Here is a 72,089-nt window from a genome sequence, read left to right on the forward strand (position 1 = left end):
TCTCCTGCATCAGAGGAGCATGTCTATTCTATTAGGTGCTGTGGAACACAGGCAGGATGGTGCTGCTGCAGTCGTCTTGCTTGTGGGCTTCCTAGAGGCCACTGGTTGGCCACTGGGTGAACAGACTACTGGACTTGATGGACCTTGGTCTGATCCAGCACGGCTTTCTTATGTTCTTAAGCTCCTTCAACCTTTCCTCATAGGACTTGGCTCCTTTGAAATCTCTGGTGGAATGACAAGGGAAGTCAAAATGTTCACTTTCCAGCTGTTTAGAATTTTTCCTCTGGATGCCAGATTGATGCCTGCTTAATCTTTCCCACAGACAATGCTCTGTCTGAGACTGCTAGAGGTCATTCCGTGCAAAAGACTGCATTCACAACACAGATGTTTCTCTGTTTTGGTAAGCCACCTCAAATGAGAGGTAGAAGAAGAAGAAGAAGAAGAAGAAGAAGAAGAAGAGTTGGTTTTTATATTCCAACCTTCTCTACCACTTAAAGGAGACTCAAACCAGCTTACAATCGCCTTCCCTTCCCCTCCCCACAACAGATGCCCTGTGAGGTAGGTGCGGCTGAGAGAGCTGTGACTAGCCCAAGGTCACCCAGCTGGCGTCATGTGGAGGAGTGGGGAAACCAATCCAGTTGACCAGATTAGCCTCCGCTGCTCATGTGGAGGAGTGGGGAATCAAACCCGGTTCTCCAGATCAGACTCCACCACTCCAAACCTCCACTCTTAACTTCTACACCACGCTGGGATCACTCTAAAAATACATTTCAGCTTTTTATTCTACTTATCAATATTTATGTTTGTTTCAGCCATCATGAAGGCTCTTTAATATTGGAAAGATGGGATATAAATGTTGACCAACATCCACAGGGGAATCAGCTCATGCAAAATTGTAAAGCACACTTCCTCCACAATTTTGGTGATAATTCAGTAGGCAGGCAAAAAGGAAGAAGAAGAAGAAGAAGAAGAAGAAGAAGAAGAAGAAGAGTTGGTTTTTATATGCTGACTTTCTCTACCACTTAAGGGAGACTCAAACCGGCTTACAACCGCCTTCCCTCCCCCTCCCCACAACAGACACCCTGTGAGGTAGGTGGGGCTGAGAGCTCTAACAGAGCTGTAACTTGCCCAAGGTCAGCCAGCTGGCTTCGTGTGGAGGAGTGGGGAATCAAACCCAGTTCTCCAGATCAGACTCTACCACTGCTCTTAACCACTACACCATGCTGGCTCTGGTGTGAAAAATCTTCAAGGTGGGGGCAGAAGACATGATTTGCCTCCATGTTGTTATCATATAAGCAAATCACTCACACTAGCTGAGTGATTCCCTGGTTGGCTGGATCACATAGTCAGCAAGAATTCTTTTTTAAAAAAACAGTACCCAGGCAGCTGAAAACATGAGAGAAACTGAACAAAATGGGGTATAAATTGTAAGATTTTGTGGTCTCCTTAAAACTAAGGATGATCTTGAATTTCTTTGTCCCTGCTGATTCAGCCTGAAAACGCCCATTTTAATTTCATGGATCCCTTCTGTAAATTGAACCTTGGGTTCTTTATTTAAATGCGGTTTTCTTACACCAAACCTTTTCATTATTATTTGTGCCTCTATAAGTCATCATGAAAAGTTATATGTATATCATGCTTTGTAAGCAATTGAACATAAAAACCATGTGACGTGCATTCACAAGAAAAACAAATCAGCAAACTCAACAGCAAAAAAGCAGGCTGTTGATTAAAAAAATAAATAAATGAATATTTAAAGGAACAAAATCAGAAATGTTTTCCCATCCCTGCTTGAAACTCCCATTCCACAATGGAAATATTCACCTGCAAAAGTTCTACTGAGCCCTAACAAATTCCTTAACAAAATAAATGGAGATGGAAATTGTGCAGGCTGCAGTGATCGAGGGATTAGAAATGCTCCTTTTGAGAACAGTAAAAATTGTATAGGGCTCTTCCATTGCATTGAAAGGGAAGACACATGCCAGAGGTTGGGGAGGGGCTGTGGCTCAGTGGCAGAGCATCTGCTTGGCATGCAGAAGGTCCCAGGTTCAATCCCCGGGAATGGGAAAGACCCCTGCCTGAGACCCTGGAGAGCCGCTGCCAGTCTGAGTAGACAATACTGACTTTGATGGACTGATTCCATATAGGGCAGCTTCATGTGTTCATGTGTTTATAAAATTGCCAGTGGTGCGGCCATCATATGAGAATTTGTCAAATTTCATCATGATACATGCAGACAAAAAGAAATGCACCATGTCTAGCTAACTTGTACCATTCACAAAATGAGTCGCTGACCATTTTATCGCTCTGTATCTATTTATTGAAGTATTTATAGCCTGCTTTCCTCATGGCTCAAGTCAGCCTCCAAGTCACCACTAAAACATTACAATTTAAAACCAACCACATAAAACCCCAAATAATACCCCCCCACAAAAAAAAGATGCCTGCATACTCCAGTGTGAGAGCCAGCGTGGTGTAGTGGTTAAGAGCAGTGGTTTGGAGGGGTGGACTCTACTCTGGAGAACCGGGTTTGATTCCCCACTCCTCCACATGAGCGACAGAGGCTAATCTGGTGAACTGGATTTGTTTCCCCACTTCTCCACATGAAGCCAGCTGGGTGACCTTGGGCTAGTCACACTCTCTCAGCCCCATCTACCTCACAGGGTGTCATGGGGAGGGGAAGGGAAGGTGATTGTAAGCCGGTTTGATTCTTCCTTAAGTGGTAGAGAAAGTCGGCATATAAAAACCAACTCTTCTTCTTCTTCCATCAAGCCCCCCTGGCAAATAAAATGGTCTTGCAGCACTTCCCAAACATTTCTAAAGACGGCGCCCTCCTCCATCCATTGGTGTATGTCGAATCCAGCCATATTGGATGCTACTGTGAATCTGTCCAATCCTTTTGAAATGGATTCATGGATGGAAGTTTCTTCAAACAGCTATTAGCCACATGAGCTCAAGGGAACTTCATTGTCCGGAGGCAGTCTATCCCTGAACACCAGATGCCAAGAATACGCAGCAATGGAAGGCTGTGGCCTTCATGTTCTTTGTGTGAGCTTCCCTGGGTAATCTGATTGGCCATTGTTTGAAACTGGCATTGGGCTAGACAGACCTTTGGTCTGATCCTGCGGAGCTATGCTTGCATTCTTATGTTTGTTCCCACAACGTATTGCCAAGGAGGCTGTGGTGGTGTAGTGGTTAAGAGCAGTGGTTTGGAGCGGTGGACTCTAATCTAGAGAACCAGGTTTGATTCCCCACTCCTCCACATGAGCAGCGGACACTAATCTGGTGAATCCACTCCTCCACATGATGCCAGCTGGGTGACCTGGGGCTAGTCACAGCTCTCAGAGAGCTCTCAGCCCCACCCACCTCACAACAGGTTGTCTGTTGTGGGGAGGGGAAGGGAAGGCGATTGTAAACCACTTTGAGACCCCTTACAGTAGAGCTACGTTTCTATGATGGTAGGGTTTGGGGGCTGGAGGAACCTCAGCTGGGAATAATGCCATAGAACCCACCCTCCAAAGAAGCCATTTTCTCCAGGGGAACTGATCTCTGTAGCCCGGAAATCAGTTGTAATTCTGGGAGATCTCCTGCCACCACCTGGAGGCTGGCAACCCTACCAATATCTGAATTCTTAAGGTTTTTAGAGTTTGCTGTGGTCTGATTGTAAACCGGTTTGATTCTCCCTTAAGTGGTAGAGAAAGTTGGCATATAAAAACCAACTCTTCTTCTTCTTCTTCTTCTTCCTGAAGTTCTGGAAGGCACAAAGGCTCATAGAATCGATTCTGCAGTGAAAGACAAGAACCCCTGTTCGTCTCCCCACTAGCAACCTTCCTCCAACTCCAACTCCAACCCCCACCCCCCATGGAGAAGAAACCACAAGAGCGAACCAGTCGCAACCTCTATGCAGCCTTCAGAAAGTTGCCGTCTTCTCTTCTGGTGCGTGCCGCAGACGGGAAAGGAAGTTATATATAGTTTCAACCCATATGAAGACCAAAAAAAAAAAAAAAATGAAAGAGGGGGAAATGCATTTTTTTCTTTTATTTATTTTCTTGATGGCCTCTTAAAGGCACGTCTCGGAGGCAGATTGAGTGGAAGGAGTTCGGCCCGCTCGGGTACGGGTCGGACAGAGATGAAGGCTTTGCGCCGGCCTCCCCTTGGCACTCGTGAGATCTATATACATGTCAGCGTTAAAAGGATCCTATCCGTCTCTTTAAACAATATATTACCGCTGTCCATTATTCCATTAATGCATAAAAAATCATTAGCCATTTCTATGGAGACCCAGCGCCATAAACAGAGCCCTCAAAACGCACTTCATCGTGAAAAGCAGGGCGGGGAGGGGGGGGAGGGATAAACCCAGGTCCATTTTCAGCCGGCGTTGCTCCCCCCCCTTTTCCCCGAGTCCTCTTCTTTGGATGTCGGTCACTCTCTCCCCTCCCGCCCCCCTAGCCGACTCTCTGAGCTTCCATTCTTCCCTCAATCAATTTTATGATACTTGCCTGAGGTTCGTTAATGTTTCCGGAATATCTCTCGGTTACTGTCTCTTTCCCTGTTTAAAAATTCTTAATTAACCAAGGGGCTTTTTTTTGTTTACACTTGAACTAATTACACTTTTAAAAGAGACAATAAACCATTGGTGATGACCCATTAGGGCCCTCGGCAGCCACGATGTCGGGGCAATTCAGGAACTCCTGTCCTCCGAAGAGCAGATAGGAGATCCAACTTTGCTTAGCTTCCTTTAAGAGGATTCCTGGTTGGTGGCCTGATTCCGGCGCCGGGAGAAGAGGGGAGACGGAAACCAGATGTCCTCTTAAGCTCTGCTGTGCTGATAACCTCAGCACGACAATCAATTCTCAGCCATGCTGAACGCCCGGTGTTCATCTGCACGCATGGTTTCCTCCTCGATGCTCGGTCGCTATCTTTGCTACGAATGCCGCATGCTGGGGTCGGTTGCCATAGCTTCTGCATCCATCCCCTCGACTCTCCAGGCCAAGGAACATCATGCAAGGAGAGGCTAGCAAGGAGAGCCTGCTCGGAGCTCAGGCCCACAGGATCCTCCTTGCTTAGTGGGATGAAGAACATGGAGAAGACCTTCAGTCCGGGAAGTGGGTAGCTTCTGATAGCTGCAGGAAAAGCAAGATTGAGACATTTGGAAGGGTGGTCCAGGCATCAGGACCACGGACAGAGCAGAGGGGAGCTGAATGCTAGGCTAAGGCCAAGAGGGAGGGAGATTGAGACGTTGCTCTGAAATACCACTGCAGGGGAATCGTTGGGCTCATCTGTCTGGCGAATCTTCGCTCTCCTTTCAGAGTGTTATTGCTCTGATCTGGAGCGAAGCACTCTGAAAACATGGATAAGCCCGGTCTGCATATGGTGTGGCCTGTGAAGGTGTCTCAGATGTCACATGGCCATGGTACATGATACGTAAAACTGCCTTAGTCCATCAAGGTCAGTATTGTCTACTGAGGATGGTGGCAGTTCTCCAGAGTCTCAGGCAGAGGTCTTTCTTATCGCCTACTACCTGGTCCTTTCAACTGGAGATGCTGGGGATTGAACCTGGGGCCTTCTGCATGCCAAGCACATGCTCTACCACTGAGTTGTGGAGATTCTGGAGTCACTGGTATCTAAGGACACCAAGAAGGAAGCAGTCTTGGTGATAGATCTGATAGAGTCTCAGGTGTCGCTTTTGACCCTACCTTGGAGATGAGGTCCTCGTGAATCTGTGGCCTCTTTGGGCTTCCCTTCTATGGGTAAAATTCCTTTGTCCATGTCTGGGTCCTGAGCCTTGAATTCCAGTCGTTCCCAGCATCTCACCTTCTTCTCTCTGTCCTGAACATTCTGTCAATCAGCTGCTGGAGGAATCCCTCTCCTATGGGAGAGGAAGAAAATTTGCTCTGGGTCCATCCTCTCTGCAGTGTTCATACTTTTACGCACCCCTCTCTTAGCACACACACATATGTGCAACTCCTTAAAACCAATCCTTGCAGATCTGTGAGGCTTCTGGTAGCAAATTAAACCACACCTTGAATGTATGAAGCCAGGACATTGGCCTACCTAGCTCAGCATCATCTCCTCTGACTAGGGCTGTGCAAAAACAAAAAAATCGGGTAAATTTCGGGTTTGGGTTTATTGGGCCTGATTTTGGGCAGGGGGGTAAACCCAAAATAAGCCAAATAAGCCAAATACCCATACCAGTAAATATGGGAAGAATTCGGGCCCATTTATGGGGATTTTGTGAAGCTCCTGGGGGGCATTTTTGGAGGTAGAGCCCCCAAATTCACAGCATACCTTGAAGGGACTTGTTGCACAACCCCCAAAGTTTGTGAAGATTGGGTAAGGGGGTCCGATTTTATGGGGTCTGGGTCACCCCTCTCCGTAGAGAAATATTGTGAACTTCACAATAATAATTATTCGGCTTTTTCCGGGAATCGCCTATTCGGCTCGTCTGATTCAAGTGGGTTTTTTCCCCCTGTAAACCCGAGCCGAAAATAAGCCGAAATGGCAATTTTCTGCTTTATTTTTGGCATGGGTTTACTGATATGCACAGCCCTACCACTGACTCTCCCCAGCAGAGAATGTTCTTGGGAAAGAATAGCTTGCTAAGATCATTTCAACTAGAGATGCTAGGAGACAAAGCCGGGGCTGGGATTGCATGCAAGTGCTTGACCACAGAGCTGGAGTCCCTGCCCAAAGTATGAACATTCCCTCGACTGAATTTCTGCCTGGATTTTGGCGTTCCAAATATCTGGGCTGAATCAGCATGGTGTTGTGGTTAACAGCGGTGGGCTCTAATTTGGTCTCTAATTCTTTGGAGGTTTCTCTCTAATTCTTTGGAGGTTTTTAAGCAGAGGTTAGATGGCCATCTGTAAGCAATGGTCATTCTGTGAACTTAGGCAGATTATGAGAGGGAGGGCAGGAAGGGTTGTGTCAGTACTTGGCTCTCGTGGCCCTTTCTTACATGCCCAGGGTCATGTCGATTGTCTTTTTGGGGTCGGGAAGCAATTTTTCTCTGGGCCAGATTGGCCAGGGCTCCTGGAGGGGTTTTATTCCCCATCTTCTGGGCATGGAGTAGGGGTCACTGGGGGTGTGGGGGGAGGCAATTGTGAATTTCCTGCATTGTGCAGGACTAGATGGCCCTGGTGGTCCCTTCCAATTCTCTGATTCTATGATTCTATGAACCGGGTTTGATTCCCCACTCCTCCACGTGAGCAGCAGACTCCAATCTGGAGAACCAGGTTTGATTCCCCACTCCTCCACACGAGCGGCAGACTCTCATCTGGTGAACCGGGTTGGTTTCCCCACTCCTCCACATGAAGCCTGCTGGGTGACCTTGGGCTAGTCATAGCTCTCTTCGAGCTTTCTCAGCCCCACCTACCTTACAAGGTGTCTGTTGTGGGGGGAAAGGGAAGGCGATTGTAAGCTGCTTTGAGACTCCTTACAGTAGAGAAATGTGGGGTATAAAAACAAACTCTTCTTCTATGTTCAAAGTTCTATTTCTGGATTTTGTACAGGATGCCTGCATGCGCACTTTGCACTCAGCCACATCATTTATGTGCACCTTATCCCCACTCTATATTACAGGTACACATGAATATAATGCTGCAAAAAATGCAGTATCGGGGCATATGTGTTAACACTGGCCTCCAGAGCCTGTTTCGTGCAGTGTGTTTAGATGCTGTGTTTTACTGATATGTGAGAGGACATGAGCCCATTAGGAAAACACTGCACACAAAAATGACCCTCCTTTCATGCAACCCTCATTTAAGATCGGATCGAAGATGCTTTTGTGCCGCGTTAATCAATCCACATGTGCGCATCAGTAACAAGACAGTGGGGAGGGTCGTGCAAAAGGACGAAAGGAAGTGAGAACTGTAGGTGACGGTCCGTGATCCATTTCCGGAATTAATTTTAGAAATTCTCTCAGTGGTGGCAAGCGGAAAGCAAGGTGGAAGGGCTCTGAAAACAAGAAAGGAACAGAAGATTTTTGACCATTCTGGTCTCATTCTAAAAGATTCTCAGCACTCCTGATGACATAGTCTTTTCCTCCAACCTAGAGTGTTGGAGACCCTGACTTGGATGGCCAGGTTAGCTAGGGATACCAACCTCAAGGTAGTAGCTAGAGAGCTCCAGCTATTACAACTGATCTCCAGCTGATAGAGATCAGTTCACCAGGAGAAAATGGCAGCTTTGGCCATTAGACTCTATAGCATTGAAGTCCCTCCCCTCCCCAAACCCCACCCTCCTCAGGCTCCGCCCCAAAAACCTCCAGGTATTTACCAACCTAGAGCTGGGAACCCTAAGGCTAGCCCAATCTTGTTGGAGCTTGGAAGCCAAGCAGGGACGGTCCGGGTTAGTATCTGGATGGGAGACCACCAAGGAAGCCCCGGGTTGCTATGAAGAAGCAGGCCATGGCAAACCATTTATTGTACGTCTCTTGCCTTGAAAACACTATGGGGTCTCAGTTGGCTGAGACTTGATGGCATTTTCCACCACCACCAGAGTGTTGGACTAGGCCTAGGGAAACCTAGGTTCAAATCCCCGTGTGTGTTTAAGTGCTGTCAAGTCGCTTCCGACTCATGGCGAACCTGTGAATCAATGTCCTCCAAAACGTCCTATCCTTAACAGCCTTGCTCAGATCTTGCAAACTGAGGGCTGTGGCTTCCTTTATTCAATCTATCTCTTATTGGGTCTTCCTCTTTCCCTGCTGCCTTCAACTTTTCCTAGCATGATTGTCTTTTCCAGTGACTCTTGTCTTCTCATCATGTGACCAAAGTACGACAGCCTCAGTTGAGTCATTTTAGCTTCTAGGGTCAGTTCAGGCTTGATTTGATCTAGAACCCACTGATTTGGTTTTTGGGCAGTCCACAGTATCTGTAACCCTCTCCTCCCACACTACATTTCAAAGGAATCTGTTTTCTTCCTATCAGCTTTCTCCATTGTCCAGCTTTCACACCCATACATAGTAAAAAGGAATACGATGGTATGAATTAACTTGATCTTGGTTTCCAGCGACACATCCTTACACTTCAGAATCTTTTCTAGCTCCTTTATGGCTGCCCTTCCCAGTCTCAATCTCCTTCTGATTTCTTGGCTTCAGTCTCCCTTTGGGTTGATGATGGAGCCAAGGAATAGAAAGTCCTGAACAATTTCAATTTCCTCATTGTCCACCTCAGAGTTGAGTAATTCTCCTGTAGTCATTACTTTTGTCTTCTTGACATTCAGCTGCAGTCCTGCTTTGGGCACATCCTCCTTTAACTTTCAGCAGTGGTCGTTTCAAGTCTTCACTTGAAGCAGTAGTCATTTCTAACCCCTGCTCGCCAGGAAACTCACTGTGTGACCTTGGACTGGTCAAATGTACTCAGCATAACCTCCCTCCCAGGGTTGTTGTGAGAATCACTACGGAGGAAGAGGAAAGCATGGCTGTCACTCAGAGCTCCTTGGAGGGAGAGATGGTTAAGGGGAGGGGCTGGGCTCAATGGTAGAGCATCTGCTTGGCATGCAGAAGGTCCCAGGTTCAATCCCCGGCATCTCCAGTTCAAGGGACTAGGCAAGTAGGTGATGGGAAAGACCCTACCTGAGACCCTGGAGAGCTGCTGCCAGTCTGAGCAGACAATACTGACTTTGAAGGACCAAGAGTCTGATTCAGTATAAGGCAGCTTCATGTGTTCATGTGTACTAAAATAAATGGAAAACTGCTTCCCTCCCACCTCCCCATATCAAAGGGGAAACTGTGAATGGGATTTGATGCGGTAACCTGTCAGCTGGAAGGGGGTTAAGTGGGCCAGGGAGTTTTGGAAGATGGAGCTCGGGAGCCAAAGCGGTACCCGAGCTGAGAAGAAGACGGTTTTTCACACATGGTTGCCTTGAATTAACCAACCAAACGCTTCAGCCAAACACGCTTGTTGAGGTGGACAGGTGGTTCGGCGCAGCAACGAAAAGATACAACCAGGAGAAGGCCATTAAATAGCCAAAAGCGAAGGTCACAGGATTTACACAGAGATGCGAGACGCAAACTCTTTCCCCAGCGTGTGCTCACTCGGTATCTCTGCCGGAGTCCCCAGGTCCCTCGCCTGAGCTAAATCCAGACACTTATAAAATATAGAGCATGCCTTCAGGCATTGGTGCAAGGCCTCGTGGATTTTAGTTCTCTCCTTCAAGGTAGAGGAGTGGGGAAAAGAGGGCAGAGACATGCGGGAGGGGGGGAGCAAACCGCTTCTTCTTTTTAAAAAAGAAAAAGCAACAACATTTAGGCACTCCCCAGAGAAGGGAAGGGGCTCTGAGCAACAGCATGGAACTAGAGAGACAGAAGCCTGCAACAATGCTCAACATTTAGCAAAGAAAGATTTTTTAAAAAAAATTTTTTGCAAATTGTGGATATTTCATGTGCACTTAAAGAGGTTTCTCAGTTCCAGATTTGGCACTTGGGACTGGAAGATCCAGGCCAGACAGGGATTAAAAAAGTATGTTTATGCTTCTACGTGCAGGAGGACCAAAATTAATACTGTGCAAATGAGCTTCTATAATTGTATATGATGAATTTATTACAGAAAAAAAATCAACAGTTTATATACAGCCCTGCTATAGCCTCAATGTTTCTATTATGAATATGGACATAAAACACAAATAGACCCAGAATTTAGAAGAAGAAGAAGAAGAAGAAGAAGAAGAAGAAGAAGAAGAAGAAGAAGAAGAAGAAGAAGAAGAAGAAGAAGAGGAGGAGGAGGAGGAGGAGGAGGAGGAGGAGGAGGAGGAGGAGGAGGAGGAGGAGGAGGAGACTTGGTTTTTATATGCCGACTTTCTCCACCACTTAAGGAAGACTCAAACCAGCTTACAATCACCTTCCTCTCCCCACAACAGACACCCTTTGAGGTAGGTGGGGCTGAGAGAGCTCTAAGAGAACTGTGACTAGCCCAAGGTCACCCAGCTGGCTTCATGTGGAGGAGTGGGGAAACCAACCCAGTTCACCAGATTAGCCTCCGCCGCTCATGTGGAGGAGTGGGGAATCAAACCTGGTTCTCCAGATCAGACTCCACCAATCCAAACCATCGTGTTTAACCACTACACCATGCTAGGGAGACAGAAGCCTGCAACAATGCTCAAAATTCAGCAAAGAAAGAAACGTGTTTTTTTTTTTTTTTTTTTGCAAATTCTGGGCATTTTATGAATGAATACCCATGCACTTATTTCAAAGTGGTTTCTCAATTCCAAATCTGGCACTTGGGACTGGAAATTCCATGCCAGACAGGGATTAGAAATGTATGTTTATGCTTCTGCTGTGTTTTTCCTGCATTTGGGGGCGGGAAGTGAATGCCTCTACTCATGTAGGAAGCCCCAAATGTAGTGATATAGTGCTGTTAAAAAGGTAAAGGTCCCCTGTGCAAGCACCGGGTCATTCCTGACCCATGGGGTGATGTCACATCCCAACGTTTACTAGGCAGACTTGGTTTATGGGGTGGTTTGCAAGTGCCTTCCCCAGTCATCTTCCCTTTACCCCCAGCAAGCTGGGTACTCATTTTACCGACCTTAGAAGGATGAAAGGCTGAGTCAACCTTGAGCCGGCTACCTGAAACCGACTTCCGTAGGGATCGAACTCAGGTCGTGAGCAGAGCTTTCAACTGCAGTACTTCAGCTTACCACTCTGCGTCACAGGGCTCTTATAGTGCTGTTACATTATTATTCCCCCCCCCCCCGAGTCTTCCCTCATTGCAAAGTGTGCTAATCTGATTGGAAAGGCGGTTATTAAACACTGGAGAAGCTGGGCTGGACCGAGCGTATCTGTTTTACAAAGTGACTCGCTTTCACTGCAGCACACATGGAGAATTCTGTGCATGGGCAGCTCCAAAATGGGGCAAATAACTTCCCTTGGGGCCATGTCAACTCTGAAAATGGCCATTGTTTTCTATGAGTCTTGGGGACCTTGCCTTAGTCCACTACCCTGCCCTAAGTCTAAGTACTTCTAAGCTGAAGCTGGAGGGTGAGAGATTCAAAACAGATAAAAGGAAGTTTTTCTTCACACAACCCACAGTTAAATTGTGGAACTCCCTGCCCCAGGATGTGGTGATGGCTGCCAACTTGGAAGGGTTTAAGAGGGGAGTGGACATGTTCATGGAGGAGAGGGCTATTCATGGCTACTGGTAAAAATGGATACTAGCCATGATGCACTCCTATTCTCTCCGGGATCAGAGGAACATGCCTATTATATGAGGTGCTGTGGAATACAGGCAGGATAAATGCTGCTGCAGTCGTCTTGTTTGGGAGCTTCCTAGAGGCACCTGGTTGGTCACTGTGCAAATAGACTGCCAGACTTGATGGGCCTTGGTCTGATCCAACATAGCCTTTCTTATGTTCTTATGTACATATAATCGGCTCAGTCTCTAGATATAGAAGCATAAGTTGGATCCCACAGATAGAAGTAGAACGTTTCGTTGAGTTGCAACCAACTCATGGCAACTTTGTCCATAGGGTGTTCCAGGCAAGAGTCTAGCAGAGGTGGTTTGCCATTGCCTTCCTCTGCCTAGCAACCCTGGGCTTCCTTGGTGGTCTCCCATCCAAGTACTAACCAGAGTCGACCCTGCTTAGCTTCCAAGATCTGATGATCTTGGGCTAGGCTGGGCTATTTGAGCTGCTACTCCACAGATGCTGCGAATGTCATCACAAATATTCCACAGGTGCTGCGAATTTCATCATGAATACTCCACACACACTACGAATTTAATCATGAATACTCCACACATGCTGCGAATTTCATCATGAATATTCCACAGGTGCTGTAGATTTCATCACAAATGCATTCACTAGTCAGACTTAATGTGTTTGAAGGTGTTGATCAGATGCGAGTTAATCGCCCAGTCTGTTATTAATGACTTACTTATATGATTTGGGAGTAATCTAATTGTCTGTTTAAACAATTGGCTGCTGAGCAGAGCTAGGGCACAGCGAGGATAGGGTGGGGTAGTAGGACTCGATTGCGCTGTGTGCGAAATACGCACGCGTGGCAAGCAAATTGTGCAGTCCTTCCACGGTTAGGAGGGAATACTGTGAAGCAACCTGTCAAACACCTATGAACAGACTGATGAACTATCAAACTGCATGTCGAAAATTTAGGTCTCTACTCGTAATTGGAGAACATCATGCAAACCAAACTGGAGAGTGTTCGAGCATTAAGGGGAGACATGATAGAGGTCTATAAAGTTATGCATGGTATGGAGAGAGTGGACAGGGAGAGGCTTTTCTCCCTCTCTCATAATACTAGAATGCGGGGTCATCTGCTGAAGCTGGAGGGTGAGAGATTCAAAACAGATAAAAGGAAGTATTTCTTCACACAATGCATGGTTGAATTGTTGAACTCCCTGCCCCAGGATGTAGCGATGGCTGCCAACTTGGAAGGCTTTAAGAGCAGAATGGACATGTTCATGGAAGAGAGGGGTATTCATGTCTACTAGTAAAAATGGATACTAGTCATGATGCATACCTGTTCTCTCCAGGATCAGAGGAGCAGGCCTATTCTATTAGGTGCTGTGGAACACAGGCAGGATAATGCTGCTGCAGTTGTCTTGTTTGTGGGCTTCCTGGAGGCAGCTGGTTGGCCGCTGTGTGAACAGGCTGATGGACTTGATGGGCCTTGGTCTGATCTAGCATGGCCTTTCTTATGTCCTTATCCCTGTCCACAGATAAGCATCACTGCTGATGGGACAGATGCCAAAAGAAAGCACCACCACTAGGAGAATGGATCCACAGGATCCAGCCCTAGGTCCGCAGCATTCTCATCCATTGTGTCTGGGTGAGAGCCCTTCTCTCTTCAGGGCCTTCGGCCTAGGCCATCAGAGGGAGAAGAGGCAGCAGCTGGGCACAGATCCATCCACCCTGGGTCTTGCTGAAAATCCTTTCCTCGGGCAGCTTCTTTCGTGTTACTGAATTCAGCAGCTGCTTCCACCTAAAAAAAGTTTCCCCTGTGTGACACAAATATGTGAGCTTTCACTTTCATGCCCTTTTTCTGTGCCCTTGTGGTGAATTTTCCCATGAAATGCGACACAATTTCAAATGTCACTATCCACGGCGTGTGCATTGCGTACAAAGGCCACTTGACAAAAGAAATGACTCCAGAAGGGCAGCCACAAAAACGAGTGGAACACAACGGCTGTCAATAAGAACACGCGAAAACGGAGGAGGCGTGTTAGCTGGTGTTTGGAGGGGTTTTTTAAGTGCTGGTGCTCACTTTGGGGAAACAACATTTTGATGGAACACCTGAAAAAGATTCAGCCACTAAACCAACAGTCTGTGACCTGGCTGATTCAGTATAAGGCAGCTTCATGTGTTCATGTGTTCAATTCTCAACAAGGGGCAGGGCTTTTTCGGCCCTGGCCCCGGCCTGGTGGAATAGCCTTCCTGGTAACATCAGGGCCCTGCGGGACCTTAAGGCGTTCCGCAGGGCCTGTAAAACGGAGCTATTCTGCCAGGCCTATAACTGAGGACAGCCTCAAGAAGATCTATCTTTACTGGCCTCCCTATCCTGCCCCCCACTTTGAAATCTGGGGGGCTGATCTGCTGACATTTATTGCTGTGGCCATCTGTTTAGGGTTTTAAATAGTTTTAATGATTCTGGTTTTAAGGATGTACTTGATCTATATTGGAGGTGTTGATGTTTTAATTATTGTCAGCCACCCTGAGCCTGGTTTGCTGGCGATGAGGGTGGGTTACAAATTCGAAAAAAATAAAACAAATAAAAATAAATACCAGTGGCAAAAAAAAAAAAAGTATCAAAACAGCATCCAAGGAACAAAAGAACGGGGAATGGGGCAAAATGTGGAGTCCTATGGCAATAGTCTGAGAAGACCAAACGAAAACGAGAAAAAGCATACCCATGCATTCCTTCTCGTGAAGCAGTGCTGACAGGTGAGGGATTCGGGTGGACTCGAGCCGCAGCGGACACGGCCCCGCCAGGTTAGTCGAATGCAATCCTGCTCCTTGACAGTTTGGATGGGGTTTTGTCTCTTCTGCTTCCCTTCCCCCACAATTCTTCTCATAAATGTCTTTCCACATCAAGGCCTTGAGGAAACAAAGAGCTACTGGAAATAGCGAACGGTGTGTCTTTGGGGAGCCGGGTCTCGGGAAGCACAGAGCGCAGAAAAAAAAGGACCCCGGAGTGTCTGAGACGGGTCTCGCTTCCCGTCAGCGGCCGGGTGAGGTTGGCAGAGAAATCAAGAAGATACATTTACACGGGGCCCATTGCGGCTGAGGCTGACCTGATGGGAGAAGCGCCGAGACAGACAGGAAGGAGGGGGGGAGAGCCTGCAGAACAGGAGAAGGGGGGAGAAGGGATCCAGCTTTAAGGAAAGATTCTCATGCGAGGGACTGGGTTTCAGACCCAGCTGAGGCCCTGCAGCGGTTTGCAGTGGGACTCAACCCCAGGAAACTGTTCCGCTTGCTTTGCCCTATTGTGAGGAGATTCGGGGGATTGAGCATGCAAAACAAGACCCCTAAACAGGTGATAAGGAGAGAAAGGATGTGTGTTTTTTAAATAAAATTACAACAGAATTATAACGGTGGACTAGTTAGATTATTCAGAGACTGGCTGATTAAAATATTTTTCACTAAATAGGCATCCTCAATTGTTCTTACAATAACCTTTGTAAAATGTTCATTATTTTAATTACTCAAAAAAGCTACAGGGAGAACAGCACTATCTTAGAAGAAGCATGCCCCCTTTACTCAGGAACTAAGGCGTCTTTTGAGATGAGGTATTCCCCTTCTTTTCTCACATCAGAGGGAATGCCTCTTCTAAGATACTGCCTGCTGTAACACAGCGATTGATTGATTGATTGATTGATTGATTGATTGATTGATGCAATCCCTCCCCAGCCAAAGCCAGGCTCAGAGCAGGTAACATCCTTTAAAATACATCAATAATAATCAATAATAAAATTAACCCTAAATGTTAAATTTAAAAACAATAAAATCACAATTAAAACTTAAAAACTCCAGACGGTGACTAAATTCCACTCGAGTTTGCTGGAGATAAGCAGCAGGTTACCCCTCAGTTGGTATAAAATATAATAAAAAGGAGGTGGGGGTAGGGAGGCCAGCAAAGATTATACTCGCGGCTGCCCTCAACTATAGGCCTGGTGGAATAGCTCTGTCTGGCGGACCCTGCAGAACTCTTTAGGGTCCCACAGGGCCCTGATGTCACTAGGCTGAGCATTCCACCAGGCCGGGGCCAGTGCCAAAAAGGCCCTGGCTCTTGTCGAGGACAGCTACCCACTCTTAGGGCCAGGGACCATCAGTAGATTATTATCAGAGGATTATTATCAGATGATCTTAAAGATCTTCGGGGGGTATACCAGGAGAGGCGGTCCTGAAGATACGAAGGTCTCAGGCCGTGTAAGGCTTTAAAGGTCAAAACCAGCACCTTGAACATCATCTGCACATCATCTAAAGCCAACTTATGCTTCTCGCTTCAAAATGACGGTTAAATTCACATTCAAACATATGCAGATATGATTAAGTGACTGTGTGTGATTCTCCATTCCGACTCATATCTGTCGAAGGGGGTTCTGACTCTCGAAAGCACATACCCCCCCCCCCAAAAAAATCTTGTTGGTTTCTAAAGTGCTACTGGACTCTCAACTGCAGACCAGCACAGCTACCCTCTGAAACGACATGTGATTGGTTTCAGAGGGTAAGAACATAAGAAAGGCCCTGCTGGATCAGAGCAAGTTTCATCAAGCCCAGCAGTCGGTTCACACAGAGGCCAACCAGGTGCCTCTAGGAAGCCCACAAACAAGGCGACTGCAGCAGCACCATCCTGCCTGCGTTCCACAGCACCTAATATAATAGGCCTGTTCCTCTGATACTGGAGAGAATAGGTATGCATCATGACTAGTATCTCTTTTTGCTAGTAGCCATGGATAGCCCTCTCCTCCATGAACAAGTCCACTCCCCTCTTACCCTTCTAAATTGGCAACCATCATCACATCCTGGGGCAGGGAGTTCCACAATTTAACAATTGCGGTAAGCCTATTGGTCTGCAGTAGAAGAGCTAGATTCAAGTCCAATAGCACCTTAAAGACCAACAAGATTTGGGGGTGGGGGTATGTGCTTTCGAGAGTCAGAACTCCCTACGTCAGATATGAGATCCATCAACTAGGATTTTTCGTGACGTGTCAACCCTAGTAAACATACATCACAGCAAGGGGGGAAAGGCCATGTCCCTTCCAAAATTACCCACAATCCTGTAAGATACCAAGGCAACGTCTACTATATGTGAGGATTCTACATGGACTAGTTGCAATGACTCTGCAGTTCTCTTCATCTGTCATTCTCCCTGGATTTTGGAGACCTGAATTACCTGCTGTGGGGTCTAAAGTGGAACAAATTTCTTAGGCAGGGCTTTGTCAAAGCGGTACTCACCAGTACTGAGTACTGGCATCTTTGGCAGGAGCCATTCAGTTCTGATGGGGAATTGGTGGGAATCAGTGCAACCTTATATATGAGTGTGTGTGTAAAGTGCAGTCAAGTCACAGCCGACTTATGGCGACCCCTTTTGGGGAGGTTTTCATGGCAAGAGACTAACAGAGGTGGTTTGCCAGTGCCTTCCTCTGCACAGCAACCCTGGTATTCCTTTGGTGGTCTCCCATCCAAATACTAACCAGGGCTGACCCTGCTTAGCTTCTGAGATCTGACAAGATCAGACTAGCCTGGGCCATCCAGGTCAGGGTTTATATATGAGTACCTGCACCTTTTTTTAACAAAAAAAATATATTACTGGCCTTAAAAGTCCTCATTAGGGGTGTGGGTAGAATTCAATTTACACATTCACATCAGCAGGACAGGTCCAGCAGTCTCACCAAACGTAACGGAAGCGTGTCAGCTCTTTTTGATGCCAAAAGAGGAGCGCTAAACTTCACCAGTGTTTCTCTCTTGTTATCTAAACATTAGGAAGAACTTTCTAACAGTGAGAGCGGTTCCTCAGTGGAACAGGCTTCCTCTGGAGGTGGTAAGCTCTCCTTCCCTGGAGGTTTTTAAGCAGAGGTTAAATGGCCATCTGTCAGCAATGCTGATTCTGTGACGGTAGGCAGTTGATGAGAGGGAGGGCATCTTGGCATCTTGGACCGTGGCTCAGTGGTAGAGCATCAGGTCCCAGGTTCAATCCCCGGCATCTCCAGTCAAAGGGACCAGGCAAATAGGTGATGGGAAAGACCCCTGCCTGAGACTGTGGAGAGCCGCTGCCGGTCTGAGCAGACAATACTGGCTTTGATGGACCAAGGGTCTGGTTCAGTATACGGCAGCTTCGTGTGTTCATGTGTTCTGGTGTGGAGTAGGGGTCACTGGGTGTGTGAAGAGGAAGTAGTTGTGAATGTCCTGCATTGCACAGGGGGTTGGACTAGATGACCCTGGGGTCCCTTCCAACTCTATGCTTCTATAACTCTATGATTCTATCCATCTGATGTGAGGAGTTGAGAGAGAACCACAAGGAAACTCACAGTGTGTCCCTGTTGCCGGCACTTCCAACAGCTGCCATGGTCACCTGGAGGCTTCTGGCCATACGGAGGGTCTCTTTGCTACAAGAGAGGAGAACAGCCATGCTGGATCAGATCGAGCTCCATCGAATCCAGCATTCAATTTCCAGCAGTCTGCTTATTCCCACGCTGCCCCACATATGTCAACCTGAATCAGAGGCTGGGGCCGCGTTGACACCTAGCAAAGCCCCGCTTGAGTGATAGCCAGCGGTGTTGATTGGTTATTTATCTGGCTTTGATTTCTTGGGTTTACAGACTCCCTGCTCGGCGGTCCATAATGTCATAGTTTAATATTTATGAAGTGCCAAGCATTCCAGAGATAACGGGTGCCGGCCCGATCGTTGCGGTTCTCCATTAGGTTTCCAGGGGGGGTGGGGAGGAGAGGTGGTTCACAAGGGCAGCATTTATGCTTCTGCCTCCGCGAGGCGTAAACGTTTTCTGTTTGGCTGCTGCTGACCCCTGGGAGAAATGTCAGAGCTAGAAGAGGCAGGGATTAGAAGATACCTCCCCAAACCAAGCGGGACGCAATTCTTGAGGTGTCTGTCCATCATTATTTCCCCGCATTGTTCATTACGTAGCACAATCACTGCAAAACGGTGCCGTTGCAGCAAAAAAATATATATTTTTTTCCTGCCACCTCCCGGAAGGTCTCAATGCTGACACTTGGAGAAACAACCAAGAAATGGAAGTTAGAGAGAAAAGCAAAATTAAACGGGTCAAAACGGGAGAAAATGCACTTAGATGTGCAGACAGAACCAGGGCATATAAACTCAGATGTTACTTACTCAAAAGTAAGTCACACTGAGTTGAAGAGGGCTTACTTCCAAATTTAAAAGGTCAAGGTCCCCTGTGCAAGCACCAGGTCATTCCTGACCCATGGGGTGACGTCACATCCCAACATTTCCAAGGCAGACTTTGTTTGCAGGGTGGTTTGCCATTGCCTTCCCCAGTCATCTTCCCTTTACCCCCAGCAAGCTGAGTTCTCATTTTATCGACCTTGGAAGGATGGAAGGCCAAGTCAACCTTGAGCCGGCTACCTGAAACCAACTTCCGTTGGGATCGACATCAGGTCGTGAGCATAGCTTGGACTGCAGTACTGCAGCTTAACACTCTGCGCCACAGAGCTAGGGCCAAACTATATGGGACATTGGGAATCTGTGACTGGGGTGGAATTCGGCTACCATGTGAGGAACGGGATAACAATCAGGGCCACGGCACTGGGAAATGGGTGATGCCCGTGTACTGTTTCCCTGATCAAAAATGCTGGCCCCCAACTGCTTAGGCACTAGTGGGGGGGGGGGTCAGGAACAAAATTGGTACCTGTATTGGGGCTTATGTCCCAGAAGGGGTGACATGTTTCATTAGGGAAGCAGCACAGATCCATATTATCCTATTACCATCACCCCCCTACACATACACACACACATATACACACACATACACACACGCACACAGAAGAACATAAGAAAGGCCCTGCTGGATCAGACCAAGATCCATCAAGTCCAGCAGTCTGTTCACACAGGGGCCAACCCGGTGCCTCTAGGAAGCCCACAAACAAGACAGCTGCAGCAGCACCATCCTGCCTGTGTTCCACAGCACCTCATATAATAGGCCTGCTCCTCTGATCCTGGAGAGAATAGGTATGCATCATGACTAGTATCCATTTTGACTAGTAGCCATGAACCTCTCTCTTCCATGAACATGTCCACTTCCCTCTTCAAGCCTTCCAAGTTGGCAGCCATCACCACATCCTGGGGCAGGGAGTTCCCCAGTTTAACTATGCGTTGTGTGGAGAAATGCTTCAGCAGATGATCTGTTTTGAATCTCTCACCCGCCAGCTTCAGCAGATGACCCCCGTTGTAGTATTATGAGGGAGAAAAGCTTCTCCCTGGCCACTCTCCCCATACCATGCATAATTTTATAGACCTCTATCATGTCTCCCCTTAACCGTTTCTTGCAAATAAATTATACGCTGGATATCTGTTCTTAGCTTGCCAACTAGTTCAGCCACAACCTGCTGGATCAGACCAGGAGTCCATCTAGTCCAGCATCCTGTCTCACATCGTGGCCAACCAGTTTCTGGAGGGCCAACAATACAACATAGAGGCCTGTGCCTTGCCCTGAAATTGCCTCCTGGCACTGGCATTCAGAGGTTGACTTCCTCTGAACATGGAGGTTCCCTTTATGCAGTGCTGCAAGGACTTTTTTTCGGTATTTCGCTTAGGGAATGAGCAAATGTTCCCTGTATTTATATTTACCGGTGGTTTTAGATCTCTATTTTCTGCCATAGGCTTTGCAGATTCATTTTTATTGTGTGCACACATTGTACAGATGTTGATGTGCATTATTACTTGTAGAGTCAATATCTTTTTTTAATATGCCACTCATTTATCAGTACACAAATAAGGTTGAGAAATGCATGCCTGGGGGTGGGGGGAATTCGGCACAAAGCAGCAGACAACTGCATGCGAGTCAACAATCCTGGGTTCGATTTGCACGAGGGAGGAGAGCTTCAAAATTGTCCCTAATTACCGCGATTATCTTTGGTTGAATGAGAAATGCAGACCTGAGCTGACCTGGATAAACTCGTTTTCCCTTCTCCCTTCAAATCTCTCTTCCAAATCCTACATTTTTCTGAGAAGAACTCTGTTTCTTCTCAGAAAAATGAAGGATTTGGAAGAGAGATTTGAAGGGAGAAGGGCAAACGGAGCCCCCACTGGACAGAGATTCCCAAGCATCAGGGGCCGTGGACAGGAATCCTGCCCCCACATCTCCACCCACAACACCCTGGCCCTGTGTTTCCATTTTATGGCTTTTTCCACCCTCGCTATAAATATGTTTTTTTTTATTCATTTTTAAAAGATACAGAAAAAAGAGGGAAGGGGAAAAAAACATTTCATTTCGTTCTGTGTCCGTGCCCATTGTGACCCGCTTTCACATTCTTACCCCCAACCATAATCCCTTATAAAAGTACAAGGTGTAAATAAAAGGTCTTTGCTCATATTACTTCATTTATATTCTATGCACTATCATTAATCAGCCCACTTTACTTAGAAGCTATTGTTTACTTAAAAACTATTCAGTATTGGTTGCGTTTGAACTTCAGCTAGTATCTGTATTCTAATGCCCACCTCTTATTAAACATATAATCATCAATTCTACGTTATTTAGCTTTTCAACTCTTGTTTTCATCTGATAGAATCACTCATTTCATAGACATATTATATCATGCATATCTATCAAAAAACAATTGCCATCTTTTCTTGTAATCATTTGGAAGAGAGATTTGAAAGGACAAGGGAAACCCCCCCCCCACTGGACAGAGATTCCCAAGCATCAGGGGCCTTGGACAGGAATCCTTCCCGTCCCCCTCCACCCACAACGCCCTGGCCCTGTGTTTCCATTTTATGGCTTTTTCCACACTCGCTATAAATATGTTTTTTTGAGGGGCCCATTTATCAGCTCGAGCTACTATCGAGTCGAAGGCCCGGGCTGTGCCTCTGACAGGTTGAAATTGACTTGTATGATATTGGAATTGCTATTGATTCCTTCGGCATCTTGCGACGTGACGATCTGGAATGAGGGGATTGGCGTTCCACAATGCCATCAAGATTACAGTCTCCCCCCCCCAGCTACCAATCCTTTCCTTCTCTCCTCCCCCCACTTTGTGCTTTGTATGCATTAGAGAGCAAGAAACCACCTTCCACCATCCTGCTGGGTTGGGAGCATTTACGGAGCCGGGCTGGTTATCCAAAGATGGATGGTCTCCAAATCAGCAGCTCCCCATTCCTTGCGAGGATTTTGAATTCCTCACCCCTGCAGTTTTGACCTGGAAAATCCCCGTTTTGATTTCACTGCTCCCATGTACAAATCGAAGTCCCGGATCTTTACATTCACACTGATTTCTATTTCCTGGCATTTAAATTTCCCCATAAAATGAATGTGTTTCCCTTCCCAAAGCTATTTGCGTCTCAATAAATCAGCCTGATGCATTAGATCTTATACATTTCAGCGAGGTACGTGGAAAACATAAATGCCGTACAAAATTGCATCTTAAAAAACCATCTAATGTGCGTACCCGTTACTGCAATCGGAACAACACAACCAATGCAAAAAAGCAGGCCACAGAAACCATCGGCAAAAATACAAACGGATATCTAAAAAATTAAAGGGAAAGATGAGGTCAGCGCTAACTATTTCTCAACAGAGTTAAAAGGCCTGGCCTGGCTGATATGGGATACCCCCTCTGACCCAAGAACCCTGGGAGTAAAAGTTCCAGGTTAAAAAATGTGTTGATTTGTACTCATTCTGGAGTACTAAAAACTGTGGCATGCACCCAACGGGGCTGTTCCAACCATACTGTATCCCCTCTTCCCATTTGCAGAGGAGGGCAATTTTTGCTGTTTTCCCCCTCTTGCTACAGATCCTCAGTCCCCGCCCCCATGAACAAAGAAGTGAAAAGGATAGATGGGGAAGTCACCTTCTTCTGGTACAACTCTGCTCACACCGCTTAGGAACGAGGCCCCGCTTTTTAGATGTTTGGGCCAGGACCCTTTAAGTAGCCTTAACTCAAGCACAGAAAACTCATCCCCCTCCCCTTTCCCCAACATGAAACTTTTGGGGTGGATATTCTTCTTCTTTCTTTCTTTCTTTCTTTCTTTCTTTCTTTCTTTCTTTCTTTCTTTCTTTCTTTCTTTCTTTCTTTCTTTCTTCATTAGATTTGTACCCCACCTAGGGTTGCCAGGTTCCTCTTCTCCACTGGCAGGAGGTTTTGGGGGCGGAGCCTGAGGAGGGCTGGATTTGGGGAGGGGAGGGACTTCAATGCCATCGTGTCCAATTGCCAAAGCGGCCCAGGTAAGCCTGACCTCATCAAATCTCAGAAGCTAAGCCAGGTAAGCCTGACCTCATCAAATCTCAGAAGCTAAGCAGGATCAGCCCTGGTTAGTATTTGGATGGGAGACCACCAAGGAAGTCCAGGATCAGAGGCAGGCAATGGCAAACCACCTCTGTTCATCTCCTGCCTTGAAAACCCCACGAGGTCGCCATAAGTTGGCTGCCACTTGATGGCACTTTCCACCAGCAGAATACCCAGACTCCAAGGGCTGTTGCTAATTTTATAGACGCCTTCCCTCCAAAACCTTCTGGTGTTTCTCATGAGCAAGAACCACCAAACCTTTCTTTTAGTTTCACTGTAGCTGCTAGTCTAGGTCCTTCCCGATTAGTATAGGCCCTTACCATTTTACCCCCTTCTCCACATGGTGTAGTGGGCAAGCTGTAAAAATTGGAGATATAAATCCACAAAGCCAGATAATATAAAATGCACATGCACTGAATATTCTCTACTTGTCGTTTTTCGGGGGGAAATAGAAATTTCGCCGGGGTGGAAATTTCTCCCGAAAAACACCAGGGCTATAAATCCTGATTTTCTCCTGACTTTTGCCACATTTTTCACTCAGCTCCTCCTCCTTCATCTTTCCTGGATGAATTAAATGGGAAACTCCATCCAATTCGATGTTACGTAATCAACGGGAATGATGTCACAGCATTACGCAGCCTATCAGATTTGGCGGTGTCATGTTCCCAGGCAGCAAGCGAGGACAATCCCGTTAGCTGCTCCGTAGTTGATGGGATGATGTCACAGTTCTATATAGCCAATCAGATTGGGCTTTGAAAGTCATTGAGGGCAAATGAGGGCTATAGCAACCGAAAAGTTACGAAGCGTAGATAATTTTCACCGAGAAAGAGGCATTTTTCAGCAGTGTCGAAAGTTGCCGGGCAAACCCCTGCTCAAATAAACTACCACAATCTGCAAAAAGGCAGCTTTAATGAGTGGTTGCATATTAAAAGCTTAATGTCATAACAATGGCAAGTGATTACCTTCCATCGTAAGCCGGAAAATTAACCCTCTTCCTTCAAGGATCTCATAGTCTGACAGACAGAAGGGGGGGAAAGAGATCCAAAAAAGGGAAACAGAGCAGGGTAGAACTGGACAGGGGTATAGGCCAGGGGTCCCCAACCTTTTTGAGCCTGTGGGCACCTTTGGAATTCTGACAAAGCCCGGTGGGCACAGCCTCAAAATGGCTGCCACAAAATGGCTGCCGCAGGAGGCGGGGCCAGCCACAAAATGAATCCAGCAGGGTAACTTCAGTCACACAGTGAGGATCTTTGTGCTGGGGTGGCAGCTGCTGTCAAAGCAACTTTTTATGGAGCCTCACCCACTTTCCTAAAAAAACCACTTGGCGGGCTCCATAAAAGGTGTTATCGGGCTCCATGGCACCCACGGGCGCCATGTTGGGGAACCCTGATAAAGGCTGACGGTGACAATATTTGGAACTAATCTGGAAAGGAATGGTAGAGATGTTGCAGTGTGATGCTTCCAAGACACTGTGAGAGCTCTCCTTCTGGGACATCCCTAGCAGGGAAGGAACCACATGTGTGAATCAGGGGTAGGGTTGCCAGGTCCCTCTTTGCCACCGGCGGGAGGTTTTGGGGGCAGAGACTGAGGAGGGCGGGGTTTGGGTTCAATGCCATAGAGTCCAATGGCCAAAGCGGCCATTTTCTCCAGGGGAACCGATCTCTATCAGCTGGAGATCAGCTGTAATAGCAGGAGATGTACAGTTAGTACCTGGAGGCTGGCAACCCTAAGACAGGGAGATGTGGTTCCATACGCAGAAGGCCCCAGGCTGTCAAGGGCTTTAAAGGTAGGCTTGCCAGTTCAGGGTTGGGAAATACCTGGATATTTGGGGGGGGTGCCGGGGAGGGCGGGGTTTGGGGAAGGACCTCTGCAGAGTATAGAGCCATAATTTCCACCTTCCAAAGCAGCCCTTTTCTCCAGGGCAACTGATCATGGTTGTCTGGAGATCGGTTGTAATAGCGGGAGGTCTCCAGGTGCTACCTGGAGGTCGGCAACCCTAATCGGGGGAGGGAATGTCCTATGGGCAGGGGGCTGGAGTTCTTGGAAGTGGCAGGGATAATGGGAAAGAGAGAGCAGGAAGCGTCAATCGACCGGCCCTCGTTTCTCAGCCCTCTCCGCCACGTCTCTCGGGAGAGGCAGCTGTTGAGTTGGAGCTGGCCGGGCTCCTGCTGCTTATCCCTTTACAAGGCAGTTAAAGCGGCGGTTGAGCAGCTGGGAAGGCAGCCATGTGCTAGGGTTGCCAGGTCCCTCTTTGCCATTGGCAGGAGTTTTTTGGGGCAAAGCCTGAGGAGGGCGGGGTTTGGGGAGGGGAGGGACTTCAATGCCATAGAGTCCAATGGCCAAAGCAGATATTTTCTTTAGGGGAACTGATCGCTATCTGCTGGATATCAGTTGTAATAGCAGGAGATCTCCAGCTAATATCTGGAAGTTGGCAACCCTACCTTGCACTGATCAGCAAGGTGATGGCATTGACCTGCTCATGAGGAAGGGGGGACTCTTCAAGGCAGCACCTTCCATCTTGGTGCACGCACGCCGTCAAAACTGCCTCACCAAACCTGACCCGAAAAATGGAACCTCCATGTTCACTGGCAGTCTACCTCTGAACATCAGGTGCCAGTACCATACATGAAGGGGGGGAAGAGCCATTACTTTCAGGCTAGAGGCATTCATTTGACTTTGGATGCTAAACCTATTTTCAAAGTTACTTGGACAAATGAATAGGGACTGTGGTAGCGTCGCCAGGTCCCTCTTCGCCACCGGTGGGAGATTTTGGGAGCGGAGCCTGAGGAGGGCGGGGTTTGGGGAGGGGAGGGACTTCACTGCCATAGAATCTAATTGCCAATGCGGCCATTTTCTCCAGGGGAACTGATCTCTATCGGCTGGAGAGCAGTTGTAATAGCAGGAGATCTCCAGCTAGTACTTGGAGGCTGGCAACCCTAGACTGTGGTATACACTGCTGTGTATAGCTTACAGTAAGTAGGATCCTATTATGTAATTGTTGCATTGTTTAATGTGCCGTGTTAATACTTAACGCTTGGTTTCCATTCTATTTCTTTAGATTTCCGATTGGTCCCAGACTTCTACAATCCTAATCCTGTTTCGTTGTTTATTGAATGTCCCATCCTGTCGATTGTACTGACCCGCTCTGTGTAATCCGCCTTAAGTCCCAGTGAGAAAGGTGGACTATAAACAATGCAAATAAATACATTAAAAGCACCTTATTCAGCTGCCTCTTTGGCCTTATTCAGTACAGCTCTTAGGCAGATCATAAGTACAGAACTTAGGCAGGTCATGAGCGGGATGGTGGGAAGGGGTGGGTCAGTGTTTGGCTCTCGTGGCCATTTCTTACACTCACAGGGTTGTGCCAATCGCCACTTTGGGGTCAGGAAGCAATTTTCCTCCAGGCCAGATTGGCCAGGGATCCTGGAGGGTTTTCCCCCCCCCCATCTTCTGGGCATGGAGTAGGGGGTCACTAGGGTGTGTGGGGGGGGGAGGTTGTTGTGAATTTCCTGCATTGTGCAGGGGGTTGGACTAATTGAACACATGAAGCCGCCTTATACTGAATCAGTACCCTCGGTCCATCAAAGTCGATATTGTCTACTCAGACGGGCAGCCGCTCTCCAGGGTCTCAGGCTGGGGTCTTTCGCATCACCTACCAGCTTAGCCCCTTTAACTGGAGATGCCGGGGATTGAACCTGGGACCTTCTGCATGCCAAGCAGATGCTCTACCACTGAGCCTCCCCTTCCAACTCTGTGATTCTATGATTCTACTCTTTGCAATTTTCGTAATTCCCTTGCCATTTTTTTTAGAAATCATTAGTTCCAAACAAGAGGACTAAAATCCTTATGTAGCCAATCTGATGAGTTTCCAGTAGTTCTGGATGAAGCTGAAACGAGGCATGGATTTCTCTAACCGCTTTCTTGGGAGGCTGGACAAAGCTATTGATTGAGGAAGGAGCTCTCCATTCCTCCGCTGTGGCCGGAGGATTAATTTATGTTTGTTGAGAGAACCCTAATTAAGTCTCTTTAAGAGAAAGTTAACTTTAATGCAGCCAAGTAACTGGGATGAATCGGACTTTGAAGAGAAATGGGCCTCCGATTTTCTCAAGGCAGGTTTGGTTTTTTTCCCCTTTTGAGACAAGCCCTTCTTGATTAAGTACCGATTTGACACAGAAAAGGGATTTGTAAACAGTACCTTTGGAGATAGATCATGATAGGTAGCTGCGTTATTCTGTCACTAGCAGTAGAAAAGAGTAGGAGTCCAGTAGCACCTTAAAAAGGTAAAGGTCCCCTGTGCAAGCACCAGGTCATTCCTGACCCATGGGGTGACGTCACATCCCAAAGTTTACTAGGCATACTTTGTTTATTGGGTGGCTTGCCGTTGCCTTCCCCAGTCACCTTCCCTTTACCCCCAGCAAGCTGGGTACTCATTTCACCGACCTCGGAAGGATGGAAGGCTGAGTCGACCTTGAGCCGGCTACCTGAACCCGGCTTCCATCGGGATCGAACTCAGGTCATGAGCAGAGTTTTGACTGAAGTACTGCGGCTTACCACTCTGTGCCATGGGGCTCTTAAAGCCCCTTAAAGACTAACAAAATTTCTGGCAGGGGTATGAGCTTTCGTGAGCCACAGCTCACTTCTTCAGATACAGCTAGAATGTGATCTCGTTTATCCTTAATTAGAGAGGAGTGAATTAGACCCACAAGGGCAACGTAAATGTAAAAATGCAAGTCAGTGACATTGGATTAGGTGTGATCTGCAGAGGGGTAGTAAGCGTGGAGAAATCAGCATTGGTAACGAGACAGGAATCCCAGATCTCTATTAAGTCCCAGGGAATGCATAGTCTTGAACTAGTTGTAACTCAGCAGTACCTTTGGAAGAAGTAAGATATTATCATAATCCATGTTTTTTTCCCCCCTCCATCCTGGATTAGTTGCCGGGGTGAGTGATTGTAGCCCTCAGGTATGGCATAGTGAATAGGATGACAGCCAGCATGGTGTAACGGTTAAGAGTGTAGGACTGGTATCTGGGAGACCCAGGTTTGAATCCCATTCGTGTCATGGAAGCTCGCTGGGTGAGCTTGGGCCAGGCACACTCTCTCAGCCTAACCCACCTCACAGGATTGTTGTGAGGATAACATGGAGGAGAGGGAATGACATAAGTGACTTTGGGTCCCCCTGGGGGAGAAAGGTAGGGTGTAAATGAATTTTTAAAATATCACCACATTCCATAACCGAGCAGATTTGATGGCACCGCTCAGTCGCTGCCAACCAATTGGCTGTGATGAGGTCAGCAAGGGCAAGTGAGGGAATACTTGCAAATGAGGGTAAGGTCTCCTGAATTACCCATGGCAGTGACCCTGCCCATTTAAAGGATCATATCACACATCAGGTTGCAATGTTATGGCTGCCATCCTGGGGGTGTCCAAAGCTCCTTGGGAGCTGGCATGACCCTGTATCGGCATAAGTGCCCGTTTAACCCAGGATAAGGGGCACTTATGCTGTCAGGGGGGCATCCATGCAAGTTCTGGGATGCAACGCGGCAGCGCAGAGCTTGGCCGCCGGCACTGCCTCCTGGCAGCGTTCCTGCAGTGCAAGTCCCCGCACCGGCATCCTGGGAGGCATTCCCAGGGCGTTCCTGGGGGAAAGCCAGCATGGTGCAGTGGTTAAGAGTGGTGGTTTGGAGCGGTGCACTCTGATCTGGAGAACCGGGTTTGATTCCCTACTCCTCCACATGAGATGCAGAGGCTAAGCTGGTGAACTGGATTTGTTTCCCCACTCCTACACATGAAGCCAGGCTGGGTGACCTTGGGCTAGTCACACTCTCTCAGCCTCACCTACCTCACAGGGTGTCCGTTGTGGGGAGGGGAAGGGAAGGCGATTGTTAAGCCAGTTTGAGTCTTCCTTAAGTGGAAGAGAAAGACGGCATATAAAAAACAACTCCTCTTTCTCTTCTTCTTCTTCTTCTTCCTCCTCCTCCTCCTCCTCCTCCTCCTCCTTCTTCTGGCAGCTTCCTTTCGCGCCGAGAACACCCTCTCATTATGCGGCGTTGCACCGCCACCTTTTTTGGTGGTGCCGCCTCGCCAAATGCAATGGGCCCATTTGGGAGTTTTAAAAAATTTTCGCCACATTTATTTTCCATTTTAGCAGCTGGGAAGCCTCTAACACACACACATGCACAGAAAATGGAGTTTGGCTGTTCCACACAGACGGGTGCCCCTCCCAAGTGTATGAATCAGCCTTCATACTAACCTCTATTATTATTTGTCTGTTTGTTTCCAGCTGATGTGGAAACCTGTGGCCATACTATAGGGGCGAGCAAACATTCCCCTTTCTTGGTTCTTGTAGGTTATCCGGGCTGTGTAACCGTGGTCTTGGAATTTTCTTTCCTGACGTTTCGCCAGCAACTGTGGCAGGCATCTTCAGAGTAGTAACACTGAAGGACAGTGTCTCTCAGTGTCAAGGGTGTAGGAAGAGTAATATATAGTCAGAAAGGGGTTGGGTTTGAGCTGAGTATTGTCCTGCAAAAGTATTGTCCTGTAAGTATCAAGATAATGTGCTAATGAGGGTATGGTATGTTAATATGGAACCATTGTATCCTGAAGTGATCTGTTAATGTGTGTAATCCAAAACTAATCTGTATGGCTATTGTTGAATGTTGTCTTTGTCTGGAGGTTTTTCAGGGCAGGAAGCCAAGCCTTATTCATTCTTAAACTCTCCTCTTTTCTGTTAAAGTTGTGCTGATGTTTATGAATTTCAATGGCTTCTCTGTGCAATCTGACAAAATAGTTGGTAGAATTGTCCAGTCTTTCAGTGTCTTGGAATAAGACCCTGTGTCCTGTTTGTGTCAGTCCATGTTCAGCCACTGCTGATTTCTCAGGTTGGCCAAGTCTGCAGTATCTTTCATGTTCTTTTATCCTTGTTTGTATGCTGCGTTTTGTGGTCCCGATGTAAACTTCTCCACAGCTGCAAGGTATACGATATACTCCTGCAGAGGTGAGGGGGTCTCTTTTGTCTTTTGCTGATCGTAGCATTTGTTGTATATTCTTGGTGGGTTTAAACACTGTTTGTAGGTTATGTTTTTTCAAAAGTTTCTCCATCCTATCAGTGACTCCTTTAATAAATGGCAAGAATACCTTTCCTATGGGAGACTGTTTTTCTTGAGTTTTCTGATTTTTGTTTGGTTCAATGGCCCTTCTGATTTCATTCTTGGAGTAGCCGTTTGCTAGCAGTGCGTGATTTAGATGGTTAGTTTCTTCCTTGAGAAACTGTGGTTCACAGATCCGTCTTGCACGGTCCATTAATGTTTTGATTATTCCTCTTTTCTGTCGGGGACCCCAGAGACCCCCTCACCTCTGCAGGAGTATATCGTATACCTTGCAGCTGTGGAGAAGTTTACATCGGGACCACAAAACGCAGCATACAAACAAGGATAAAAGAACATGAAAGATACTGCAGACTTGGCCAACCTGAGAAATCAGCAGTGGCTGAACATGGACTGACACAAACAGGACACAGGGTCTTATTCCAAGACACTGAAAGACTGGACAATTCTACCAACTATTTTGTCAGATTGCACAGAGAAGCCATTGAAATTCATAAACATCAGCACAACTTTAACAGAAAAGAGGAGAGTTTAAGAATGAATAAGGCTTGGCTTCCTGCCCTGAAAAACCTCCAGACAAAGACAACATTCAACAATAGCCATACAGATTAGTTTTGGATTACACACATTAACAGATCACTTCAGGATACAATGGTTCCATATTAACATACCATACCCTCATTAGCACATTATCTTGATACTTACAGGACAATACTTTTGCAGGACAATACTCAGCTCAAACCCAACCCCTTTCTGACTATATATTACTCTTCCTACACCCTTGACACTGAGAGACACTGTCCTTCAGTGTTACTACTCTGAAGATGCCTGCCACAGTTGCTGGCGAAACGTCAGGAAAGAAAATTCCAAGACCACGGTTACACAGCCCGGATAACCTACAAGAACCAATGAACTCTGACCGTGAAAGCCTTCGACAATATTCCCCTTTCTGTTCCTTCCTTTCATTTACATTTTTGTTACTGGCATAAGAACATAAGAAAGGCCCTGCTGGATCAGACCAAGGTCCATCAAGTCCAGCAGTCTGTTCAGTGCCAACTAGGTGACTCTAGGAAGCCCACAAACAATACGACTGCTGCAGCATTCTTCTGACTGTGTTCCACAGCACCTAAGATAATAGGCCTGCTCCTCTGATCCTGGAGAGAATAGGTATGCATCATGACCAGTATCCATTTTGACCAGTAGCCACTGATAGCCCCGTCCTCCATAAGAACATAAGAAAAGTCATGCTGGATCAGACCAAGGCCCATCACGTCCAGCAGTCTCTTCACACAGCAGCCAACCAGGGGCCTCTAGGAAGCCCACAAACAAGACGACTGCAGCAGCATTATCCTGCCTGTGTTCCAAAGTATCTAATATATTTGGCATGCTCCTCTGATCCTGGAGGGAATAGGTATGCATCATGACCAGCACCCATTTTACTAGTAGCGATACTACACTTGATCTTAGCCAAAAGGCTGAGAAGTAGCCATGAATAGCCCTCTCCTCCATGAACATGTCCACTCCCCTCTTAAAGCCTTCCAAGTTGGCAGCCATCGCCACATCTTAGGGCAGGGAGTTCCACAGTTTAAATATGCGTACATCCTCTGCCAGTTTTGTAGATTTGTTTTCTGCACACATGTGAAGTTTTATATGGATCTGATGTGGCTTTTATATACACACGGAACACCACTTATAATTGCAATAAACATACAACGTCGAATATTTCAGGGGCAAGGAAAATGGCAAATAACACGAAAACAAAGAATTGGGTTTGATTCACAAAAGGAGGGAACACGGAACCGAACTGCAGATTTGGGGGTTGAAACGACAAGAAATTCAAATTCATCTCGGCATGATCTCTTCCTGCCTGGACATCATGGCAACCCCGGAATCCCACAAGGGTAGAGTTAAGCTTAGTTTGGAGTCTTGTAGGGAAGTGGGGGGAGATGAGAAAAGGGGGGGCACCTTAGAGTTGCCGCAGGAGAATCAGCCGCTCGCCTTGTCTAATGGGATCCTCTCTGCTGAAGTAATTAAGCCCGGGCGACGGCTAACCGTAATGTGATGTATATATGCCTTTAACTAATCATTTATTAGACCCGTTGATGGTTTGTCAATATTAATTCATTTATTTAAACAACTCGGAGCTGTAATGAAGATGTTTGCTTTACTGGGATGGGGTGGGGGTGGGGAGAAGAGATGAAGGAGCCCGGAGACTTTTTTGTGTGTGTCCTGAACGGACGTTGGGCGCCTGCCCGGATGACGAGATTAGGGGTCGGGGAACAGAAACGTTTATACATATGACAAGACCCATTTGTTTTGTTTTGCAAACCAGAGCTAGAAAAATAGCTTTGCAGGATCACTTTAAGGCTGCAGTCCTATTCAGCTGTACCTTGGGATAAGCCCCATTCCATTCAGTAAGATTTACTTCCAAGTAAGGGTTCATCAATCCACAACGGTGACCAGAAAGATGCCTCTAGGAACCTCCCAATGTGAAAGTGATAACCTGTCCCTGTTTTGTTCCTGAATTAGAGGGAGAGACAGTGCAGGGTTGGTTTCTGTATCGTTTTTTCTCTACCTTTAAGGAGTCTCAAAGTGGCTTACAATCACCCTCCCTTCCCCTCCCCGCAAGAGACACCATGTGAGGTAAGTGGGACTGAGAGAGTTCGGCGAGAACTGTGACTAGCCCAAGGTCGCCCAGCTGTCTTTATGGGGAGGAGTGGCGAAACCAACCCGGTTCACCGGATTAGAGTCCACCACTCATGTGGAGGAGGGGGGAACCAAACCCGGTTCTCCAGATTAGAGTCCGCTGCTCTTAATCGCTACACCACGCTGGCAGCAGTAGAGTGCTGAACGAGGATCCCCATTCAAATCCCCACTGGGTCATCTTGGCCCAGTCATTTTCGTTCAGCCTGAGCTACCTCACAGGATTGTTGTGAGGATAAAATGGGGGAAAAAGTACTGTGTACACCACCATGAACTCCTTGGAGGAAGTATGGGGCTTAAAATGTGTTAGATAGTTTGCCTTATTGGACTGGAGATTCCACCAAGTTTTTTTTTCCAATTTCTTTTTTAATTTTATAATGGTAACCAATACAAAAAGGTACCAGAAACCCACAAAATTTAAAAACATTAATACAAAAAGTATATAAAATGCAGCAAACAGAAAAACAGCCAAATAAAATAAATTACACAGAGTTTACTCCTATCCATAAAATTGATCTCACATGCTTAAATAAAAATACTTTATAATTACCATCTTTACCGTCATAACTACCATCTTTAGCATCATTAATAAACCCAAATTACTACCTGTTAATTTCTTAATAAATGATAACAGTAGAAAGCATTATTAGTTTGTGTCTATTTTAAAATCATAACCTGCCTCTTATTTAATTTTTCTTATTTATAGTATTTTAACATTACACAAAACAGATAATCTTACTTAATCTAGAGATTTTATCTCTCATATCACATATATCTTTCAGATCGTATCTTCCCTCTCAACCAAGTTTTGAGAAGAATATAGTAGAGTTTCCATTTATCCTGAAGTTCTTTAACTGGCCTTCTGTTCAGTTTTGCCGTCCCTGCATTTTCTGCTAATTTACTCTTCCAGTCCACTCTATCTGGACATTTGTCTGATTTCCATTTTGCTGCTACTGTGTGACTCCGGCTGCTGTTGTCATATATTTAAACAGTTCTTCTAGAGTTCTTGTGATGCCTCTTGGTTTGATTCCCAGCAACATGTTTTCCGAGTTCACTGGAAATGTAAATCTTGAGATTCTCTGCATTTCCGCATGTATCCAGTACTCAGTGGCCGTTTATGCTTGGTAATTAGCAGCGCATTCCAGTGCCCCGCATATATTTTTTCATTTCTTCATGTTGAACCGTCATTCCAGCCATCACTGCGAAGCCGGCGCACACCTGCTTTGCATTTCTTAAGAGCCCCTTTAACGCAACCTTTTGTATCTACTCCGCCCCCGCATCGAAGCATTTACTGAAGGAACCATGAAAAATCACAGTCGCGGCTTAGCAATGCAAACTGCCATGCTAATGGCTATGCAAACGAAGGAACGAAGGAGCAGGTGAGTGGGGTAGGTGGGATTTCTCCTCTTGAATCAGGACCGTGAATAGTCGAAGGGCGGATTTTAAAAAGCAGCTTTGAGCGAGCATCAAAATCGACCCTGCATAAATGGCCCTTGATTCTTTTGCAGGACCACCACATATGACAAAAAGTCCCTTCATTCTCCTTGCATTTCCAGCACTGTCCTTTATGCTCCCTGTTCGTTTTACCAGAGTTTACCGTAGAGTGTCACCTGTTTTTTACAGGAAGTGACACAACAGTGCAGGGGTTGAAAAAAACGTCCTCCTGCCACCACTTGATGGGGTATTGAGCAACAAGAGCAGGGGGGGCATCCACTGCCCTCACTCTGGGAATGGGACACCTATCTTCAATTCCTCAGGGCAGGAAATTGGGGCTGGGGGCTGGTAATTCCAAGCCCCAGGCAGCAACATTGAAGGTCTTGTGATATCAGCCTCTCCTTTTGGAACATGAAGGCAGGGGTTTGCCATGTACCTTCCCCCAAACCCTATAACATTCACCCAACTGGGTCAGCCTGCAGGCAATTGGCCTAGAATAATGTATCAATGGCTGTTTTAATGTCTTTGCACATATTTTCACTCCGTTTTGTTTTAATGAGGTGTGTTGGAGGGGGGGCTGATTTTTATGGTTTTAATGTGGGACTTGATCGTGTATGTTTTAAAGGGTTAGCCACCTCAGTGGCCCTTGTGAGGGTAGAAAGGCCGTATATAATTTTTGTAAATAAATAAAATTAAACAAATAGAATAAGCTTAATAAATAAACAGAATACTAGAACGTGGGGTCATCTGCTGAAGGTGGAGGGTAAGAGACTCAAAACAGATCAAAAGAAGTATTTCTTCACACAGCGCATAGTTAAACTGTGGAACTCCCTGCCCCAGGATGTGGTGATGGCTGCCAGCCTGGAAGGCTTTAAGAGGGGAGTGGACATGTTCATGGAAGAGAGGGCTATCCATGGCTGCTAGTCAAAATGGATACTAGTCATGATGCATACCTATTCTCTCCAGGATCAGAGGAGCATGTTTATTATATTGGGTGCTGTGGAACACAGGCAGGATGGTGCTGCTGCAGCCGTCTTGCTTGTGGGCTTCCTAGAGGCACCTGGTTGGCCACTGTGTGAACGGACTGCTGGACTTGATGGACCTTAGTCTGATCCAGCATAGCCTTCCTTATGTTCTTTTGTTCTTATGTTCTTAAGCTTGCTGGGCCTTGACTGTCCTGAGATGGGAGGCTCCAGTGGGTGGAAATGGTATTACCTTGATGCCTTGAAGTCATTTCCAGCCAAAGAACTGATGGGGTGACGCTCTAGGAACCTCACAGATCTCTATGGCTTGGCATCACTTCCAATGCTCTCCCTCTTTCCTTCCGTTGCTCATTTGAGCAGTTGTGGGAACCATGGACGGACTGGTGGGAACCTACTTGCTAGATGTGGGATAAATGGCACTCCTAACCAAGAATGGCTTCCAATCGAGTCTTTTCAGGATCATATTTAACTCTATCCCAACCGAAACCTCAGTTGCATTGGTCCCTGTCTAGCTCCAGATGATGAAGAAGAAGAGTTGGTTTTTATATGCCAACTTTCTCTACCACTTAAGGGAGAATCAAACCTTCTTACAATCACCTTCCCTTCCCCTCCCCTCCCCACCACAGACACCCTGTGAGGTAGGTGGGGCTGAGAGAGCTCTAAGAGAGCTGTGACTAGCCCAAGATCACTCAGCTGGCTTCATGTGGAGGAGTGGGGAAACAAATGCAGTTCACCAGATTAGCCTCTGCCACTCATGTTGAGGAGTTAGGGTTGCCAGGTCCCTTTTTGCCACCGGTGGGAGGTTTTTGGGGCAGAGCCTCAGGAGGCCGGGGTTTGGGGAGGGGAGGGACTTCAATGCCATAGAGTTCAATTGCCAAAGCGGCCATTTTCTCCAGATGAAATTATCTCTATCTGCTGGAGATCAGTTGTAATAGTAGGAGATCTCCAGCTACTACCTGGAGGTTGGGCAACCCTAGGAGGAGTGGGGAATCAAAGGAGTGGGGAATCAAACCCAGTTCTCCAGATCAGAGTCCACCGTTCCAAACCACCACTGGGGTATGGTGTGGCAAAACCAACTAAAACCAATGAAAATTAGCCAGGCTCCTGTACATTTCACAACAGCCTAAAGTGGGGAAATACATGCATGAGAATTCTTTGCTGGCGATAAAGGGAGAGGCGAGTGCAGCTATTTAACTGCATTGCACCGGGCGGCTTTTCAGCGCAGAAGAAGAAGGGCCAGTCAAAGCAAAAAGAATAGCAAGCCCAGCCCCTGATTTGTTCTCCCCGATGGAGCAGCCGGCGCAAAGTCCATTTTCTGGCTCGCAGTCCATTCTGGCCATAGAGATGTCAAGAGATTGCAGCGAGAACCTCTATTACCCCAGGTTTATGGAGCGTGTCCAGGCCTTTGAATGACCCCGTGGAACATAGAGAGCGGCAAAGGCCATCAGGTCAGCCGTCCATGAAGCCGGACTTCTCTAAGCCGGGGCTGTACTTCTGAAGACGCCACAGTCCGTCAGTTAAGTGGCAACAGAGCAGCCGTCACGGCACAGTTACACCGTCACGGTCTCATTTTTCAAGAGAATCTCATCCTTCTGTCGTTTGGAAGGAGGGAAACTCTGCCGAGGACTGAAGGGAGAAGAAGAAGAAGAAGAAGAAGAAGAAGAAGAAGAAGAAGAAGAAGAAGAAGGAGGAGGAGGAGGAGGAGGAGGAGGAGGAGGAGGAGGAGGAGGAGGAGGAGGAGGAGGAGGAGGAGGAGGAGGAGGAGGAGGAGGAGGAGGAGGTGGTGGTGGTGGTGGTGGTGGTGGAGGGGGAGTTGGTTTTTGAACACATGAAGCTGCCTTATACTGAATCAGACCCTCGGTCCATCAAAGTCAGTACTGCCTACTCAGACCAGCAGCGGCTCTCCAGGGTCTCAGGCACAGGTCTTCCTTGCCTAGTCCTTTTAACTGGAGATGCGGGGATTGAACCTGGGACCTTCTGCATGCCAAGCAGATGCTCTACCGCTGAGCCACAGTCTTTCCCCAGCTGACTTTATCTACCACTTAAAGGAGAATCAACCAGCTTACAATCACCTTCCCTTCCGCTCCCCATAACAGACACCCTGTGAGGTAGGTGGGACTGAGAGGGTTCAGAGAGAACTGTGACTAGCTCAAGGCCACCCAGCTGGCTTCGTGTGGAGGAGTAGGAAAACTAATCCAGTTCACCAGATTAGCCCCCGCCGCTCATGTGGAGGAGTGGGGAATCAAACCTGGTTCTGCAGATAAGAGACCACCGCTCTTAACCACTACACCACACAGGATGGGTGAAGAATTCCACCCAACTCCGAAAGCCAGCCTTCAAATCTCCTCATTTTGATTTTCGTTCCTTCCTTGTGAGTAACGAACACGGGAATATTTTTTTTCACACCTGTTGCTCTTTCCTGGCGCCAGATTCTTCCCCTTAAAAATCAATGTATTTTTCCAACACGATTTTTGAACCCGCCGCGTATCACTAGTCTAAAAAATGGAGCCTCAGTGGCGTAAAAGAAACAAAAGGGTTGTCAACAGCAGCAAGGAAGAAGAGGTAGACCAAAACCGACTGGGACACCAACAATCAAACTCAAAGAGCAACAGAAATAGAGTTTTTGCATATAAAACTTTTGTCCCTCGATTCCAGAGTTCCCAGTTTCCTAGTTTTGCCTTGAACTGGAACCAAGGCTTTGAGAAGCCTTTATTTTTCCATTTAAAACAAAATCCAAATTTTGCAGAGAATTGCGCATACGACAGTTTGCCACAGCAGCCAGTCACAGAATGATAGAATCCTAGAGTTGGAAGGGACCCCCAGGGTCATCTAGTCCAACCCCCTGCACAATGCAGGAAATTCACAACTACCTCCCCCACACACACACACACAGTGACCCCTACTTCAGTCCTTTCCATCCTTCGTTTCCCCCTCTTTCTCACATTAGTAACGTACATGACTAAAACTGTGTTCAGCGTTCAGAGTACTGTGTTCAGTTTTGGGCACCACAATTTAAGAAAGATGTAGACAAGCTGGAACGTGTCCAGAGGAGGGCAACAAGGATGGTGAGGGGTCTGGAGACCAAGTCCTATGAGGAAAGGTTGAAGGAGCTGGGTATGTTTAGCCTGGAGAGGAGAAGACTGAGAGGGGATATGATAACCATCTTCAAGTACTTGAAGGGCTATCATAGAGAGGATGGTGCAGAGTTGTTTTCTGTTGCCCCAGAAGGTCGGACCAGAACCAACGGGTTGAAATTAAATCAAAGGAGTTTCTGTCTAGACATTAGGAAGAATTTTCTAACAGTTAGAGCAGTTCCTCAGTGGAACAGGCTTCCTCGGGAGGTGTTGAGCTCTCCTTCCCTGGAGGTTTTTAAGAATAGGTTAGATGGCCATCTGTCAGCGATGCTGATTCTCTGACTTTGCGAAGATGATGAGAGGGAGGACATCTTGGACATCTTCTGGTCGCTGGCGGGGGGAGGTAGTTGTGAATTTCCTGTGTTGTGCAGGGGGTTGGACTAGATGACCCTGGGGGTCCCTTTCAACTCTATGATTCTATTATTCTATTCTAAAACGACATTGCAAATGAAACAATCTTGCTACCGTTGCGAGGATGGCTGCATCAAGGCTGTGTGATGCTTCTCCTCTGTGCTGGAACAAAAGACCATTAAAACAACCCCTGAACAGAATCTTCATGCAGTGGTATTGCTTTTCTGCTGATTTATCAATGCCCACGCGCACATCCCTAACATGGAATGGTAACAAAAGTCTTTTATGCATGGCTGTTTCACTCGCTGTCACCCCTCCGATGTCTTTGAGTATTTGTTTGGATTATGCATGCCGTTTCCAACCGTCAGAGGTCGCCTCACTCTCCCCGCATTTTGCCTGCGTTTTCAAATTAAAGAAAAAACAGGCCCCTCAAAATGCAGGCAGAACATGGGGAAATGCAACAGGAGAGGCGAACTCTGACGGCAACGGAGGGGTGACAACGAGGGGAATGGCCCCAGAAGGTCGGACCAGAAACAACGGGTTGAAATTAAATCAAAAGAGTTTCCATCTAGATATTAGGAAGGATTTTCTAACAGTTGGAGCGGTTCCTCAGTGGAACAGGCTTCCTCGGGAGGTGGTGAGTTCTCCTTCGCTGGAGGTTTTTAAGAAGAGGCTAGATGGCCATCTGTCAGCAATGCTGATTCTATAATCTTAAGCAGATGATGAAAGGGAACGCATCTTGGTCATCTTCTGGGCATGTAGTGGGGGTCACTGGGGGTGTGGGGGGGAGGTAGTTGTGAATTTCCTACATTGTGCAGGGGGTTGGACTAGATGACCCTGGGGGTCCCTTCCAACTCTATGTTTCTATGATTCTATGATAAACAGCCATGCATAAAAAACCAAAGACGAAAATTGACCCAGATGAATCACATAGAATCATAGAATCATAGAGTTGGAAGGTACCACCAGGGTCATCTAGTCCAACCCCCTGCACAATGAAGGAAATTCCAAACTATCTCCCCCCCCACACCCCCAGTGACCCCTACTCCATGCCCAGAAGATGGCCAAGGTGCCCTCCCTCTCATGCCTAAGGTCATAGAATCAGCATTGCTGACAGATGGCCATCTAGCCTCACCTTAAAAACCTCCAGGGAAGGAGAGCTCACCACCTCCTGAGGAAGCCTGTTCCACTGAGGAACCGCTCGAACTAATCACATGGTGCAGCAAACACATGCACCTCTTCTGGAATCAATTTTAGAAGTGCTGCTAATCAAACCAAAATCAAGGAGCACAGAAGAAGCATCTTTTTTATTGTATGAAATATGTTAAAAGAATACAAAGGCATACAACTAGAAAACTCCGAATTTAATTAAATAATAAAAAGAAAACCCTCGTCAACTTATGCCCAATGTAACATTTATTTTTTTATAGTCTCTGACTAATTCCCCCCAGTATTCAACAAAAGCAGTCCATAGCTGAATAAACAAGTTTCTGCCTGCATCTTCTTTAAAAAGCCTTGCTTCATCAAAGAAATCTTATCCATTAACATAATATGCTACAGTTTACAAAAACAAATCTCTATCTGTGGAAGCGTAAGCAGTTTCCAATTCTGGGCTAATATCATTCTAGGCATAACTACTAAGAGTGATACCAGATACCACTGATTCGTAGTTGATCTAAATTATATCCCCACAGATACACTACTGGAGAATGTATTTTACTTTACATATTCCATTTTTCCAGTATTCGTTGACTGTGATGTATTCCCACCACATATGAAAATGCGCCTATGCGCTTCCCACTTCTCCAACACTTGCTTGCAAGATTAGCACCCATTCGATAAATGGGACTGCATCTATCACTCCACGTCCCTACTAGTGCCATCTTCCTGACCCAAGGTATATTCTTCCCATGTGTGGGACAAGTGAAGGCTTCTTACGCTAGCGGAAGGGGCTGGTATTAGCCAAGAGAGCTTAGGGCTAGAATAGGCTACAAGGCAATGAAATGAATGGGAGTTTGAAAAACACAGAGGGCATTTGAAGATTCTGAAATGTTACCAACAAAATTTTGTGGAGATTCGCAGCATTTTCCGAATCCAGTTTTTATTCCCAAATTTGCAATCCCAAATTTGTATTCCCAAATTTGCCTTCCCAAATTTGCAATCAGAATTTACTTGCTTTGATTAGGATGAACGACTGACTAAATTCTGTTGCGAGTCTGCCTACCACAACATCTTCAGATACCCCACACGCACACACCCCAAGTAGCAAATATTTGCAGAGAGTTTACACAGCCAAAGAATATGCAGCAATGTTCACCATCATACTTTGCCTGTTAAGTTTCACCAATAAGGATTATAAATGGGGAAGCAAATGTGATGTGAATTTTATAGTGTGCGAAGACACCTTAATCTCTGTTTAGGCCTTGGTCAACACAATCAGATCTCTGAATAAACCCCCTGTTCTACTATCTCAAATTCCATATATCAACCCAAACAGGCCTCTTTTAAGGATGTTTACTGAGGTGAAAATGTCCACCCACGGGCTGTTTATAATCATTGCTCTTGATATCAGGCTTATTTTATTTAATCTTTCCCACAAATATAATCCCATCTGCCCAATGTAGTCTGCCAAGAGACATTTTCTGCAGGGTATAGACTGCAACTTTGGTAAGAAGCGCCATAGCAATGTCAACAACATCTCATTTTTTAACATTTTCCTCCAGCTGCAGCTCAGAGTAGTGGCAGGCGATAGGAGGTCAGGATGACGTAACAATTGAGTTACTACCCTCGTACCAATTGGCTTTGACACCCCCCCTGCTTTAACCACTACACTTTGCTGGCTCTGACAGATGAATGTGTCAGAATGATTCTTAAAACATCTTCAGGCCTTCAAGCTAGCCCCATACCTTGTGGCAGTGAGTTCCATAGGCTAATTGTCTGAAAAAAGGATTTCCCTTTCTTTCTACCCAGTCTCAACTGACAACCATTGATCAGGTGGTCTTTCACATTCTAGGACCATCTTTTAAAATTATCTCAGGGTTTAAGTCAGGGGTGGGGAACATCAGGCCCGGGGGCTGTTTAAGGCCCACTAAATCATTTGGTCTGGCCCTTGGTGGGTCCTGGCAGATCTCTAGCTCAGAACGATCTAAGACTGGTGATCCACCCCCTCCAGCAAACAGGAATAGCCTCTATTCAAGGCAGATGTGAGTTTGTTTTGCCGAGAAAAGGAACCTTTTTTCCCCCTTGCAGAAGCGTCGTTAGCTAGGGAGCTGCTAGGACCGCCCAAGAAACTGTGTTAACCCTTTCCCACTCAGACCATGGAGAAACGTATTCCCTCTGTACTGCAAGAGGGCTGGGGGCGGAAATGGCGACAATGGAGGGGTTAAAGGAGGCAGGGCCAGAATGCGAGGGGGGGCAAGTTCTTAGCAGCTGCCTGCTTGGGGCTTGGTCAGCTAAATTTTTAAGTTGATAATTTTGTATGGCCCGCAAATAAATATCCAACTGGCCCTTGGCGGGAAAAAGGTTCCCCACCCCTGCTTTAAGTCTACAATACTTCATATTTTCTCTCCCATTGCTGGCTTCCACTACCCCCATGTTTAACAAAAACCTTCAGAGGGAAGAGTTTCCAATCCTGTGCTCATTTTAATTGTCATTTGGTGTTGCTCTTTCTAGCTGTATGCGGTCCCCTTTTGAGATGGGGGCAACCACATTCAAGCACAATCCTTCACATGCGTCGCCACCTACCACCTCCACTCCTGAGCCCTCATTGACTGTCGCTCCTCCGCTAAGTCACCGCCACCACGCATGTGGCATAGCTGGCCTGTACGCCAAGGCATCCCTAGTTTTAATTAAAGCCGTTTTAAAATTGATTTCATTAGCCTGGTGCTTTAACTACATTGCCGTCAGAATGATTTAAACTGCGAATAACAGCAGAGGCCGCGTTGGGGTAACGCCTTCCCGACGTGGCCCTTCCTGATCCCAAACCGCAGTCCAAGGCTGCATCCGGGGCAGCAGGCTGGATTCGGCCCTCTGGCAGCCCAACCAGATTTCAGCCGATTTGTAAAGAATAATATGGATATTCAGCATTGCATTTCTCATTTTGACTTTTGCTCAGAGTATTTTTGCATTATTACAGTTAGATAAGAAGAAGAAGAAGAAGAAGAAGAAGAAGAAGAAGAAGAAGAAGAAGAAGAAGAAGAAGAAGAGTTGGTTTTTATATGCCGACTTTCTCTACCACTTAAGGGAGACTCAAACCGGCTTACAATCACGTTCCCTTCCCCTCCCCACAACAGACACCTTGTGAGGTAGGTGGGGCTGAGAGAGCTCTAAGAGAGCTGTGACTTATCCAAGGTCACCCAGCTGGCTTCGTGTGTAGGAGCGGGGAAACGAATCCAGTTCACCAGATTAGCCTCCACCGCGCATGTGGAGGAGAGGGGAATCAAACCCGGTTCTCCAGATCAGACTCCACTGCTCCAAACCACTGCTGTTAACCCCTACACCACGCTGGCTCTCCAGCAACACGTTAGAGACCAACAAGATTTTCGGGGTATGAGCTCACAAGAGTCAAAGCTCCTTTCGTCAGACTCTTTGACGCTTGAAAATGTATGCCCTGCCCTTGAACATTTTGGTCTCTAAGGAGCTACAGTGCCAGTGCGGTGTAGTGGTTAAGGTGTCAGACTAGGACCTGGGGCAAGCAGGTTCGAATCCCCACTCATGCCATGGAAGCTTACTGGGTGACCTTGGGCCAGTCACACGCTCTCAGCCCCGACCCTGGCTAGTATTTGGATGGGAGACCTCCAAGGAATACCAGGGCAATACCCAGTGGCAGACAATGGATAACCACCTCCCAGTGTCTCTTGCCTTGAAAACCCTACAAGGTCGCCATAAGTCTGCTTTGATTTGACGGCCCAAAAAAGGTGCTACTCAACTCGAATCTAACTGTTCTACTGTAGACCAACATGGCTACCCTCTGAAACTATCTTTTTGCATTATGTAAACGAGCATATTCCTTCCTTGGTCATCTTATTTACTTACTTACTTCATTTATACCCTGCCTTTCTCCCCTGTGAGGACCCAATTCAAAAAAGATGTGGACAGAGTCGAGCAGGTGCAGAGGAGAGCAACGAGGGTGATCAGGGGCATGGAGACCAAGCCCTACGAGGAAAGGCTGAGGGACTTGGGAATGTTTAGTCTGGAGAAGAGGAGGTTGAGGGTGGGACAGGATTGCTCTCTTGAAGTATTTGAAGGGCTGTCACTCTAAGACGGGCAGGGATTTTTTACAGTAAGAGTTGTTCGACAGTGGAATCGGCAACCTAGGGAGGTGGTGAGCTCCCTCTCACTGGCAGTCTTTAAGCAGCGGCTGGACAAACATTTGTCAGGGATGCTCTAGGCTGATCCTGCACTGAGCAGGGGGTTGGACTAGATGGCCTCTATGGCCCCTCCCACCTCTATGATTCTATGACCCAAAGAGACTTAAACACGTGCACACGAAGCTGCCTTATCCCAAATCAGACCATCGGTCCGTCAAGGACTGTATTGTCTGCTCAGACCGGCAGCAGCTCTCCAGGGTTTCAGGCTGAGGTTTTTCGCATCACCTACTACCTGATCGCTTTTAACTGGAGATGCCGGGGACTGAACCTGGGACCTTCTGCATGCCAAGCAGATGCTCTACCAGTGAGCCACAGCCCTTCTCTACTTTCCTTGTTGAGAAGATGATCCTTGCCCCTGGATCATTTTGACGTGTGCTGTTTACAGCTGTAATAACTGGTTTAATTCAGAAATGTAACGGGACCAAGCCAGAATTTTACAGGCAAAAATGTCATTGCTGAAAAGGAAGTTTCGAGCAGCCGTGAGCGAATGTTCTAATTTTGGTTCTGTTACATTTCTTCAGGTTTGCTCCAGTTCTCTGTCATTCATGATTGGTTTTGTTGATTTAGTTTGTCTTTTGTACACACATTGCTCCATTTGTCTACATAATTAATACTGTATTCCTATGGCCAACGTACCTCCTCTATACACCAAACTGTATAATGCTGATTTATTAACAGGCATTGTTTATATTTTACGAGGGGGAAACAATGGCAGACAAATGGAAAATGGGCACCAAAATAATTCCACACTGGTCTTGCGCGTGCTCATGCTCCTCCTTCTCCTCCTCTTCCTCCTCCTCCTCCTCCTCCTCCTCCTTCTTCTTCTTCTTGATGGACCTTGGTCTGATCCAGCATGGCCTTTCTTAGGTTCTTAAGACCCTTTAAAGAAGTCCTCAACGCCCAGGCAGATTGATTTGGGAAAAGATACCATTAGTACTGAGTGCCGCATTCAGCACCCTGAGAATCTTGGGCCTTTTTTGCTTCTAGTCTTCTTCCCTTTGTGGAGATCCGTATGCGAGCAGCGCTGGTTAAAAACCACAGATGCTGGCCTTGGAGAAGTCCAAGTTCTTTGGGGCTGCTTCATAACGCCAATCTTTTCAGACAACAACCCCAAGCGAAACATCCATCTTTATTGGACTGGGGGGGGGAGGGAGGGATTAAGAGGCCCAGCAAAGAAGAAAAGGAGCGTAATAAGATTAAAGGCAAGCGAGCTCAAGGCGAGAGCGTCCATCTGCATTTTTTGCTTTCAAAAGGTTCGTTAGGAATAAAAAAAGGACCCTTTTATCCCGTTCCAAGGTGTAGCAATGTCTACCTTTCATCTCTTCTGGCACTCCACATACCGAGTCTTAATGAATGTGACGGGAAAATAGCTCAGATCTGTCGTGGGGGGAGATGGTTGTTACAGCAAGCCCTGATCGAGGGGGGTGGGTGGGAGAAGCTTTCAAACACTTGGTGATAACATTAATTAGGGGATGGAGAGCTACAAGGGGGGGTCAGATGTACGGAAGAGTGCGGAGGGAGAGGTGAGCAAGAGTATATAGTTGGGAGAGTTGGGGGGGGGGTTAGGAGGCGATATGCTCTTTGCAAATGGAGTCTCTTGTTGCCGAGAACCTGGTTTGGGACATGAAAGCTTTCCTGGGCCTGGAAAGCGTTCTTCTGAGCTTTGAGATGACCACCATCTTGCCGAGCAGAAAGATTGCCCTGCTACCTATCTATGGCTGGTAAGCCCCCACCAGGAGGAGGAGGGGGAAAAAAGAAGAAGAAGAAGAGGAAGAGAAAGAAGTGCCTTTTAACCTTTTAGCCAGAAATCCTCCTGTGAAATTAGATTTTGAGAGAACCAAAATCTCTTTTGGTTCTCTCAAAATCTCACAAGTTTTCTCCAAAGAGTATTCCCCCCTTTCAGTCTGCTCTCTTCCTTGCTCACTCAACTGAATGAGGCATGCAGAACCGGGGATGTCTTTGATCTCCATAGCCCCTCCCCTTCGAGTCATGGACACCTCCCCTTCATTCCCATTGCCCGCTCCTGTATCCTGTTTCTGGACATACTATAGTGGAAGGGGCTTTTGGGAGTCGGCCCACCCTCCCACCCAAGAAACTGAGCTACGAATCAAGGAATTGTGGAACTCCCTGCCCCAGGATGTGGCGATGGCTGCCAACTTGGAAGGCTTTAAGAGGGGAGTGGACATGTTCTTGGAGGAGAGGGGTATCCATGGCTACTAGTAAAAATGGATACTAGTCAAGATGCATACCTCTTCTCTCCAGGATCAGAGGAGCAGGTTTATTATAAGAGGTGCTGTGGAAGACAGGCAGGATAATGCTGCTGCAGTCCTCTTGCTTGTGGGCTTCCTAGAGGCATCTGGTTGGCCACCGTGTGAATAGACTGCTGGACTTGATGGGCCTGGGTCTGATCCAGCAGGGCTTCGCTTTTGTTCTTATGACTCTGAATTCTGCTTCTGCCACCAACTCTCCCAGCGGCCTTGAGTAAGTCGCTATCACCACGCCCACCCCACAGACACGTATAATTACAGGGTGATAATACCAGCCTACCTTGCAGGGTTGCTGTAAAGCGTGCAAAACAATGGGTGTAAAGTACCATTGAGGCTTAGTGCGTTTGATGTTTTTGTGCTGCATTGTTTGTTCTCACGTTGGTCTCTTTGTGCATTTCTAGCCCTGGTTTCAAGCCCCTTCATCCTGGGTCCCTCTGAAGAACTGGCCCTCACAGGGGTGATGTTAACCAAGACAGCTTATCCACGGAGGGGGCCATCCCAAGCTCTTCTGGGACTCCCCCTCCCCCATGCCTTCTGTCTTTTTCAACACCAAGGGACAAGCCAACCGTGTGTGGTATGGCCTGCTCTCAGCATAACATAAGAGAGGATGCAGTGCGTCTTAAAAGAGCCAGGCTAAAGCACTGAAGCGAAATTGAAGTCCGAAAGATATGGTTGAGGAGGTGAATCATGGCCACGGTGGCTTGCTCACAGATTTTGTAGGGAGGTAATCCCTTTATCTCCCCTCTGGTGTTGCTCATCTACTCACAATGGGACTAAAGACAACCCCTAACTGGTTTTCCTTCTCCAGAATCCATCTTTTTAAATGTTGGGTACAGCTAGAAATGCATGAAAAACTATAACCGCCACCATCCCCAGCTCCACACATACATACACCTCCAGCCAGGCATGGTCCCTGCTCCAGATGGAAAAAATAATCCAAGAAGCAGGGCTGAAGCTCTCCTTCTCGCTGTTTCTCCCTGATAACCCTGGGATCAATTTCCGCTTCTCCCTTGTGCAAACCAAACCTGAGATTCTTTATTGCCGGTTTCCCATTTCTTCGTTTCCCTATAAAACATATACATATTTTGTCCCAGAATATCCATGCATCTATCAGCCCTGTATGAGAAGAAGAAGAAGAAGAAGAAGAGTTGGTTTTTATATGTCGACTTTCTCTACCACTTAAGGAAGAATCAAAGCGACTTACAATCACCTTCCCTTCCTCTCCCCACAACAGACACCCTGTCAGGTATGTGGGGCTGAGAGAGCTGTGACTAGCCCAAGGTCACCCAGCTGGCTTCATGTGGCGGAGTGGGGAAACAATTCCAGTTCACCAGATTAGCCTCCGCTGCTCCTGTGGAGGACTGGGGAATCAAACCTGGTTCTCCAGATCAGACTCCACCGCTCCAAACCACCGCTCTTAACCACTACACCACGCTGGCTCTCACCCTGGAGAGCGGCTGCCAGTCTAAATAGACAACACATCTGGATGCATCAATGGTTTGATTCATTATAAGGCAGCTTCATTTGGCTTCATGTGTGGGTGTTCACACACATGGACCTACAAAGGGGGGCAGCAAAAAGCAAGGATTCGAAACCACCACCAAAAACACGAAAAGAGATGGATTATGTGACGTTCTCTCGTCTCCAAATGGAGTTCTACCCCAGCTATAGTGGAAAAAGAGGACTATTATTTCTTTCTTAATTAGATTCCAAAACGACCCATTCATTTCTTAAAGACACGGGGAGCTCCTTCCTTTGAAAGCCCAGCTTTCTCGGCTACCGCTCGCTGATTATGGGATGTATTTCCAAGTCAGATCCAGAAGGTCTGTTCCAGTGGTGTCGAACTCAATTGTTGCGAGGGCCAGATATGACATAAATGTCACTTGGTCGGGCCGGGCCATGCCTCGCCAGCCCAGATCGGGAGCAGGGGGTGGCTCGGCTGGCTCGTGGGCCAGAGAAGAGCTCTCAAGGGGCCAGATCTGGCCCTCTGGCCTTATGTTTGACACCCCTGGTCTACTCATTCCAGAAAGAAGGTCTGTTTATCCCCAAAAAGGATGCCAGATGCTGCTGTTGTATACGCCGATCTTATCACTCCTGGTTTTCGACAAGATGGCTGCTGGTGTTGTTGTTTTTTAAATTCGGTTCTTATCGTTCCACTTGTCAACGGGGTTTCTTTAAATTGTCTTCTTGGCATTGACATTTTATTGCCTTATTGTCGGTTTGCAAGCCAGAGGCAGAGAGAGAGTGAGGCATAATGGCAAAGCAGAACACGGGAACATAAGAACACAAGAAGTAGGGTTGCCAACCTCCAGGTAGTAGCTGGAGATCTCCTGCTATTACAACTGATCTCCTGCCGACAGAGATCAGTTCCCCTGGAGAAAATGGCCACTTTGGCAATTGGACTCTGTGGCACTGAAGCCCCTCCCCTTCCCAAACCCCACCCTCCTCAGGCTCCACCCCAAAAACCTCCTGCTGGTGACAAAGAGGGACCTGGCAACCCTAACAAGAAGAGCCATGCTGGATCAGGCCTAGGCCCATCAAGTCCAGCAATCGGTTCACACAGCAGCCAACCAGGTGCCCAGAAACAAGACGGCTGCAGCAGTATTTTCCTGCCTGTGTTCCACAGCACCCAATATAATATTCATGCTCCTCTGATCCTAGAGAGAATAGGGATGCATCATGACTAGTATCCATTTTTACTAGAAGCCATGAATAGCCCTCTCCTCCATGAACATGTCCACTCCCCTCTTAAAGCCTTCCAAGTTGGCAGCCATCACCCCATCCTGGGGCAGGGAGTTCCACCACTTAACGATGTGAAGTGGGAAGAAGTACTTCCTTTTATCTGTTTTGAATCTTTCAACCTCCAGCTCCAGCAGATGACCCTGCCTTCTAGTATTATGAGAAAGGGAGAAAAGCTTCTCCCTGTCCACTCTCTCCATACCATGCATAATTTTATAGACCTCTATCATGTCTCCCCTTAACCGCCTTCTTTCCAAGCTAAACAGCCCTAAGCGTCCTAACCTCTTCTCATAGGGCCGTTGCTCTACCCCCTGATTATTTTGGTTGCTCTTTTCTCCACCTTCTCAAGCTCTGCAAAATCCTTTTTTAGGTGTGGTGACCGGAACTGTACACAGTATTCCAAGTGTGGTCTCGCTAGAATGCCCTTTGGCCTGATCCAGCAGAACCACCCTCCCATCCTTTGAACAGCTGTTTCCCATCCTTTGAACAGCTGTTAAACAGAACCGCCCTGTTCAAACACAGTCTACCTCTATGTGCCAGCTGCAACGACGACAGGGGGTGGCTTGATGCCACGGGGGATCTAGTTGGCCGACTGGGCCACCGGAGGACCACCCAACTAGGCCTTTGGTCAGATCCAGAAGTGCTTTTCCTGGGGGACTAGCCCCTCTGGGTCAATCCCTGACCCCCCCCCCACCACACCTTGTCCAAAGGGGCGAAAGGTGGCGCATGAGCTGGGAGGTGCAGAGTAGAGAAGTGTTATTAGCAACAGCTCCCTTTCCAGAGCCGGTCAGACAGACCCTTTAAATAGATCTGAAGGAGTCCCAGCGCCCAGGGTGAATCGATCGGCCGCGCTTGATAGAAGATCGTTTCCAGCCTCGTACGGGAGACGCGCCAGCCGGCGAGAGCCTCTCTCTCCCCCCTCGCATTCATCATACACTTCTCATCCTAGTGATTTCTTCATCATTTCCACACCTTCCATCTTGTCCTCTGCCCACCCTCCTCCTCCTCTTCCTCCGGGCGGCCAAAAGGGTCCTTCCAGAAGATGGTGGAAAACTAGCAAGTGTATTTCCGTGTGCATCTGAACACCTTTTGTGGGGGGGGGGGGGAGTATGCACTGGGAATCTTGTATCAGGGCAGAAGCAGCAAGGTGGCTTCTTGAAAAGAAAGAGATGAGGGGAAAGAATAGGAAGTGTTTTTCTTCTGTTCCTTTGGCTTTCTCACCCTCCATCACTGTTGCCCCTTTCCTCTTTCCTGTTCAGTCTTTTCTCTTCATTCCTCTATCTTCCTTCTTTGCGCTCCTGTTATTTCTGTCTTTGTCCCTTCATCTTTCCTGGTCTGTCATTTCTCTTCCTTCCTTCCTTTGATTTTTGTCTCCCTTCCGTCCTCTTTCCTGTTTTTTGTCATTTCCCCTCTTTATTTTTCTTACTTAAATCAAGCTAAAAGGGATCCTTTCTTCCTTTCTCTCCTGTTATTTCTGTCTTTGTTCCTTCATCTTTCCTGTTCTGTCATTTTCCTTCCTTCTTTAACCAGTTCTTTCTCTCTTCCTTCCCTCCTGTTTCCTTTTCTGTCATTTTCCTTCCTTCCTTCCTTCCTTCCTTCCTTCCTTCCTTCCTTCCTTCCTTCCTTCCTTCCTTCCTTCCTTTTATTTTTGTCTCCCTTCCTTTCTCTTTCCTGTTTTCTCTCATTTTCCCTCTTTATATTCCTTACTTATATCAAGCTGAAAGGGATCTTCCAGGCTATCCAATCCAACCACCGGATCCATGTGGGGGAATCCAAAGCTATCCCTGATATTTCAGACAGAATTATGGAATAGGAACGGGAAGGGTGTGCCACACTGCCTCTTTTTACCATGGGAGGGGAAAGAAAAAGTGAGAATCGACCCTGGCCTAGATCTTTATTCACTACCACTTTCTCTTGAGGAGTGCTTTCCTTCTATGTATATGTATGTCATTAAAAATGATACCCGCCTCTTCTTGGTTCAAGGTGGCAAGCCATCAGCACGTTTTAAAACTATTTTGTTTAAATAAATAAAAAACTTAAAAAGCAATTTTGAAGATCCACATTTGAACCCTGGTTACAACAATTGGGCTTTTACCTCAATCTATAACCAAAGAGAGTTTAATTATTCAACTTTATCCTATGATGTAGCCAAATTTTGTTGGAAGGCTATTACCAAAAGGAATGCTCAAAACAGAAGGGTTATATTATTTGTGATGCAGCAGATGATGAGTGATTGGTGAGCCAAGGGTTTTCTTCTTTTTTCCCCCCAATAAGTTGATGAATGTATTTTGACTTGTCTATTTTAGGATATTTTATTTTATTCTCTTCACTTAGCAGCACCTGCATTGTTTTGTAATTTTATGCTGGCCATTGGCTGTAACAACAATAAAGTCAACTTAAAAAGCGATGAATTGGGAGACAATGTCAAACTACCCTGTCTCAATTGTTCTCTGGGCCCCCCCAAAAGCATTGTTTCCTGGAGATGTGAGCTTTCCTGCCCTCCTTGTGGGGGGGGGCATTCCAGAGAACTGGGGCTGCTCCTGAAAAGAATCTAGATTGTGCCCAGGAAGTCCAAATGATTCAGAAGACCTAGGAGACCAAACAGGTCTACGCAAGGAAACGATATTGAAAGGCTGGCACTGCTGCTCTAAGCAGAGTTATGCCCTTCCAAATGCATTGGCGTCAGTGGATTTAGAAGTGTGTAACTCTGCTTAGGATTGCATTGAGAATCTAGCAAAGAGTTCCTTTGCCTTAAAAAAAAGGCTTGAGTTGTTTTGCCTTCTTTTCTTTAAGCCTTCTGCCTATTTCCGGTGAAGCTGGAGGGTGAGCGATTCAAAACAGATAAAAGGAAGTATTTCTTCACACAACGCATAGTTCAGTTGTGGAACTCCCTGCCCCAGGATGTGGTGATGGCTGCCAGCTTGGAAGGCTTTAAGAGGGGAAGGGACATGTTCATGGAGGAGAGGGCTATCCAGGGCTACTAGTCAAAATGAATACTAGTCATGATGCATACCCAGTCTCTCCAGGATCAGAGGAGCAGGCCTATTATTCTAGGTGCTGTGGAACACAGGCAGGATAAATGCTGCTGCAGTCGTCTTGTTTGTGGGCTTCCTAGAGCACCTGGTTGACCGCTGTGTGAACAGACTGCTGGACTTGATGGGCTTGGTATGATCCAGCAGGGCTTTTCTTATGGAGGACATGGCTATTCATGGCTACTAGTAAAAATAGATACTAGTCATGATGCATACCTATTCTCTCCAGGATCAAATGAGCATGCCTATTATATTAGGTGCTTTGGAACACAGGCAGGATGCTGCTGCTGCAGTCGTCTTGTTTGTGGGCTTCCTAGAGGCATCTGGTTGACCACTGTGTGAACAGACTACTGGACTTGATGGGCCTGGGTCTGATCCAGCAGGGCTTTTCTTATGTACTTTTGTTCTTTTTTTAAGTTGAAGTATGTACAACATGGGCTATGGGAGACGTGCAAATATCTTCATCGTGCAACGTATGATGTTCAATGCACCCATGCCATGTATCGCAATTATGGTTTCAATAAAAAATATCCATCACTCCTAGAACCAACCCTGCTTCATATAGTGCATAGAGTTGCCAACTCCAGGTTGAGAAATTCCTAGAGATTTGTGGGCAGATCCTGGGGGGAGGGCTCAGAAGAGATGTGATGGCCTAGAGTCAACCCTAGGAAGCAGCCATTTTCTCCAGGGGAAGTGATGTCTATAGACTGGAGATCAGCTGTAATTCCAGATCTCTGGGTCCCAACTGGAGGTTGTAAATCCTCCATAACGGCCAGTCAGACAGCTCAAAGCTGAGCAAAGAGGGGGTGCTCTGCTTGGCTTCGGCCTCTGAGACTCAGAGGTAGACTGCCTCGGAACGCTGGGGCTTTGTTCTCTTTCTGTGGCTCGTTACCATCGATAAAGTTGTGGTTTTGGTCGATCCATCAAAATCCCCCAGCGTGCCATTCAATCCCACGCAAAAGCTTCCAAAATAATTGGAACCTTTCCTCCCCCTCCCCAAAAAAGAGCTGTTTTATTTTCTGAACTGGGATATATCTAAACTGGATTTTGAGCTTTTGGGAATATTTCCCTCTTGAAAAAAACAAACGTTCCTTTTGGGGGTCCAGGCCGATAGTTGGGGGGTCCTCTCCCCCTTTTCCAGCCAATCTTCCCCCACATTCACACCCGTTGTCATGGCTGCACGACCCCCCCTCCTCTCCTTCGCGCCACGCAACATGCTTGCTGAGAAGATCAATACATTTTTATGTTACATTAAAAGGAGGGGGGAAGGGGGGTGCGTTTAGCAACAGACCAATTGCTGATAATTGCTTCCAAATATCTTGCCTCGGTAGCATTTCGTGCGCATGTGGCGTGTCTGCGCGCACACAAAAGCCTTTGTCTCTAGGCCAATCCCCGGCACACAACCACACATGGAAACAGCGTCCCATGAAAGCGTCATGTGCCCAACTGCACATGAAGACATCCGTTCGCCCTCCATTCCCCGGGCCGCCTCTATCCTCCAGGTGTGCTGGAGGATACCCGGAGACCCACGTTGCTTTCTCCATCCTTCTGTTCCTGTCCGCAAATGCACGCACGCACGCAAACTTCTCAGCCCGTGCATCCAGGCAAGGCTCCACTTTCCCTTGCTCTCTCGAGTATTGATCTGGCTTTCGTTCAGAGAGCAGATGAGAGAGAGAGAGAGAAGGAGAGAGGGTACTTTCAGGCAGATGTACCCCCATTGTATTCAAGGTCAACGCCTGGCTTTTTCCTCAGAAATCTTGAAGCTGCCGAGGTGGGGGGGGGAGGCGTAACAGGAAGGAAAGTGGTCCTTTCAAAGCCACCGGACAAGAGCAGCGGATGTGGCTGGCCTCTGAGAAGACGCAAAGTTGGCCCTTTCGGTTCTCTCCCCGTCCAGACGGTCTCAGGGCCCGGACATCAAGATCTTGAACCCCACAGACACAGCCCAGGACGAAACCCAAGAAGCCGCCAGAACTGGGATAAGGTTGCCAGGTCCCTCTTCGCTATCGGCGAGAGATTTTTGGGGCGGAGCCTGAGGAGGGCGGGGTTTGGGAGGGGAGGGACTTCAACGCCATAGAGTTCAATGGCCGAAGCGGCCCTTTTCTCCAGGTGAACTGATCTCTATCGGCTGGAGATCAGCTGAATTAGCAGGAGATCTTCTGCCATTACCTGGCCGTTCAGCAAACCACAAAAAAGAGCACCCCTGTGCTGTTACCACACGGTTTGGAAATTAGCACAGAAATAACTGTACAAAGCGAACACACATGTAACGTGTTTAAACATATATTCAACCAAAGTGCAGTGATACACATAAGACACACATACAACTATGTACACAATATACAATGTTTTTTCTGATGCAGTCTTTGTGCAAAAAAATATTTCTATTGTAGCAGTAGTTGTAGAAAAAGTGGACCTTTTAAAGAATTTTTCTACAACTACTGCTACAATAGAAATATTTTTTTGCACAAAGACTGCATCAGAAAAAACATTGTATATTGTGTACATAGTTGTATGTGTGTCTTATATGTATCACTGCACTTTGGTTGAATATATGTTTAAACACGTTACAGGTGTGTTGGCTTTGTACAGTTACTTCTGTGCTAATTACCTGGCAGTTGGCAACCCTAAACTGGGAGCATGCTCCCACCTCAACGCCCTCTTCAGGCAGACCAGGGAACTGTTGAGTGCAACACCAGCCCGCAGTATGAAGCCTTCGGACTGGCATAAAGACGAGCACGCCCCTTTCTCTCTTAACTTGGCTTTTTTGCTCCCGTTTCTGATCTGATTCCAGTTTTCTTTTTCTTTTTTGTTCCTCGTGACTTCCGAAAGGGGGAGTGGCATAAATGGGTAGAACGGCTCATTTTTCTGCACTGTCCTTTGATTGCTCACCATATCTTTTAAAAGGCTACAGCGAATCTACTTTGAAAACAATGGCTATTGCAAGGATGTGCCCTGACCTGGATGGCCCAGGCTAGCCTGATCTTGTCAGATCTCGGAAGCTAAGCAGGGTCAGCCCTGGTTAGTATTTGGATGGGAGACCACCAAGGAAGTCCTGGGTTGCTGTGCAGAGGAAGGCACTGGCAAACCACCTCTGTGAGTCTCTTGCCATGAAAACCCCAAAAAAGGGGTCGCCATAAGTCGGCTGCGACTTGAAGGCACTTTACACACACACACATTGCAAGGATGCTGTAAGTTTTTATTTCCAAGCAAGGAGAGGTTTCGAGGGTGAAACGCCCATAATGCACAGATCAAAAAGTGAAATTGTGATGCTTTAAAAAAATAATACAGGAATGCTGTATTAGTAGGGTTGCCAGCTCCAGGTTGGGAAATACCTGAAGATTTTGGGGGGTGGAGCCTGAGGAGGGCGGGGTTTGAGAGGGGAGGGACTTCAGTGGGGGTATAATGCCATAGAGTCCACCTTCCAGAGCGGCCATTTTCTCCAAGGGAATTGATCTCTGTTACCTGGAGATCAGTTGTAATAGTGGGAGATCTCCAGCCACCACCTGGAGGTTGGCAACCCTATCAGAAGGACCACTCACTAATACATAGGGTTGTGGGGGCTGGAGATCGCCCACTATTACAACTGACCTTCAGGTAACAGAGATCAATTCCCTTGGAGTAAATGGCCGCTCTGGAAGGTGGACTCTATGGCATTATACCCCCACTGAAGTCCCTCCCCTCTCAAACCCCGCCCTCCTCAGGCTCCACCCCCCAAAATCTTCAGGTATTTCCCAACCTGGAGCTGGCAACCCTACTAATACAGCATTCCTGTATTATTTTTTTAAAGCATCACGATTCTAGTCTTCAAATATCCTCTCCCTCCGCTTCAGTTTTTCAGTTCAAATTTCCCCCAGCCAACATTGCTTTTTAAAAACAAAAAAACCAGAAGCATTTAACCCTGTTAAAGTTGCATACAGTTAGTTGCATATAAAAGAAGAGGAGGAGGAGGAGGAAAAAGAAGAGGAAGAAGGAGGAGGAGGAGGAGGAGAAGGAGGAGGAGGAGGAAGAAGAAGAAGAGGAAGGAGGAGGAGGAGGAGGAGGAGGAGAAGAAGAAGAAGAAGAAGAAGAAGAAGAAGAAGAAGAAGAAGAAGAAGAAGAAGAAGAAGAAGAAGAAGAAGAAGAAGAAGAAGAAGATCTCCAGGAATTCCCCCAGCCAGAGGTGGCAACCCTACACAAGACTCGTTGGGATGTTCCTTTTGCAACCATCTTCCCGAAACAGGTTCCCTAGAGAAACCAAGTAGCTGAGCTCTCTCTCCCTGCTCCCCCCTTCATTCTTCCTTTGCTTCTCTCCCTCTTTCCTTTCCTTTTCACTCTCTGCCCTTTTGTAATTCTCTTGGTTCTCTCTCTTTTTCCCCCTTTCCCTTTTCGAAAACAGGCGTGCCCTACCACTAGCCCTCTGTGGGCTTTCCCCCACACACACACGTCCTTCCCCTTTTCTTCCTTTCTCTCCCTTCTCCTTCCTTCTCTCCCTGCCTCTTCCTGCTCTGTTTCCTTCCTGCGCCCTCCCTGCCCTTCTCCAGACCCAGGTCTCCGGGAGAGACCGCAGACCCTTTTCCAACCCCGAGACCCTCTGCAGGGAAGCCATTTCCAAGAATCCGGCTGCTTTCCCAAACAACCCTCCCAAACCACCACACATTTCCAGCTATACATAATCTAATATATGTTACCATAGCGCCAATCAATAACTCAGCAGGCCCAGTGCCGAAAATTTCTCTCTTAAAGGGACGGCTTGGCTCAGACAACTCCCCCTTTCCGGCCTTCCCCTGGCTGCCTGGCATGGACTCAAAAGAGCTTGGTGGGATCCGACAAAGAGCATCTTTTTTTCCTGGCTGTTTTACGCTCTCCAGTTTGGTCTGAATTTGGGGGAGTCCAGAGGTCTCAGTCTGTTTCCTCCTCAAATAGGGTTGCCAACCTCCAGGTACTAGCTGGAGATCCCCCACTATTACAATTGATCTCCAGCCGGTAGAGATCGGTTCCCCTGGAGAAAATGGCCGCTTTGGCCATTGGGCTCTATGGCCTTGAAGTCCCTCCCCTCCCCAAACCCCGCCCTCCTCAGGCTTCACCCCCAAAACTTCCCGCCGGTGGTGAAGAGGGACCTGGCAACCCTATCCTCAAAAGGCCCCAAAGCTCAATTCTTCCATTTGCAGATGTACAGGTTGAAAGGGTCGGGAAGCCAGTGCGTTTGCAAGCCAAGCGGTTAGGGTTGCCAGCTCCAGGTTGGGAAATACCTGGAGATTTTTGGGGCGGAGCCTGAAAAGGGCATGGTTTGGAGAGAGGAGGGACTTCAATGCCATAGAGTCCAATTGCCAAAGCGGCCATTTTCTCCAGGTGACCTGATCTCTATTGGCTGGAGATCAGTTGTAATAGCGTGAGATCTCCAGCCACCACCTGGAGATTTGCATCCCTAGCTGGAGATCAGTTGTAGTAGTGGGAGATCTCCAGCTACTGCCTGGAGGTTGGCAACCCTACAAGCGGTGCCCCACCCAAAAAACTTCCCCAAGTGAATCCTTTAGGAGCTGTTTGAGGGGCACAAAAACTCTAACAATCCTTTCCTGGCAATTGTTCTGCCCCTTCCTAATCTACACCCAAAATAGGGAAGAAAGCAGATTGACACTTCTACACAGATAAACTGCTTCCTTCCGCTGCATTGGAACTCGCAGCCTAAAAATCAAAACGTCAAGCTCAGTCACCCTTTACCTTGGAGCAGAGAAATGGTTCTCACTACTCAGGAGTGGGGAAGGAACCATCTGTGTATGCTCAGCAACCCACCCACCGTTTCATACATAGGGTTGCCAACCTCCAGGTGGTAGTAATCAAATGAACGGCTTGCAAGTGCTTACAGGAGTATGAAATTCAAAAAATGGCACAAGACAAATATTTCCAAAATAGGAAAATAACAATGCAATTCTTGCTATTAGAAGAATGTATTGAGAACAAATAAGATACAAATACACTTCTGGGGCAACAAATATGTGACAATGGGTCAAAATTGATCCCAAAATAAACACAAAATATAAGAATATACCGGCGCAAAGGCTCAGTTCATATCAAAGACGTCTTACTATTGCCGTCCAAAGACATAGGAAAGGTACACTCCTTTAAGCGTTGAATGAATTTTGCACGGAAAGACTGAAGAGTTGAGAAAGTTTATACAAAATGGAATTATACCGGATTTCCATTGTACCACATCATGTTTCCATTGCCATGTGATGCAATATCTATGAACTCAATTTACAACGTATTTGATATGAACTGAGCCTTTGCGCCGGTATATTCTTATATTTTGTGTTTATTTTGGGATCAATTTTGACCCATTGTCACATATTTGTTGCCCCAGAAGTGTATTTGTATCTTATTTGTTCTCAATACATTCTTCTAATAGCAAGAATTGCATTGTTATTTTCCTATTTTGGAAATATTTGTCTTGTGCCATATTTTGAATTTCAACCTCCAGGTGGTGGCTGGAGATCTCTCGCTATTACAACTGATCTCCAGGCGATAGAGATCAGATCACCTGGAGAAAATGGCCGCTTTGGCAACTGGACTCTAAGGCATTGAAGCCCCCTCCCCTCTCCAAACCCCACCCTCCTCAGTCTCCCCCCACCCCAAAAAAAATCTCCAGGTATTTCCCAACCCAGAGCTGGCAACCTATGTTATTCAAAACCAGATTTGGGGCACCAAGATAGAGCCAGTGTTCGTTTAAATTGCACTGAATTTAGCTTTGACGTTTCTCAACCGCCCTTCATTCTCCCGGCCATAAACCATTAAACATAAGCCATAAAAACAAGTACAAATCCCCTAAACCATCACGACCCTGAACACCCCCAGTGACGGTTCGCAAACTGCACAATCGATGTGCTTTGTATTTCTTTTTCTCACCTGGAAAGGATAGGTGCCGGGGCTGAACTGAGGTTTGTGCCCGAGCGTGACATGCGGGTGAAATCCAGTCACTTGTCCATGCTCATAGGCGATAGGGCATTTCTCTCTTTTCCTGGAGCTGAGCTGGGTTGAAGACCCAAAACGCAGGGCTGAATTCCAGACCTGTGCATCCATGTGCGTTCCACAACCCCACTCAGATGTGGTTTTGAATCTTCCCCCTCCCCACCTTTCAGAATGGGTGTGGGGGGTGATTCTTACAGGCAGAATCATGTGGAGGGGCCGTGGCTCAGTGGCAGAGCATCTGCTTGGCAATCAGAAGGTCCCAGGTTCAATCCCCGGCATCTCCAGATAAAGGGACCAGGCAAGTAGGTGATGTGAAAGACCTCTGCCTGAGACCCTGGAGAGCCGCTGCCAGTCTGAGTAGACAATACAGACCTTGATGAACCCAGGGTCTGAATCTGTATAAGGCAACTTTATATTAGTGGAGGGGCTGTGGCTCAGTGGTAGAGCATCTGCTTGGCATGCAGAATGTCCCAGGTTCAATCCCCGGCATCTCCAGTTAAAGGGACTAGGCAAGTAGGTGATGGGAAAGACCTCTGCCTGAGACCCTGGAGAGCTGCTGCCAGTCTGAGTAGACAATACTGATTTTGATGGACCAAGGGTCTGATTCAGTATAAGGCAGCTTCATGTGTTCATGTCCTGAACATGCTTCATCTCACTATCTCTTCGTGCTACCGACAAAGGCCGACCCAACAAACCTCTTGTATTGAGGAGCCAATAATATTTCAAACCAGGCCATATGCTGCAGATGTGGGTCAGCATTTTAGTGAGAGGCACTCTACGCGTGGCCAGGGGTGCCCTCCCCAAACCCTGCCCTCATCTTGGTTATCCCAGGTCCCTCTTAGCCACCAGCAGGAGGTTTTTGCTAGAGTTGGAAAGGGCCATAGAGGCCATCTAGTCCAACCCCCTGCTGAATGCAGGATCAGCCTAGAGCATCCCTGACAAGTGCTTGTCCAGCCTCTGCTTAAAGACCGCCAGTGAGGGGGAGCCTCACCACCTCCCTAGGCAGCCGATTCCACTGTCAAACGACTGTTACTGTAAAAAACTTTTTTCCCTAATATCCAGCTGGTACCTTTCCTCCCGCAATTTAAACCCGTTATTGCGAGTCCTCTCCTCTGCTGCCAACAGAAACAGCTCCCTGCCCTCCTCTAAGTGACAGCCCTTCAAATACTTAAAGAGAGCGCTCCTGTCCCCCCTCAACCTCCTCTCCTCTGGACTAAACATTCCCAAGTCCCTCAGCCTTTCCTCGCAGGGCTTGGTCTCCAGGCCCCTGGTCATCCTTGTCGCTCTCCTCTGCACCCGCTCCATTCTGCCCACATCCTTTTTGAAGTGAGGCCTCCAGAACTGCACACAATACTCCAGGCGCGGCCTGACCGATGCAGTGTACAGCGGAACTAGGACATCTTGCGATTTGGATGTTATGCCTCTGTCGATGCACCCCAAGATCGCATTAGCTTTTTTTGTCGCTGCATCACACTGGCTGCTCAGGTGAAGATGCAACCTCCCCCCCATTTGTCCCAGCAGAGTTCAGCGACGGGTCATCCACAACCGAACCCCCAAAGAGAATCGCTCTGTTTTCTGTGACTCCCATTAATTCATTTCACATCCCGGGCATCGATCTTCACCGTTCGGCACTCTATCCCCCCCCCCCACACACACACACACACACTGCCTCTCTCTGCTTACCTTCCACCACCACCCCAAACTCGCCAGCCTCTCTCTGCATTTTCTGCCCTGCCCCATGGGCAGGCACAGAGTCCCTGCTGGGATGATCCATACAAACTCATTTACTTGTGGGGGGGGGGGAATCGATGTGTGCCAAACAACGCATGCATTGAGGCGAGGAATCAGTCCGAGGATCGACAGGGTGGATAAGTGCGCAAATCCAGGCACTGGCCGATTGGGTGCTCCCCCCCTGTAGGGAATGGTGTCCTGCGGTTCTTTTTAAAAAAAACTTTGGGCACACAACCTGCGGAACTCATTGCCACAGGAGGCAGAATTGCGGAGGCCTTAGCCACAGCGCTTACCGTGATTTTTCAGAACTCAGGCCCCATGCACAGAATGCAGATGTGCTCTGCGGGTGATCTGGCGCTGGGGGACCCTCAACCGGAGGGTGGGTTTGCAATGGCCCACCTTTTTTGAGAAGCTGCTTTTGGTCGGTTGGACCTAATGGTGTCCAGGCTAGAAGGACCCTGGGACTGATCCAATGAACACCAAGTCACAAAGGATCAGGATTCATCAGTGAGGAGGAGGAGGAGGAGGAGGAGTTACTTTTTATATGCCAACTTTCTCTACCACTTAAGGAAGAATCAAACCAGCTTACAATCACCTTCCCTTTCCCTCCACACAACAGACACCCTGTGAGGTAGGTGGGGCTGAGAGAGTGTGACTAGCACATGGCTTCAGGTGTAGGAGCAGGGAAACAAATCCGGTTCACCAGATTAGCCTCCGCTGCTCATGTGGAGGAGAGGGGAATCGAACCCAGATCTCCTGATCAGACTCCACCTCTCCAAACCACTGCTCTTTACACCACACTAGGCCAATTCCCGTAAGCTGCTGCTTAGGAGACCATAATAAAAAATTTGCTTCGTAGACCAGGAAATCCTTGGTTAAAAACTTTGCCACAGATTCACTCAATGACCTTGGTCTGGGTTCTCTCTCAGCCATAGCAACACATAGACAATACATACCTTGCAAGGTCGTTGTCAATATTAACAAGGCCGTATAAGGAGACAGTCTTGGGATACTCCACACTTGTGTGTGTGTGTGTGTGTGTGTGTGTGTGTGTGTGTGTGTTAAGCACCGTCAAGTTGCCTCTGACTCATGGTGACCCTATGAATCAATGTCCTCCAAAAGGTCCTCTCCTTAACAGCCTTGCTCAGATCTTGCAAATTGAGGGCCGTGGCTTCCTTTACTGAGTCAATCCATCTCTTGTTGGGTCTTCCTCTTTTCCTGCTGCCTTCAACTTTTCCTAGCATGGTTGTCTTTTCCAGTGACTCCTGTCTTCCCATAATGTGTCCAAAGTACAACAGCCTCAGTTTCCTTTCCTTTTATTTCAGGCTCCTTTGACCAAAGGTCTTAATCACAAATACATAAGTTAATCAGCCTCAGTTTAGTCATTTTCGTTTCAAGGGTAAATTCAGGCTTGATTTTATCTAGAACCCACTGATTTGTTTTTTTGGCGGTCCAGGGAATACCAGGATCACTATACAGTGGAAGACACTGGCAAACCACCTCTGTTAGTCTCTTGCCTTGGAAACCCTACATAAGTCGGCTGCGACTTGACGGCACTTTACACACACACACACACACACACACACACACATGGTATCCGTTACCCTCTCCTCCAACACCACATTTCAAAGGAATCTACTTTCTTCCTATCAGCTTTCTTCATTGTCCAGCTCTCACACCCATACACAGTAATAGGGAATACGGTGGCATGAAATGAACAGTCCTCGGCAGGGAAAATGCCTCCCTCTTTCATTCTCGTGTGCAAAAGGGGTTTTCGGCAGGTGGGGTTTAAGGGCCCTGCTGGGTCAGACCTTTCTTGCTCCCTGCCTCCGGCCGTGGCCAACCAGACCCTCTCTGGGATGCCTCAGAAAAGGGGTAAAAGGAAGTTGCTTCTTCAGGTTGTCTCAGGGGATGACTGCCTCTAAACATGGGGGTTCTATTTAGCTCAAAGGCATCAATAGGAAGATTGACGTGCAAGGGCAAAGGAAAAAACGCACCTGCCAGAATTCCCTCTTATTAGAAAACTTATACATACAGGATCCATTCGCCATTCCCTCTAGATCACGCTGGCCATACTGAAGAATCCCCATCCTTCCACCGGGCTGGTTGGATTCGTCTTCTTTTCCTCCATAACGGCCCCTCCACACACACACAGATACGCCAATCGATCCGAGTTTTGCAATGACCTTTTCTATTTGAATACAATCAATTGACCTTTTTGACCCTGGCAGAAGAAAGGTCTCTGATGGGTCTCCGCAGGTCACTAAGATGCTGACCAGCTCCCGTTGCCAAGGCGACACCGTCAATTCCCCCCCATCAGCACCGCGAACGCCACCCCAAATGGGGAGATGTGGAGGGAAACCATCAGGGCTGGTCAATCTGTCAGGGCGGCCAGAAGGAAGGAGAGGGGGTGCAGGGAGAAAGTTCGCCGGGCGAGAGGGACAATACGATTCCCCCTTGGGTGTTTCGACAAGGGATTCTGGGACCAAAAGGAACACAGCTGAGAACCTGCGGGTCAGTTGGGAAGCCCCGGGGTTCGAATCCCTCCACACTCCCACGGCCCCCACACCCATGTCCAATATGCCCACCTGCAACGTGAGAGTATTAAAGACCAGGCATTACAGGACTATCAGAAAGATTGACAAGAGCCAGGGTGGTGTAGTGGTTAAGAGCAGTGACTTGGACTGGTGGAGTCTAAGCTGGAGACCCGGTTTGATTCCCCACTCCTCCACATGAGCGGCAGACGCTAATCTGGTGAACCAGGTTTGTTTCCCCATTCCTCCACAAGAAGCCAGCTGGGTGACCTTGGGCTAGTCACAGTTCTCTTCAAGAACAACTTCAGCAGTCTGTTCACACGGCGGCCAACCAGGTGCCTCTAGGAAGCCCACGAACAAGACTGCAGCAGCATTATCCTGCCTGTGTTCCACAGCACCTAAGATAATAGGCCTGCTCCTCTAATCCTGGAGAGAATAGGGATGCATCATGACTAGTAGCCATTTTGACTAGTAGCCATGGACAGCCCTCTCCTCCATGAACATGTCCACTCCCCTCTTAAAGCCTTCCAAGTTGGCACCCATCACCACATCCTGGGGCAGGGAGTTCCACCATTTAACTATGCACTGTGTGAAGAAATACTTCCTTTTATCAGTTTTGAATCTCTCCCCCTCCAGCTTCAGCAGATGACCCCATGTTCTGGTGTTATGAGAGAGGGGGAAAAGCTTCTCCCTGTCCATTCTCTCCATACCATGCACCATTTTATAGACCTCTATCATGTCTCCCCTTTCACATCACCTACTTGCCTGGTCCCTTTAACTGGAGATGCCTGGGACTGAACCTGGGACCTTCTGCATGCCAAGTAGATGCTCTGCCACAGAGCAACATTCTCTCCCTTAACCGCCTTCTTTCCAAGCTAAACAGCCCTAAGCGTTTTAACTGCTCCTCATAGGGCAGTTGCTCTGGCTCCCTGATCGTTTTGGTTGCTGTTTTCTGCACCTTCTCAATCACTCTCAACCTTGCCTACCTCACAGGATCATTGGGAGGATAAAAAGGAGGGTGGGAAAGCTGTGTACCCGGCCCTAAACTCCTTAGTTAAAGGGCAGGACTTAAAAGTACTAGATAGATTGCATCTCTGTGACATCACAGCAGCCCGGCCAATGGCAACCTAGGCAGGGACCCTCACCATTTGTAAAGACGGGCGAATATTCTCTGTTTTGTTTCTCTCTCTGCTTTTTGGTGCTGCATTGGTTTGCATTGTGAACACACATTCGTCTGGTTTCCGAAAGCCCTTTATTAAGCGTTTACGCACACAACATACATCATTTAAACATATAATATAATGCACAAAACCTCATTTTTAAAAAATGCACATTCAATTGGTTTGCATTGTGAACACACGTTCGTCTGGTTTCCGTAAGCCCTTTATCAAGCATTTACACACACAACATACATCATTTACAGATATAATATAATGCACAGAACCCTATTTTTTAAAAATGCACATTGAATCAGGTGCACATTCCATTGGTTTGCATTGTGAACACACGTTCGTCTGGTTTCCGTAAGCCCTTTATCAAGCATTTACACATACAACATACATCATTTACACGTATAACGCACAAAACCCCATTTTTTTAAAAAAAATGCACTTTGAATCAGGTGCACATTTCCCAGGAGAAAATCAGCACCAAGAAACAGCACATAAAGAATCGATTTGCACATGAGAGAATCAAAAATCAAAATGGGGAGGGTGGCTCCAAAGAGCAGAATTTCAAAGTCCTCTCTACTTAGATTTGGGGGGGGGGGATCCTGAGGCAATGATTGGGTCTTTTTTCCTCCTCTGGTTATTTGAATGTATGCAGAGCCGAGGAAATTATCACCAGGAACCAACCTGACTGCACCCCCTGCTGGTCCTATATGCACAAGTCGCTCAAGCCAGGTGTTTGTCCGGGATGCTGCCAGCCACAGACAGAGACACCTCTGGAAAGCTCATGTCCCAAAATCTGGGCTTTCCCTCCTGCTTGACCCCAGCATCTGGTGTTCCGAGACAGACTGCTCCTGTACTCTCTTCGGATCACATATCTAGACGCCTTCCTCTTGCAGGGTTAGCATGAGCAGTTCTCTCCTAGCGCCGCACACAAAACTTTATGCACGCCGGAAGGAAGGAAGGAAGGAAGGAAGGAAGGAAGGAAGGAAGGAAGGAAGGAAGGAAGGAAGGAAGGAAGGAAATGTAAGGCCGTACTACCTACTGGAATACAGGGAAAGAAAGAAAGAAAGAAAGAAAGAAAGAAAGAAAGAAAGAAAGAAAGAAAGAAAGAAAGAAAGAAAGAAAGAAAGAAAGAAAGAAAGAAAGAAAGAAAGAAAGAAAGAAAGAAAGAAAGAAAGAAAGAAAGAAAGAAAGAAGGAAGGAAGGAAGGAAGGAAGAGTTGGTTATTATATGCCAATTTTCTCTACCTTTTTAAGGAGATTCAAACCAGTTTACTATCTCCTTCCCTTCCTCTCCCCACAAGAAACACCTTGTGAGGTAGGTGGAGCTTAGAGAGTTCAGAGAGAACTGTGACTAGCCCAAGATCACCCAGCTGGCTTCATGTGGAGGAGTGGGGAAACAAACCCAGTTCACCAGATTAGAGTCTGCCACTCAGGTGGAGGAGTGGGGATCGAACCCAGTTCCCCAGGTTAGAGTCCGCCGCTCTTAACCACTACACCACGCCGTCTCCGGGGAGGACAGGGACCTCAGTGAGGGCCTCATTGGGACAACGCCACAGCGTCCACCCTCCAAAGGATCCGTTTTCTCCAGGGGAACTGATCTCTGTCATCTGGAGATCAGCTGTAATTCCCAGTCCCCTCTGGAGGCTGGCATCCCTCCTTCCATGGGCGTGTCCCACTGAATCCAGCAGTTCACTTCCAAGCAACCACGCTGCGCACCACAAGTCTCAAACACGGCCGGTCCCCGGGGCATCCTATTTTTCTGGGCGGAAACCCACCCCCCTCCACCCGCTCCCATTGCATCAATCCCGTCCCTCTCCGCCTTGAATGATTTGCCAGCATCTGGTGCTCCGGGGTCCCCACCTCTGACCTTTTGGCCTGATCTCCCCCCCCCCACAACCTTGCCACGCCGGCATTTGCTGTTTGGGAGAGAGATCATTGATGAGGCCGCAATTCAGCTGCGGGCTACGCTAGGAGGGAGTTGGGAGAGGAGAGAAAGGCACTTAATTTCTCAAACTCAGAAGTACCGGGGCTGACGCCTGACCTTCGACCCGGGAGCCCTTATCTCCGACACATAGGGCAGCCGTTCCAAAACCGTGAGCCGTCAGAGAGTTAACAAGTCAATTATATAATTAAAAGCACTTCCGAGCTCGAAGGACCCGCCTGATGATGCCTGCCGCCTCTCTTTGAGAGTCCCCGCTCGGCCCTTGCCTCTTGCTAATCAGCCAGCGTGGTGTAGTGGTTAAAAGCGGTGGTCTGGAGCGGTAGAGTCTGGAGAACCTGGTTTGATTCCCCACTCCTCCAGATGCGGGGCGGAAACTCATCTGGTGAACCAGGTTGGGTTCCCCACTCCTCCACATAAGGCCAGCTGGGTGACTTTGGGCTAGTCACAGCTGTCTCAGCCCCACCTACCTCACAGGGTGTCTGTTGTGGGGAGGGGAAAGGAAGGCGATTGTAAGCCGGTTTGATTCGTCATGGAAAGTCGGCATATAAAAACCAACTCTTCTTCTTCTGGGAGTTCTGGAAGAAACAAAGGGTCATGGAATCTGTTTCCCCACTCCTCCACATGAAGCCAGCTGGGTGACCTTGGGCTAGTCACAGCTCCCTTAGAGCTCTCTAAGCCCCACCTACCTCACAGGGTGTCCATTGTGGGCAGGGGAAGGGAAGGTGATTATAAGCGGGTTTGATTCTGCCTTAAGTGGTAGAGAAAGTCGGCATATAAAAACCAACTCTTCTTCTTCTTCTTCTTCTTCTTCTTCTTCCCGGGGTGTTATGTGTGTTGAATCTGCCACAGCTCTGCATTGGCTGGGATTACATCATTCCTAATGCAGAGACTCAACCTGTAGAGGAGGGATCTGTGGTGTCTCTGCTTGAGTCAAGGCTCGATGTTTCCTGCTGTGTCTGCCCTGACCTGGATACCCCAGGCTAGCCTGATCTCGTCAGATCTCAGAAGCTAAGCAGGGTCGGCCCTGGCAAGGACCTCCAAAGAATACCAGGGGCATGAGGCAAGCAATGGCAAACCACCTCTGAATGTCCCATACCTTGGGGCTGCCATAAATCAGATGTGACTTGACGGCAAAAAAAAAAAAGATAAAAAGAGGGGGAAAGGACTTACTCTAGAGCCAGTGTGGTGTAGAGGTTAAGAGCAGTGGTTTGGAGTGGTGGACTCAGATCTGGAGAACCGGGTTTGATTCCCCACTCCTCCACAGGAGCGGCGGAGGCTAATCTGGTGAACTGGATTTGTTTCCCCAGTCCTATGCATGAAGTCAGCTGGGTAACCTTGGGCTAGTCACGGCTCTATTAAGAGCTCTCTCAGCCCCACCTACCTCATAGGATGTGTGTTGTGGGGAGGGGAAGGGAAGGAGATTGTAAGCCGGTTTGAGACTCCCTTCAGTGGTAGAGAAAGTCAGCATATAAAAACCAACTCTTCTTCTTCTAGTTTCTGTGCTAGGCAGGAAGGCACTCTGCATATGCTCAGTCCAGGTCTTCCTTTCTTCCGATACTCCTTATCACAAAGATATGGAAAGAAAGGCACTCAGAGCAGCACACGGTTTCCCATTCCCTCTTTTACCCTCACAACAACCCTGTAGGGTGGGATAAGATAGGCTGCAAGAAAGTGACCAACCCAAGGTCACCCAGGAAGTTCCGTGGGAGTGTGGAGATTCCTGGTTTGGCCCTCTAACCACTACGTCGCGACGGATCATCCCTGCCACATGTTAAGAGATGCTCGTTTTGGATCATTTCGAGGCTTTGAGAGGAAGCGGACCAGTCATGCAATTTTAATTTCTGGGTGTCTACCACCCCCTGGTGGGGAATCTCTGCATTGCACCATCACTGCATGCTACATAATTTGTTGATTTCGAATGGATTGCAGGGATGGTTTCTTTGAACAACTGGCTGATTAGAATTTTTTTATTGCCCTGGTTTGCTAGAAAATATAAATGGATTGCAATCCAACTCTAAATCTGTAGCTGATTTTAAAATCTTTGGCCATATGAACCCCCCCCCCTTGCATTCTGGCCCTGCCCCCTTTAACCCCTCCATTGTCGCCACTTCCGCCCCCAGCCCTCTTGTAGTACAGAGGGAATACGTTTCTCCACCACCCGGGTGGGAAAGGGTTAACAGAGTTTCTTGGGTGGTCCCAGCAGCTCCATAGCTAACGATTCTTCTGCAAGGGGGAGAAAAGGTTTCTTTTCTCAGCAAAACAAACTCACATCCGCCTTGAATAGAGGCTATTCCTGTCCGTGGGAGGGGGCGGATCACCAGTCTTTGATCCTTTTGAGCTAGAGATCTGCCAGGACCCTCAAAGGGCCAGACCAAATGATTTAGTGGACCTTAAACGGCCCCTGGGCCTGACGTTCCCCAGCCCTGCTTTAGGGTCTCAGGAAAAGATATTTTTTTCTCCCACCCCTTATCTCTGATACTCAATAGTTGCTTATGCATGGGAGTTTTACCTGAGGTTCGTTGCTCACTGGACCCATACTTTCCTGTTGGGAATCTATGCACCAGCATTCTCCAAGCTCAAATCAAGTCTCCACCCCTTGAAACGCTGTTTGTAGAGCTTACTGTGAGAGAAAATCCCCCCCAAAAAACCCAAATGCTGCATATAAAAGCATTTTAAGAACAAAAAATGGAGCAATTTAAAAGGGGGAGGGAGAAATCCAAGCCTCGATTTTAAAAAGCCCTTTCTTCTGCTCAGAAAGAGCTCCGAGGAAGCAGGAAGCATTTGAATCCCCGCCTCTTTACACACTGCTTTGTAATTGGCTGTGAGAGGAACCAAGCTTGTGTGTCCCGCACTTTGGAGTATGCATGGGGATTTCACTTGGGCTGAGCTCAGGAGAGAGGGAAGAATTGGGTTAACAGAGGAACAGGAAGGCTCGGGATTTGCAAGGGCTGGAAGCGAGGTCACCTCTAATGGACAGAAAAGTCATCAAAGTTAGTCCAAGGAACAACCAAGATAGACTGGGGGGTGAACGTGAGGGAAAGTACCCATGCATAAACGGCCTGTGTGGAGCTGTGGGGATTGAACCAGGAACCTTCTGAAGTGCTTAGCAAGTGCTCAGCCACTGAATCATGGCCCCTCTGGCTCAAAGAACACAGCCATAGGTTTTGGCTCACGGTCATGCAAAGGTGCCTTTTATGGACTTACCCATCACGTTCAGCATTGTCTCTCCTTCTTCTTTGAAGAAGAATTGGTTTTTATACCCCAATTTTTTCTGCCTTTAAGGAGTCCCAAACCAGCTTACAATTGCCTTCCCTTCCTCTCCCCACAACGGACACCTTGTGAGGTAGGTGGGGCTGAGAGAGTTCGGAGAGGACTGTGACTAGCCCAAGGTCATAAGAACGTAAGAACATAAGCAAAGCCCTGCTGGATCAGACCAAGGCCCATCAAGTCCAGCAGTCTGTTCACACACCTGGTGCCTCTAGGAAGCCCTCATACAAGACAACTGCAGCAGCAGCATCCTGACTATGTTTCATAGGTCTTCCAGCAGGCTTCATGTGGAGGAGTGGGGAATTGAACCCGGTTCACCAGATTAGTGTCCACCCCTCTTAACCACGACACCAGACTCGATGGCCATCTGACAGCAATGCTGATTCTGTGAACTTAGGCAGAAAGGGATGAGCCAGCACTCGGCTCTTGTGGACCTCTCTTATATGCCCAGGGTAATGCCAATTGCCACTTTGGGGTCAGGAAGGCATTTTCCTCCAGGCTGAGTGGTTCAGCGATCCTGGAGGTTTTTTGCCTTCCTCTAGGCATAGAGGTCACTGGGGCCGTGGCTCAGTGGTAGAGCATCTGCTTGGCACGCAGAAGGTCCCAGGTTCAATCCCCGGCATCTCCAGTTAAAGGAACAAGGCAAGTAGGTAATATGAAAGACCCCTGCCTGAGACCCTGGAGAGCCACTGCCGGTCTAACAGACAATACTGACTTTGATGGATGAGGGTCTGATTGAGCATAAGGCTCAGTGGTAGAGCATCTGCTTGGCACGCAGAAGGTCCCAGGTTCAATCCCCGGCATCTCCAGTTAAAGGAACAAGGCAAGTAGGTAATATGAAAGACCCCTGCCTGAGACCCTGGAGAGCCACTGCCGGTCTAACAGACAATACTGACTTTGATGGATGAGGGTCTGATTGAGCATAAGGCTCAGTGGTAGAGCATCTGCTTGGCACGCAGAAGGTCCCAGGTTCAATCCCCGGCATCTCCAGTTAAAGGAACCAGGCAAGTAGGTGATATGAAAGACCCCTGCCTGAGACCCTGGAGAGCCACTGCTGGTCTGAGCAGACAATACTGACTTTGATGGACCGAGGGTCTGATTCAGTAGAAGGCAGCTTCATGTGTTCCCTGGGGGAGTTGCGGGGGGTAGTTATGAATTTCCTGCATTGTGCAGAGTGTTGGACTAGATGGCCCTTGAGGACCCTTCCAGCTCTATGTTTCTGTCCCTTCAGGGTCGTGGGCATAGAGAGGCCCTTTTCAAGAACCTGTTACTGAAGATCCTTTACCGGGAGAAACCAGGGATTGTGCTCAAGACAGCCTTATCCTGAGCATAAACAAGACAACTGCAGCAGCATTATCCTGCCTGTGTTCCCCAGCACCTAATATAATAGGCCTGCTCCTCTGCTCCTGGAGAGAATAGTTAAGCATCATGACTAGCATTCATCTTGACTAGCAGCCAAGAATAGCCCTCTCCTCCCTGAACATGTCCACTCCCCTCTTCAAGCCTTCCAAGTTGGCGGCCGTCACCACATCCTGAGGCAGGGAGTTCCACAATTTAACTGTGTGTTGTGCAAAGAAATACATTTTCCCCCTAAACTCAGTTTATTGCATATGAAGTTTGGTCAATCAGTTACGTAGTAATGAAAGCTACCACAAGGCTGAAGGGTGTGCAGACAGGCAGCAGAGGCAGGCTTTGTGGCCTCTTCTTTGCAGAGGGGGTGCGAGCAATCATGCATAGGAGTTGTGGGTGCTTAATAGGAGTTGCTCAAAAAATCAGGGGTACGGGTAGGAGAATTACAAATCTTGCGAATGATCAGGGGATTTAAAAAAATTGTTTGTTTTCTGCACACCATAGGTTTGAAGGTGACACTTACTGTGATAAGAGGTGACAGAATAGCATACAAATGGAGGGTTCCTTGTATGGCGCACCCAGTTCTATTTGAGATGTTAAAGTAGT

This window comes from Euleptes europaea, chromosome 2 (assembly GCF_029931775.1).
Source record: "Euleptes europaea isolate rEulEur1 chromosome 2, rEulEur1.hap1, whole genome shotgun sequence".
In the NCBI taxonomy this organism is placed as follows: domain Eukaryota; kingdom Metazoa; phylum Chordata; class Lepidosauria; order Squamata; family Sphaerodactylidae; genus Euleptes; species Euleptes europaea.